The following is a 72,089-nucleotide window of genomic DNA, read 5'->3' on the forward strand; positions in this document are numbered from 1 at the left end:
AACCAAAGGCCCTCTGGTCTGGGAGCACCGGACTGTCCGGTGTACACCGGACAGTGTCCGGTGCGCCACCGGACAGTGTCCGGTGCACCAGAGGACTCCAACGCCAACTCGACACCTTCGGGAATTTCCAGAGGCGACTCCGCTATAATTCACCGGACTGTCCGGTGTACACCGGACAGTGTCCGGTGCACCAAGGGAGGTCGGCCTCAGGAACTCGTCAGCTTCGGGAAACTCCAACGGCTAGTCCGCTATAATTCACCAGACTGTCCGGTGTGCACCGGACTGTCCGGTGCGACTCCGGAGCAACGGTCGTCTCCGCGCCAACGGCTCTCTGCCGTGCATTTAATGCGCGCTCTGCGCGCGCAGATGTCAGGCGCGCCCATTCCGGCACACCGGACAGAGAACAGTAGATGTCCGGTGTGCACCGGACACCCTGGCGGGCCCACAAGTCAGAAGCTTCAACGGTCGAATCCAACGGCAGTGATGACGTGGCAGGGGGCACCGGACTGTCCGGTGCGCCATCGAGCAGACAGCCTCCCAACGGCCACTTTTGGTGGTTGGGGCTATAAATACCCCAACCACCCCATCATTCATTGCATCCAAGTTTTCCACTTCCCAACTACTACAAGAGCTCTAGCATTCAATTCTAGACACACCAAAGAGATCAAATCCTCTCCAAATTCCACTCAACGCCATAGTGATTAGAGAGAGTGATTTGCTTGTGTTCTTTCGAGCTCTTGCGCTTGGATTGCTTTCTTCCTTCTTGATTCTTTCATTGCGATTAAACTCACTTGTAAATTGAGGCAAGAGACACCAAACTTGTGGTGGTCCTTGTGGGAACTTTGTGTTCCAAGTGATTGAGAAAAGAAAGCTCACTCGATCCGTGGATCGTTTGAGAGAGGGAAGGGTTGAAAGAGACCCGGCCTTTGTGGCCTCCTCAACGGGGAGTAGGTTTGCAAGAACCGAACTTCGGTAAAACAAATCTCCGTGTCTCACTCGCTTATTCGCTTGGGATTTGTTTTGCGCCCTCTCTCGCGGACTCGTTTCTTTATTACTAACGCTAACCCGACTTGTAGTTGTGTTTATATCTGTAAATTTCAGTTTCGCCCTATTCACCCCCCCTCTAGGCGACTTTCAATTGGTATCAGAGCCCGGTGCTTCATTAGAGCCTAACCGCTCGAAGTGATGTCGGGAGATCACGCCAAGAAGGAGATGGAGACCGGCGAAAAGCCCACTACAAGCAACGGGAGCACTTCATCGGAAGAGTCCCGCACCAAAAGGAGGGAGAAGAAGAAGAGCTCCTCCAACAAAGGGAAGGAGAAGAAATCTTCTTCTCACCACAAAGAGAAGAAGGAAAAATCTTCTTCCCACAAGCCGCGTCGGAGCGGAGACAAGCAAAAGAGGATGAGGAAGGTGGTCTACTACGAGACCGACACTTCATCAACATCGACCTCCGACTCCGATGCGCCCTCCGTAACTTCTAAACGCCAAGAGCGTAAGAAGTTTAGTAAGATTCCCCTACACTACCCTCGCATTTCCAAACATGCACCTTTACTTTCCGTCCCTTTAGGCAAACCACCAACTTTTGATGGTGAAGATTATGCTAGGTGGAGTGATTTAATGCGATTTCATCTAACCTCACTCCACAAAAGTATATGGGATGTTGTTGAGTTTGGTGCACAGGTACCGTCCGTAGGGGACAAGAATTATGATGAGGATGAGGTGGCCTAAATCGAGCACTTCAACTCTCAAGCAACAACAATACTCCTCGCCTCTTTAAGTAGAGAGGAGTATAACAAAGTTCAAGGGTTGAAGAGCGCCAAAGAGGTTTGGGATGTGCTCAAAACCGCGCACGAGGGAGACGAGCTCACAAAGATCACCAAGCGGGAAACGATCGAGGGGGAGCTCGGTCGGTTCCGGCTTCGCAAAGGAGAGGAGCCACAACACATGTACAACCGGCTCAAGACCTTGGTGAACCAAGTCCGCAACCTCGGGAGCGTAAAGTAGGACGACCACGAAATGGTTAAGGTTATTCTAAGATCTCTCATTTTCCTTAACCCCACTCAAGTTCAATTAATTCGTGGTAATCCTAGATATACTAAAATGACCCCCGAGGAAGTTATCGGGAATTTTGTAAGTTTTGAGTGCATGATCGAAGGCTCGAGGAAGATCAACGAGCTTGATGATCCATCCACATCCGAAGCTCAACCCGTCGCATTCAAGGCGACGGAGGAAAAGAAGGAGGAGGCTATACCAAGTCGACAACCAATAGACGCCTCCAAGCTCGACAATGAGGAAATGGCGCTCGTCATCAAGAGCTTCCGCCAAATCCTCAAGCAAAGGAGGGGGAAAGACTACAAGTCCCGCTCCAAGAAGGTTTGCTACAAATGTGGTAAGCCCGGTATTTTTATTGCTAAATGTCCTATATCTAGTGACAGTGACCGAGGCGACGACAAGAAGGGAAGAAGAAAGGAGAAGAAGAGGTACTACAAGAAGGGCGGCGATGCCCATGTTTGTCGGGAGTGGGACTCCGACGAAAGCTCAAGCGACTCCTCCGACGACGAGGACGCCACCAACATCGCCGTCACCAAGGGACTCCTCTTCCCAAACGTCGGCCACAAGTGTCTCATGGCAAAGGACGGCAAACGGAAGAAGGTTAAATCCAACTCCTCCACTAAATATGAGTCTTCTAGTGATGATAATGTTAGTGATGAGGAGGATAATTTGCGTTCCCTTTTTGCCAACCTTAACATAGCTCAAAAAGAAAAATTAAATGAATTAGTTAGTGCTATTCATGAAAAGGATGACCTTTTGGATTCCCAAGAGGATTGTCTAATTAAAGAAAACAAGAAACATGTTAAGGTTAAAAAGGCTTATGCTCTAGAAATTGAGAAATGTGAAAAATTATCTAGTGAGCTAAGCACTTGCCGTGAGATGATTGACAACCTTAGACATGAAAATGCTAGTTTAAATGCTAAGGTTGATTCACATGTTTGTAGTGTTTCAATTCCTAATCCTAGAGATAATAATAATGATTTGCTTGCTAGGATTGAAGAATTAAACATGTCTCTTGCTAGCCTTAGAAATGAAAATGAAAACTTGCTTGCTAAGGCTAAAGATTTTGATGTTTGCAATGCTACTATTTCCGACCTTAGAGGTAAAAATGAAATATTGCATGCTAAGGTTGTAGAACTAAAATCTTGCAAACCCTCTACATCTACCGTTGAGCACACTTCTATTTGCACTAGATGTAGAGATGTTGACATTAATGCTATACATGATCATATGACTTTAATCAAACAACAAAATGATCATATAGCTAAATTAGATGCTAAAATTGCCGAGCACAATTTAGAAAATGAGAAATTTAAATTTGCTCGTAGCATGCTTTATAATGGGAGACGCCCGGGCATCAAGGATGGCATTGGCTTCCAAAAGGGAGACAATGTCAAAATTAGTGCCCCTCCTAAAAGATTGTCCAACTTTGTTAAGGGCAAGGCTCCCATGCCTCAGGATAACGAGGGTTACATTTTGTACCCTGCCGGTTATCCTGAGAGCAAAATTAGGAGAATTCACTCTAGGAAGTCTCACTCTGGCCTTAATCATGCTTTTATGTATAAGGGTGAGACATCTAGTTCTAGGCAACCAACCCGTGCTAAGTTGCCTAAGAAAACTCCTAGTGCATCAAATGAACATAGTCTTTCATTTAAAACTTTTGATGCATCTTATGTGTTGACTAACAAATCCGGCAAGATAGTTGCCAAATATGTTGGGGGCAAGCACAAGGGCTCCAAGACTTGTGTTTGGGTACCCAAAGTTCTTGTGTCTAATGCCAAAGGACCCAAAACCATTTGGGTACCTAAAGTCAAGAACTAAACTTGTTTTGTAGGTTTATGCATCCGGGGGCTCAAGTTGGATACTCGACAGCGGGTGCACAAACCACATGACTGGGGAGAAAAAGATGTTCTCCTCATATGAGAAAAACCAAGATCCCCAAAGAGCGATCACATTCGGGGATGGAAATCAAGGTTTGGTCAAAGGTTTGGGTAAAATTGCTATATCTCCTGACCATTCTATTTCCAATGTTTTTCTTGTAGATTCTTTAGATTACAACTTGCTTTCTGTTTCTCAATTATGTCAAATGGGCTACAACTGTCTATTCACTGATATAGGTGTGACTGTCTTTAGAAGAAGTGATGATTCAATAGCATTTAAGGGAATGTTAGAGGGTCAGCTATACTTGGTAGATTTTGATAGAGCTGAACTCGACACTTGCTTAATTGCTAAGACTAACATGGGTTGGCTCTGGCACCGCCGACTAGCCCATGTTGGGATGAAGAATCTTCATAAGCTTCTAAAGGGAGAACACATTTTAGGACTAACAAATGTTCATTTTGAGAAAGACAGGATTTGTAGTGCATGCCAAGCAGGAAAGCAAGTTGGCACTCATCATCCGCATAAGAACATAATGACGACCGACAGGCCACTGGAGCTCCTACACATGGATCTATTCGGCCCGATCGCTTACATAAGCATCGGCGGGAGTAAGTACTGTCTTGTTATTGTGGATGATTATTCTCGCTTCACTTGGGTATTCTTTTTACAGGAAAAATCTCAAACCCAAGAGACCTTAAAGGGATTCTTGAGACGGGCTCAAAATGAGTTCGGCTTAAGGATCAAGAAAATTAGAAGCGACAATGGGACGGAGTTCAAAAACTCTCAAATCGAAGGCTTCCTTGAGGAGGAGGGCATCAAGCATGAGTTCTCTTCTCCCTACACGCCACAGCAAAATGGTGTAGTGGAGAGGAAGAATAGAACTCTATTGGACATGGCAAGGACCATGCTTGATGAGTACAAGACTTCGGATCGGTTTTGGGCCGAGGCGGTCAACACCGCTTGTTACGCCATCAACCGGTTATATCTTCACCGAATCCTCAAGAAGACATCGTATGAACTCCTAACCGGTAAAAAGCCCAACATTTCATATTTTAGAGTCTTTGGTAGCAAATGCTTTATTCTTGTGAAAAGAGGTAGAAAATCTAAATTTGCTCCTAAGACTGTAGAAGGCTTTTTACTTGGTTATGACTCAAACACAAGGGCATATAGGGTCTTTAACAAGTCCACTGGACTAGTTGAAGTCTCATGTGACGTTGTGTTTGATGAGACTAACGGCTCTCAAGTAGAGCAAGTTGATCTTGATGAGATAGGTGAAGAAGAGGTTCCATGCATCGCGCTAAGGAACATGTCCATTGGGGATGTGTGTCCTAAGGAATCCGAAGAGCCTCCAAATGCACAAGATCAACCATCCTCCTCCATGCAAGCATCTCCACCAACTCAAAATGAGGATGAAGCTCAAGTTGATGAAGAAGAAGGTCAATCAAATGAGCCACCTCAAGATGACGACATAAATCAAGGGGGAGATGCAAATGATCAAGACAAGGAGGATGAAGAGCAAAGGCCGCCACACCCAAGAGTCCACCAAGCAATCCAACGAGATCACCCCGTTGACACCATCCTCGGCGACATTCATAAGGGGGTAACTACTCGATCTCGTGTTGCTCATTTTTGTGAACATTACTCTTTTGTTTCCTCTATTGAGCCACACAGGGTAGAGGAAGCACTTCAAGATTCGGATTGGGTGGTGGCGATGCAAGAGGAGCTCAACAACTTCACTAGAAATGAGGTATGGCATTTAGTTCCACGTCCTAACCAAAATGTTGTAGGAACCAAATGGGTCTTCCGCAACAAGCAAGATGAGCATGGTGTGGTGACAAGGAACAAAGCTCGACTTGTGGCGAAAGGATACTCCCAAGTCGAAGGTTTGGATTTCGGTGAAACCTATGCACCCGTAGCTAGGCTTGAGTCAATTCGAATATTATTGGCCTATGCTACTTACCATGGCTTTAAGCTTTATCAAATGGACGTGAAAAGTGCCTTCCTCAATGGACCAATCAAGGAAGAGGTCTATGTTGAGCAACCTCCCGGCTTTGAAGACAGTGAGTATCCTAACCATGTCTATAAGCTCTCTAAGGCGCTTTATGGGCTCAAGCAAGCCCCAAGAGCATGGTATGAATGCCTTAGAGATTTTCTTATTGCAAATGGATTCAAAGTCGGTAAAGCCGATCCTACTCTATTCACTAAAACTCTTGAAAATGATTTGTTTGTATGCCAAATTTATGTTGATGATATCATATTTGGGTCTACTAACGAATCTACTTGTGAGGAATTTAGTAGGATTATGACACAGAAATTCGAGATGTCTATGATGGGGGAGTTGAAGTATTTTCTAGGATTCCAAGTCAAGCAACTCCAAGAGGGCACCTTCATTAGCCAAACGAAATACACTCAAGACATTCTAAGCAAGTTTGGAATGAAGGATGCCAAACCCATCAAGACACCCATGGGCACTAATGGACATCTCGACCTCGACACGGGAGGTAAGTCCGTGGATCAAAAGGTATACCGGTCGATGATAGGTTCTTTACTCTATTTATGTGCATCTCGACCGGACATTATGCTTTCCGTATGCATGTGTGCAAGATTCCAAGCCGACCCTAAGGAAGCTCACCTTACGGCCGTAAAACGAATCTTGAGATATTTGGCTTATACTTCTAAGTTTGGGCTTTGGTATCCTGGGGATCCACATTTGATTTGATTGGATATTCGGATGCCGATTGGGCGGGGTGCAAAATCAATAGGAAGAGCACATCGGGGACTTGCCAGTTCTTGGGAAGATCCTTGGTGTCTTGGGCTTCAAAGAAGCAAAATTCGGTCGCTCTTTCCACCGCCGAAGCCGAGTATATTGCCGCAGGCCATTGTTGCGCGCAATTGCTTTGGATGAGGCAAACCCTGCGGGACTACGGTTACAAATTAACCAAAGTCCCCTTGCTATGTGATAATGAGAGTGCAATCAAAATGGCCGACAATCCCGTCGAGCATAGCCGCACTAAGCACATAGCCATTCGGTATCATTTTCTTAGGGATCACCAACAAAAGGGAGATATCGAGATTTCATACATTAATACTAAAGATCAATTAGCCGATATCTTTACCAAGCCTCTTGATGAACAATCTTTTAACAAACTTAGGCATGAGCTCAATATTCTTGATTCTAGGAACTTCTTTTGCTAGATTGCACACATAGCTCATTTATATACCTTTGATCATATCTCTTTCATATGCTATGACTAATGTGTTTTCAAGTCTATTTCAAACCAAGTCATAGGTATATTGAAAGGGAATTGGAGTCTTCGGCGAAGACAAAGGCTTCCACTTCGTAACTCATACTTCGCCATCACTCCAAGCAACTCTCTATTCTGTGGGGAGAAATGAGCATCAAACAAAAGGACCGGACTTCATCCTTGTGGGAGAAATGAGCCCAAGACAAAAGGACCGGACTTCGTCTTTGGTATAATCTTAACTCATTTATTTTATGTCCAAAGGGGAAGATAGCACTTCGAGGGCTCTAATGATTCCGTTTTTGGCGATTCATGCCAAAAAGGGGGAGAAATGAGCCCAAAGCAAAAGGACCGCACCACCACCAAAATTCACAAACTTAGTGTTGAATATTTTCAATTGGTTTTCCTATTGTGTTCAAAAGGGGGAGAAAGTAGTATTTCAAAAAGGACATATCAAAACCCTCTTGAACACTAAGAGGAGGATCTCATTTAGGGGGAGTTTTTGTTTAGTCAAAGGAAAAGCATTTGAAACAAGGGGAGAAAATTTCAAATCTTGAAAATGCTTTGCAAACTCCTATTCATTTACCTTTGACTATTTGCAAAAAGAACTTTGAAAAGGATTTACAAAAGAATTTGCAAAAACAAAACTCGTGGTGCAAATGTGGTCCAAAATGTTATATAAGAAAGAAACAATCCTTGCATATCTTGTAAGTATTTATATTGGCTAAATTCCAAGCAACCTTTACACTTACATTATGCAAAACTAGTTCAATTATGCACTTCTACATTTGCTTTGGTTTGTGTTGGCATCAATCACCAAAAAGGGGGAGATTGAAAGGGAATTAGGCTTACACCTAGTTCCTATATAATTTTGGTGGTTGAATTGCCCAACACAAACAATTGGACTAACTAGTTTGCCCAAGTGTATAGATTACACAGGTGTAAAAGGTTCACACTCAGCCAATAAAAAGACCAAGTTTTGGATTCAACAAAAGAGCAAAGTGGGAACCGAAGGCCCTCTGGTCTGGGAGCACCGGACTGTCCGGTGTACACCGGACTGTGTCCGGTGCGCCACCGGACAGTGTCCGGTGCACCAGAGGACTCCAACGCCAACTCGACACCTTCGGGAATTTCCAGAGGCAACTCCGCTATAATTCACCGGACTGTCCGGTGTACACCGGACAGTATCCGGTGCACCAAGGGAGGTCGGCCTCAGGAACTCGTCAGCTTCGGGAAACTCCAACGGCTAGTCCGCTATAATTCACCGGACTGTCCGGTGTGCACCGGACTGTCCGGTGCGACTCCGGAGCAACGGTCGTCTCCGCGCCAACGGCTCTCTGCCGCGCATTTAATGCGCGCTCTGCGCGCGCAGATGTCAGGCGCGCCCATTCCGGCACACCGGACAGAGAACAGTAGATGTCCGGTGTGCACCGGACACCCTGGCGGGCCCACAAGTCAGAAGCTTCAACGGTCGAATCCAACGGCAGTGATGACGTGGCAGGGGGCACCGGACTGTCCGGTGTGCACCGGACTGTCCGGTGCGCCATCGAGCAGACAGCCTCCCAACGGCCACTTTTGGTGGTTGGGGCTATAAATACCCCAACCACCCCACCATTCATTGCATCCAAGTTTTCCACTTCCCAACTACTACAAGAGCTCTAGCATTCAATTCTAGACACACCAAAGAGATCAAATCCTCTCCAAATTCCACTCAACGCCATAGTGATTAGAGAGAGTGATTTGCTTGTGTTCTTTCGAGCTCTTGCGCTTGGATTGCTTTCTTCCTTCTTGATTCTTTCATTGCGATCAAACTCACTTGTAAATTGAGGCAAGAGACACCAAACTTGTGGTGGTCCTTGTGGGAACTTTGTGTTCCAAGTGATTGAGAAAAGAAAGCTCACTCGATCCGTGGATCGTTTGAGAGAGGGAAGGGTTGAAAGAGACCCGGCCTTTGTGGCCTCCTCAACGGGGAGTAGGTTTGCAAGAACCGAACCTCGGTAAAACAAATCTCCGTGTCTCACTCGCTTATTCGCTTGGGATTTGTTTTGCGCCCTCTCTCGCGGACTCGTTTCTTTATTACTAACGCTAACCTGACTTGTAGTTGTGTTTATATCTGTAAATTTCAGTTTCGCCCTATTCACCCCCCCTCTAGGCGACTTTCAGGTATACTTCTCTTGTGAGAGAAAGTTACCATCTTTCATTTGCTTGACTTGAAAGCCGAGGAAGTACGTTAGCTCACCAATCATTGACATCTCGAACTCCTTCGACATCAACTCACCAAATTCCTTGCAATGATAGTCATTTGTCGAGCCAAAGATTATATCATCAACATATACTTGACAAATGAAAATATCAGCGTTATGTTTCTTTGTGAATAGAGTTGTGTCGACGGTCCCGATCTTGAAGCCCTTTTCGATGAGGAAGTCGCGAAGGCGCTCATACCAAGCCCTTGGAGCTTGCTTTAGCCCATATAGCGCCTTGGACAACCTGTAAGCATGGTTAGGATATCTAGGGTCTTCAAATCCAGGTGGTTGCTCCACATATACAAGTTCATTTATGAAGCCATTTAAAAATGCACTTTTTACATCCATTTGATAAAGTTTTATATCATAGCATGATGCATATGCAAGTAGGATACAGATGGCTTCCAGTCGAGCGACCGGTGCAAAGGTCTCTCCAAAATCTAAGCCTTCAACTTGAGAGAATCCCTTTGCAACAAGTCTTGCCTTGTTTCTTACAATCACACCTTGATCATCTTGTTTGTTTCTGAACACCCACTTTGTTCCAATGATTCTTGCATCTTGTGGGGGCTTCTCCAGGGTCCAAACTTCGTTACGGGTGAAGTTGTTAAGTTCTTCATGCATGGCATTCACCCAGTCCAGATCCTGTAGCGCCTCATCTATACAAGTAGGCTCAACACAAGAAACAAAGGAGTGATGTTCAATAAAAGAAGCATGTCTATGTGATCGAGTAATAACCCCTTGTGAAGGACTCCCGATGATTTGGTTTTGAGGATGAGCTTGAAGTAGTGATGAGTTTCTCCTGTCAACCACTTGGGAAGAAGATCCTGGAGCATCAACATCTTCGGGTTGTACTCTTGCTTGTTCTTGAGAGACAAATGTATCTTCATTTGCATGCCTCTCATCTTTTTCATCATCTTGTGGTACATTTGATGAAGAAGGCCTGTCAATGATTTGCACCTCTTCTTCATCTTCTTTTGGTTTGATAGCTCCAATAGGCATGTTCTTCATTGCTTCCCTAAGTGGCTCATCACCTACATCATCAAGATTTTCAAGTGCTCCTTGGGAGCCATTAGTCTCATCAAATTCCACATCATATGTTTCTTCTACCACACCAGTGGCATGGTTGAATACTCGATATGCTTTGGACTTTAATGAATAACCCAAAAGAAAACCAATATCACAACGTCTTTGAAACTTCCCTAGGTGATGGTGTTTCTTGTAGATGTAGCATTTGCACCCAAACACCCGGAAGAAGGAGACGTCTGGCTTTTTCCCATTTAGCAGTTCATAGGGAGTCTTCGCAAGTAGCCGGTGAGGAAATAGCCTGTTTGATGCATAACAAGCAGTGTTGACAGCTTCGGCCCAAAACCTCTCCGGTGTGTTATACTCATCAATCATTGTTCTTGCAAGAGTGATCAAGGTCCTATTTTTCCTTTCAACAACTCCATTTTGTTGAGGTGTGTATGTGGCAGATACTTCATGCTTGATCCCAATTTCATCACAGTACTCATGAATGTTGGTGTTGTCAAATTCTTTGCCATTGTCACTTCTAATCTTCTTGATCTTGCAATCAAATTAATTTTGAGCTTTCTTGGCAAACTTCTTGAATATAGATGCAACTTCTGATTTGTCATGGAGAAAGAACACCCAAGTGTATCTTGAGAAGTCATCAACAATCACTAGACAGTAGAGGTTGCCACCAGCACTTACATAATTTGTAGGTCCAAATAAATCCATATGAAGTAGTTCCAGTGGCCTTGATGTTGACATGAAAGCTTTAGTAGGATGTGTATTAGCAACTTGCTTTCCAGCTTGACAAGCACTGCATGGCTTATCTTTTTCAAACACCACATCTTTTAATCCTCTAACCATGTATTTCTTTAATACCTTCTTGAGTGTGCTCATCCCAACATGTGCAAGCCTCCTATGCCAAAGCCATCCAAGAGAAGCTTTGGTGAAGAGGCAAGTTCTTAAGTCTGCATCTTCTGAAGTGAAATCCACTAAGTAGAGGTTGTTGTATCTAAATCCCTTGAATACCATTGATTCATCATCCATCTTTGTTACAATAACCTCTATTGGAGTGAATAAGCATTGAAGTCCAAGATCACAGAGTTGACCCACTGATAATAAATTGGAGCTTAAAGGTGCAACTAAGAGAACATTTGATATTGACAAATCATTTGAGATTGCCACCTTGCCAAGTCCTTGCACTTTTCCTTTTGAATTGTCTCCAAATGTGATTTTATCTTGTCCATCAACATTCTCATCAAGTGAGGTGAACATCCGTGGGTTGCTTGTCATATGTTGTGTGCATCCACTGTCAATAACCCAATGACTCCCACTGGTCTTGTAGTTCACCTTCCGTTCACCCCTAGCCATGAGGCATAGGTGAGAAGTCGATGATGGCGATGGTGGTGGTGAAGAGAAGTCCCCGGCGATGGCGGCAACTTTTTCATCATTCCTTCTTCACTTGAAGAAGATCCACTTGATGATTCAATGTCGGTGAGCCAGTCACCAACAATATATGCCTTTCCATTCTTCTTCTTGTGGAACCTCTTTTGCTTCCCATCCTTCCTCTTGAAGAATTTATTTTCCTTCTTTTCATCATTGCTGTCATCTTCTTTCTTGCCCTTGAACTTATTCTTCTTGGGCTTGTTACATTGATGAGCAAGATGACCGAGCTCACCACAGTTGTAGCAGTCCATCTCAGAAATGGGCTTTCTTTTGTTGGAAAAGAATTTCTTCTTTCTTGAATCAAATTTGATGCCTTCTCTATTTAGCTTCTTCAACATCTTGGTGGTCTTTCTTACCATCAAGGCAATGTTTGCATCAAGATCATCATCACTTGAGGATTCTTCCTCAACTTGTATTTTTGCTTTTCCTTTTCTTTCATGATTTGCTTTGAGAGCCAAATCCTTTCTTTTGGAAGATGATTCTTCTTTGTCGTTGATGTGCATGTACATTTCATGGGCATTGATCTTTCCCAAAATCTGTGTAGGTGTGGTAACTGAAAGATCCATTTGATGTAGCACAGTGACAATGTGTCCATATTTGTCTATTGGGAGGACACTGAGAATCTTCCTCACAACATCCGGTTGTGAGATTTGAGTAAGCCCCAATCCATTAACTTCCTCTACAAGAATATTGAGACGTGAGTACATAGCATTTGCATTTTCATTAGCAAGCATTTCAAAAGAATTTAACTTTCTCATGGCTATGTGATATCTCTCCTCACGCTCACTTCTAGTTCCTTCGTGTAGAGCACAAATGTCCATCCACAAATCATGAGCATTTTTATGATTTCTTACTCTATTGAACACATCTTTGCAAAGGCCTCTAAAAAGGGTGTTTTTGGCCTTAGCATTCCATTTCTCAAAATTGAACTCATCACCTACAAGATTTGTGGGATCTCTAGGTTCGGGGAATCCTTGTGTGGCGGCTTTATAGACACCAATGTCTATAGCCTCTAAATATGCTTCCATACGAATTTTCCAATAAGGAAAATCGTCACCATCAAAAACGGGAGGAGATCCATCCCCACCGGACATCGTAACTCTAGCGGTTAAGCTAATCTACGAGCAACAAGGCTTTGATACCAATTGAAAGGATCACGATGCCCAAGAGGGGGGTGAATTGGGCTTTTCTAAAAATCAACACTAATTAAAACCTAAGCAAGAGCCCAACTTCACCCCAACAACTAGCACTAAGAATATAATACTAGAAATGCAACAATGCTAAGACAATACTTCAAATACTTGCTAAACAAATACACAATGTAAAGTGCTTGAATTAAGTGCGGAATGTAAAGCAAGGTTTAGAAGACTCCTCCAATTTTTCCCGAGGTATCGAAGAGTCGGCACTCTCCACTAGTCCTCGTTGGAGCACCGGCGCAAGGGTATCGCTCCCCTTTAGTCCTCGCAAGAACCAAGTGCTCACTACGAGATGATCCTTTGCCACTCCGGCGTGGTGGATCCCTCGAGACCGCTTACAAACTTGCGTCGGGTCACCAACAAGATCTTCACGGTGATCACCGAGCTCCCAACGCCACCAAGCCGTCTAGGTGATGCCGATCACCAAGAGTAACAAGCCGTAGACTTTCGCTTGACCAAGAGAAGCCTAATGCAAGTGGTGTGTGCTCTAGGTGGCTCTCGCTAGCGCTAATGAGGAGCAGCCGCAGATTAAGATTCTCTAATCTCCTCACTAGGCTTTTGGTGCTTGCAATGCTCTAGCAATGTGCTGGAATAAATGTGGAGTGCAAGACGTTAAATATGGTGGGTGGAAGGGGTATAAATAGCCCTCACCCACCAACTAGCCGTTACAGGCATCTCACTGCGCAATGGCGCACCGGACAGTCCGATGCGCCACCGGTGCGCCAACGGTCGTTTCCAACGGCTAGTTTTGACAGCTAGCCGTTGGACTCATGGCACACCGGACAGTGAACAGTCATTGTCCGGTGCACACCGGACAGTCCGGTGCACTGTCCGGTGCACCACTAAAATTCCTTTCTGAAACAGGCGCTCTCGGGTTTCTGTGGAGGGAAGCTTCTTCCCCGGACCAGCCTGACCCCACCTGGCAGTGGGTGCACCGGACAGTCCGGTGCCCCAGGGCCATAAACCCTAATTCTTGTTTTTCAGCTGATTTTCAAATCGGTTTTCGTTATAACTTGTGAGTGAGTTCTAGAATGACACCTAGCACTGTATGTGAGTGTGATTGTGCACCAACACTACACTAGAACTCTCTTGGTCAAACTACTCATCGACAACCCCTCTTTATAGTACGGCTAAAAGAGAATAAAAGACCTAACTAAATCACGAGTGTCCACATCTCCTTGACACTCGGACTCCGTAGTCCTTCACCTTTTGTTTCGTCGTTTTAGCCGTCGCTTCGAGTTCTTATCTCTGGGATTGTTTTCACTGTTGTAGTACTTCTACCTGTAATGTAGGGCTGGACGAAATGCTCGTGGCTCGCTGGCTCGCTCAGTTCATGGTCAGTTCGGCTCGGATCGGCTCGTTTGAATTTTTTCACGAGCTGAGCTGACATCCTAGCTCGGTTAGTTAACGAGCCAGCTCGGTTCATTAACGAGCCAGCTCGCGAGCTAAATGAGCTACCATATTCCAGCAAAACAAAAATATATGCATATCATTTACAGAATAATTGATGAACATGTTATATATATGTGAGGTGTTTATAACCTATGAATTAAACTAATGATTAATGAACTATGTCTATGTGTTAATTTGGTGTATGCAAATATAATTATGAGTTAAACTGATGAACATGTATGTGAATTGTGAAGTAATGAGTGATGAATTGTGCTAATTTGTTGTTATATTGACGTGGTTTGTGAAACTATAAGTATACTTACTATTTTCTATTGTTAAATTAATTTTAAATTAACTAAAAAATAATTATTATGTATATTTTATTTTTTTTTCTGCTCTGGCTCGCGAGCTAAACGAGCCGAGCCGAGCTGACTCTGTAGCTCGTTACCTTAACGAGCCGAGCCGAGCTGGCTCGTTAGCTTAACGAGCCAGCTCGAACTCGGACGAGCCGAGCCGAGTTGGCTCGTTATCCACCCCTACTGTAATGCGACCTAACTTACCATTTGTCTCTGCAAAACATACGTTAGTCACATATAATATTACGTTGTCATTAATCACTAAAACCAACTAGGGGCCTAGATGCTTTCAATGGTCTTGTCCTTTAACGGCGGGCTCCTTTGCCTCTCTAGCAACATACGGTAAAGGGTCCGATAAACATAGCGTGTGTGTGGCCAGAGACTCTAGGCTGCCTCCAGCAACAGCCGCTAAAGCGGTCTGTCCGTTACATATAGCGCATCGTAGCCTTCGGTATCCGTCCAACAAGATACTGCATCTACTCCAATAAATTTAGCGCAGGGCATCGTACACGCTAAATTCAGTGTTTCCTTCACTGTCCATCATGCAGCGCATCCTATGGACCCACCCACTTCCTCGCGTCGCAGGTCGTTGAGCCCATCTCCCAGGCCTAGATCCTCAACAGACAACAGCATGTTTCAAACTAGCTCATTGTAATCTAATTTCAACGTACATAAACACTTTTTGTTTCTTAATACAAAAAGGCACAAATGTATATTAAAAAGTTCCGTAAATTGTTTTCTAAACATGTATGATTTATAATTACTAGTTCAAAACAAAATTTATAATGTTATTTTTAGAAGCATGAGAAATTAAAATTACGATTTTATGGAAAATCGTGATAAAATATTATAGTTTTTAGAAGTCTGTTGACACTGTACATATAAAGGACCGAATCTAGGGGCTATTGCTAGAGATGGAGAAGATATAGAGAACAGAATCTTTTAGAGCGTGTTATAAAATACAAAGAATTTTTTTAGGGTATGAAATTTAAAAGACGCTGTTGAAGACATGTTCTGAAAGCGTCCGCTATCTGCTCCCACCCGCGTCACGACAAAGGATAGAGACACTTGGACACCATCGGTTGGAACTGGACTGTACATACTATCACTTTTATTGTTGGCAAATACGGTTGGCCATTTACTTATTTTCCATATGTCCGATTCGAAACATTTGTAAAATAAATGGTCTGGTAAGGGTTGTGCATAAAATAAGAATGGGCGATGTTGGCTAAATATCGAAGAAAATAATATGTATAGTATTTTATTTTTTGAGACCTGCGAACAAAACTTTTTCCTGTGCGTCGGATATAAAAAATCGTATTCCAAAATTAATATAGGTCGTATTTTAATACTGGGACGAGATCTTTTTCCTGTGCGTCCGATATAAAAAATATAGAATACGAAGTCCGGTGACACTGTTTATATAGATGACCGAATTTAGAGAACGTTACTGTAGATGAAGAAGATATAGATGACATATTTTTTAGAGTGCACCGTAAAGGACAAAGAATATTTTTTAGGAGATATAATTTAGGGGGACGTCGTTGGAGATAACCTTATACTTCTGCTCGGTTCCCACCTTGACACCTTGTTGAATGCCACTCAGTGCTGTCATACCCACACCGATGACAAATGTCTCGATGCTATCAGCTTGAGAGAAAGGTAGGGTGCTGCTTACGGTTAGGTTTTTTTGTTAGGCAAAAAACCTGTAACCCAAAATCTGAAGTTGAAATACTCGAAATATCCGAAACCTGAATTTCGTTTGGGAATTTCAGGAAGCAACTTGCAAAACCCGAATTTGTTTCGATTAATTAGAGTATCATAATCGGGTACCCGAAATACATGAATTTTCATGTGTCATGTACTCATGTCATTTTTAATTATTATTTTTTCCATCTATAATTATGTGTAAGTGTGTATGACTTGTGATCGTAGATTGCATGTGTTTTTATGTCCATGCATATCATTATTCAAACTATGTTTTCATATTATCTTAATAGGGCGCATGTGTTTTTATGAAACTAATACAATAGTTCGGGTAGTTCGAAAATACCCAAACTCGAACCCAAAATTTCGGGTATTATAAAATCCGTTGTAAATTCGAGTATCGATTCTCAAAACCCGAAATTTAAATTACCCGACCCGAAATTTTTCGGGTAACCCGAACACCCACCCGTAGTGTTGCTTATGGGTTAGAGCATGTATAACCCCTGGCGTGAAAAGACGGCTCGGTGAGGGCGATGTCGTGCGAGGACACGAGCACAGCGGGCGGGGACGAAGCAGCGCCAAACTTCCCTGTGCGGGCGAGTAATGGCGAGGAGGAGGAGAGAGTACGGCGGCCGGCGACGATCGCGCTGATGCTGTGCGCGGGCGAGGGAGGGAGTGGCTGATTGGCGTGGACGAGCTGTCAGCGGTGGAGCGAGAGAACGAGAGAGAGCGAGAGAGAGCGCGGGCTGGCAGGTGGGGTCGGGCGACAACAAGAGAGCGAGCGCGGGCGTGGGCTGGCGTGCACGGGGAGGTGGGCTAGAGGGTGTGGGCTGGCGTGCACAGGGAGGTGGGCTAGAGATGGGCTGCGGGCGAGGGGAGATGCGGGCGCGTGGGGAGAGGAGCCGTGGGCGTGGGCTGAGGCTGACCCAGTCGATGGATGGGGTTTTCCCTTTTCTTTTTCTTTTTCAGTTCCCTTCCCATTTCCTTTCTCTTCTATATATATACACATATATAAGGGATTTTCTAGGTGTGAAATGAGATGCTAGATGAGACTACATGAGCGAAGTGCTACTAGCAAACATGGTTTGTGCATATGAGAAATGAAATAATTATGAGGCTTAGATTTTAATGGGGATCAAGAAGTTAGGGTTTCTAACCTTGGAGTCAAAAACCGAGGCGCTACATAAATGTACCAGACAAGACATTCAACAACCCCATCTTGACATTGGGTGACAGAAGAGAGAAATAGACTTCCAATTTATTTATTGTGAGACAAATTAGTTGCATTCGAAAGATGGTGTTATATAGAGTGGACATAAATGAGTTAGGACTGTTATAAAAAATTCTTAGTTCTAACTTATTCTTGCTGATTTTCCATAGTCACCGTGCATGGAGCACCAATTTCTGACTAAAGTGTCTGTCTAAAGCTTACCCTCGCTGATAGCATTCGCCTGCCTATGCAATTATAGTGCTGTATTATAGCTACACGACCTACATAATTTAATATTGGTTCATGCCGATAGTTTGCTCTGCTTTGCGACCAGGAAAATAGAGCAACAGAGGAACTGGTGTTTTCTTGCCAAACGCAGAGACGTACAAGCAAAATGGGCACACTAACACTCCAAGGAGGCAGGACCAGTTGTGCAGAACTGAGTAAGCAGCAATGCCAACAAAAGCAACAGCAGAGACTTCGTATCCATGCCAACGCATTGGTTGAAGCAAATGCAGCATCTCATCTATTGGTACGAGCACGAAGCAAGCATCTGTGCCAAGATTGCCAAAGGAGAAAAGGGCGACCAGCAGGCAGTCGAATCATTTCCATGCTGCTTCACTCCTTCCGGTTTCGGACGTCGCTTTTACGCAGTCCTCGCCAACCTTGACAGTCTCGGCCACTCTTTCACTGCTCGCTTCACTCGTCTCGGCTGCTCTTCGTCTTCTTCGCCGCCGTTGCCTTCCTCAAGCAATGCGGTGGTATGTACGCTCCCCCGTCGTCGTCTTCTTCTTCCCCGGCCCATGCAACTGTACCTACTGCTTGCACATTGCTCCACTGCCTAGTGCCTACTACGACATGACCTCCAAAATATTCATTCGTTCGTCCATTAAACTAGCTAGCATCTTTCAATTCCTTGCCGTAAGCAAACTTCTCAGCCATCTCTTGCTCGTTCCGTACGTTTCCGCTAACTCTTTGGTTTTGGTGGCGGGCAAGGAGTACGGATTAGCAGATGACTAACGAGTGATTAACAGTAAATTTGATTGGGTAGGTGCAAGAGTGGTGAGGCCAGAGAAGAAGCTGTTGGTAGGGCTTCGGTTTTTCGGTTTTAAAAAACTTTGGTTTTTCAAATATTAGAAACCGATCGGTTTTTAAAATATAAAAAATCGATAAGTTTGGTTTCGGTTTTTTACTTTGGTTTTTTTAAACCGAATACCAAAATTATTACAAGAAGGCTACAAGACAACATATTACACACAATTTTAAAAAGTAAAAATTATATGGGTATAAATATTTCAAGATATATCATACATCACATATAAATAAGTGAATAACAATTTGATTGCATCACACATTTAATTCACATAATCAAATAGTCAAAATTTTGAATTAATAAAGTTTGGTATCCGTTTTTTTATATTTCGGTTCAGTATACGATGAAAACCGATTACGATAGCGAATACCGAAATTCTCAGATGTAAAAACCAAAACCGAACCGAACTACCAAAAAATATTCCCTTCTAAATCCAAACCTTAGTTGTTTATCTCTGCACCTAAAAATAAAATGATATTCTTTGTAGACAATTATATTTACCAGTAACAAATCCAAACACTATATACTAACTGTCTAAATATCTATTATATATTCCCTTCTAAATCCAAACCTGAAACTAAAATCTGTGTGAAGCAGTACTTTCCAGCAAGCATGTCTGTCAACTACAAACCTCGAGACAAATATACTAACTGCCATTATCAAAGTCGCCAGTTCACATAGCAAAATCTGAGCAGCGGTGCTTGCTGCTACAACGAAATTTTTAAGTATTTTACCTACACAATGATTTTTGTTTTGTCTTTGTCACACAAAACTCTTACATTACTAACTGACCATAACATTGCACTAACTAACATTAGAATTGTACTGTTTCGTATCTTTTTTTTACAAATATCTCATATTACAACCAACATCATATGGTTTGAATAGACTCTTAAATATATTTATATACATTCAATCTTTGTTCAGATTTATTCTTTGCGATCTTCGCTGCACCCCTGCTATTTGAAGTTTGCTTCAACTGTTTTTATCCTTTTTTGAGGATCCTTTCTGAAGGTTGGTTCTTAGATGCTTCAATATCCAACCTACCTGATTGAGGGGGAAATAGATCCATAAATATATCACTATAGAAGACGACTCCATTCAAAGTGCTTCTGGTTTTTTATAGATCTCTCATCTTCACACTTCCATTTGTCGTTCTTTACAAGGATACCAAATTATTCTTCTCTTTTCTTCTACCCAAAGCTAAATACATAACTTTGTGCAAATCATCTTACATAACTCTGTAAAATTTTTATAATGACTATAGTTTTCTAGTAGTAAAAATAATATGAGTTGCTTGATGTGTTTCTTTCTACGTCCCATTTTCTCAATCTTTTAGTTTACAAATTTCTACAATAATTAAAGTTCAATACCAATAATACTAACATGAGTTCCCTGTTGTACTTCTTACATAAATTTCGATTTTTAATCTGTTGATTTGCTGACACTAATGATATTTGTGCATTATGCAAAACTGACATCGAATATAATTATCCCCTTGTATCAACACAAAACCCAACCAAAACAAACTATACAATGGATACAATATTCCCAAAATCTTATCTTATGGTACACACTAATTCTGTAGTTTCTACAAGGATGGAATGTTTGACATCATTGTAGTCAGCCATGAAAGGAACCATATGAAATTCCACAAATCTTATCTTATGATACACACTATTTTCTATATTTTCTACAACACCATTATTGTGGTCAATCATGAACAAAACCATATGTGGTAATCTTTTTTTCCTTTTGGTTCATACTAACTAACTGGAAAAATGTTATTGACATATTCATATTAGTGTTTGTCCCTGTCAAAAATAGTCCTACATGCAATACCCTTTACTTTTATACATACATTTTTTTAAAAAATCATACAGACAAGAACCACATATGTTGTTGTGTATCCACTCGAGGAACCAAAGAAAGAAGCCCCCCATAGTTTATCAGTATATTGACATTTTCCATTCAAGTGCTTCTCCTATGATCGTTTCTTATGATGTTCAACTAGGTGCTAAATACACTAATCCATATGAATACAATGATTCATATGGTGGCACACATACAAAGAGTTTGTTTACAAGTTATCTGACTTCGTGGACGATAATACATGCATGCTATGATTTTTATTTTATGTCTTTTATATTTTTAAATTACAAGGTGGAGACTCGAGAGCAAAAATAATAACTCTTTCAGATCATGTAAAAGTTAACGTAAACCTAATATTTATGCTCTTTTCCCCTCATGCTCATTGACAATAATACACCCATTTTAATTTTCTCTGTTTTTACCTGCTTTTTGCATAGCTTGTCGGATTGTTTAGTTCTCTTTAGGAGTACCCATACGCAAGCGCTTGCGCGCGCCAATCGTGCCTTAATGGAGAATAGTGTTGCAGATGCAATGCACAACAAAGTTATTGTTTTTGGTGAGTATATTTTCCAAAAAATAATTGTGAACATCATCTCTACATACTTGTTGAGAACGTGTTCCGATAACATATATGAACATAATTTCATAGCTTTTTACCATTTTACTTTTCCCCCAACACATTAATGAAGAACTCTATACTGAAACTACTTGAATTGCATACTAAAATTATTTACCTGTAATTTTTGACCAAGTTGTGGATACCACACCCTAGAAGAGTTGGTGGCAGATTCTTCACCAAGTATGGAATGCGTGCGATGCCGAGCTGGGTGCTTGGTGACAACAGGTGCATACCAAAACTATTAATTACTGTCATGTGTTCCTGTTTCAAGAACAAATGCAATAGTAATAGGTTTCCATTAGTTTAAATGTCACATGCAAATAAGTAAACAACACCCATACTTTCTTCTTAGTTTGCCATTATCACATCCGTACTCATCATGCACATGGAACTTTTTGTTATCTACAAAGTTGCCCACTTTGTAACAAGGTATGTTGTCATAATAACTGTGAAATGGATTTGGCACCGATATTTGATATTTGCTGACATCTAGCATCACTCCGAAGGCACATGACGACCTTTATCGATGGTTTGACGATGATGACGCGCTGGAAGAAGCAATGGGTGGAGAGTACGTTCTTTATTTCTTATTTATGTACAAATTAAGATCTCACATAACACCACCCGCAGGGCGTGCAGCAATACACTAGTTGTTGTATAATTTGTATCCAATTTGCGTGCGGCAATAGACTAGTTGTATAATTTGTATCCAGTTTGTCCATTCCTAGGTTCGAGGAAAAAACACCATTACAGCGAATTATTCCTCGTTTTTACAATGGTCACTTCAAGTCTACGAATAAATCAACTAATAACCATGCTAAAGTCTAGGATAAATTGACTTAAACTCTGTTTGTTTCAATTCTAGATTATATAATCTGAATTATGGTAGAATGGTAGAAGAGTAAAATATCAATTTGGGACCATAAATAAGCTATATTATTTTGAGATCACAAATATGCCAAAATAAGCTTGCATTGGATAGCTTATTTTAGCTTATTTGTGATCCCAAAATAATATAGCTTATTTTAGCTTATTTATGGTCCAAAGTGATATTTTTCCATTCAACTTTTTACCCAAATCGAACTTTTATGATCCAGGAGGAAAACCAACACACTCTTACGAGATAAGAACTTAATAGATAAGTATGGAACACAAAAGGCATAAACGTCAGACCGTGCAGCCAGTTTACTGAACCACTGATCATGCCACCTTTCAGAACTGTATAATCACCTTCGAAGCTAACAACCCGAGGGGCGTACCTTACCTTGCAACGGCTGCATAACTTCACACCGTGGAATGTTATGTTGTTTATCTTTATGGTTATCCACAGGTCCCTCGAGTATGGGTGGCACCCGTCCCACTAAAATACTGTCAAAAGGAATCAGATCCTCGTTTTGATCTGAAGCGGTTCATTGGTGTAGTTTCTTTTAAAAATCTTGTTTAGATGGTGTTTGGTTCATTGTAGGGAGTGGTTAACGTGAATGGATCCAACCAATGATTTCAAGTCGTCCGACATCGCGATTGGTCGGGCTAGTCGGTTTTAGTGGAGCGACCGGGGTATCCGACCCTATTAGGTCGACTAATCGTCCGGTCGTCCTATTAGTCGTCGACAAAATGTGATTAGTCATCCAGTTAATGTGTCGACGATTAGTTAGGTTTGGTTGGCTGGCGGCTGGCCTGTTGTTGCTTTGGGCTGGACGTCTAGTAAGTCTGCAACTCTACATCATATATTATGTAGTGAGTGATATTCAGTTCATGTTCTGAAATCTGAATTCTTAATTCTGAAATGTGATCTGAGTGCCTGACAATTCTAGTATTCATAATTTCTATGATGTTCTGAAATCTGAATGTTCAATGGTGTTCTGAAATCTGAATTGTCCACTCGCCATTGTCCAGTTCTAGTATTCATATTTGTTTTGTTTGGCAATTTGGTTACTTTGATATTGCCTCCTATATGCTATATTGCTATATGCTATGTGTATATATATCAATATTACATTATTACACATATATATAATGTATATATAGGTCCTGTACCTGTAAATATGCAGGAGGACCAGTAGGGACGATCAGGTCGACTAGGACCCGATTAGTCGCCTGGTCGCCCAGGTGTCTCGACTAGCTAGTCGAGCGACTTGAAACCATTGGATCCAACTATCATTGGTTACTGTGCAACATAAAGTGAGATATGTTTGGTTAGTTAACGTTATGTATAACATTAGCTAAGGAGTGGTAACGAAGAGATATGGTTCCGTATGTGAAACGTTACGGACTGGTCCAACCAAACAGAAAAGAAAGGAAATAGATACCACTGTAAATGGACAAAAATATCTAACCAAATAGCCTTTTAGAATGTGGTTTTTGGTTTAAGGTTAAAGTAGGATAAGGCAGAGGCGACACCGTCTCCTCGATTTTATAGGATCATGCCTTTATCAAAAGCTACTCCGGTGTTTACCTCACCTCCACATGACTCTCATCCAAACACTACATAAAATATGATCGCTCTTTTCTATCTCTCCTTGTACATCTAACCAAACACACTCGGTACGTTTGGTTGGAGAGTCAAATAGAATAGAGTGGCTCCATATCAGTATTTGAGAATGGAGCCGTTCTATTCCGCGTTTGACAAAAAGAATAGAGTTGTTCCACTTTTTGTTTGGTTGAAGAGTAAAATAGAGTGGAGTCGTTCTATTCTTTGTTTGGTTCGAGAGCCATATGGGTGTAGTGGGAGGAGAGGAAGGAGAGCGCTCACGTTCGGGAGAGCGCTCGCATTCGATCGTTTTTTATGGAGCGGGAGCGTTACAACTACTTATAGTAAATTTTCATATGAAAATTCAGGAGCCGTTCCACTCTTATTTTATTGGAAACCAAACATCCAGAAAATTGGAATAGAGTCATTCTATTCTTTCTCACTCCTCAACCAAACGCACCATTAGTGTATCACCATACGTTATAACCAAACATTCACACAGGGACAGAGCATGTCTCAAAACTGAATAGAAGTACGCAGTGAGCTGAGAGGCTATCAGAAATGGGAAGCAGTCGGTAAACATGAACTTGAAAGTTGGGCGTAAGAAAATAGAAATGCAGCAAAGCAAGCGCTGTCCATAAGCAACAGAGAAGATCATCTAACCGTGCAAACCTATTACTCCCTCCGTTTCTTTTTATTTGTCGCTGTTGCACTATCCAGCGACAAATAAAAAGAAACGGAGGGACAACAGCGACAAATAAAAAGAAACGGAGGGAATACAAGTGAAATGTGAATGTCCGAACGTTCAGTGAATTATAACTAGAAACTCTCTCTCTCAATAGAGAGCTCACTCCTCTGTATTATGTGAAAATAGACCGTACAATTCTAAACTACAATTCAGTGACACCTAAATAATATAACTGATATCCAAACAGAGCTGCGTAGTGGCTGGCTGGTAACGGTGCTCAGTATCGACAGAGAAACTTCAATCCTCATTTTTAGACACACTGCGGTGCTCTACTACCAAATCACTTGGCGATTACATTGGGGGTTACCCTCGTATCCACTGTCATATTCCAATTTTAAACTCTGTAACCCCTAGACCCTAGTAGAAATGTACAAGTACAACTCAAATCTTTGAGTGTCTATTTACATGTCGCAGCTCGACCTATAGCTGTTCCTGTGCGCAAGAAATCACCGATCAGACCCCAAGTATACATCCAAGAAGAAAAAGAACAAACTGTTTCAATCTGAGTATACATCAAAAATGAAAAAGAAGAAACTGTTTCAATCTGTACACCGTCTACTGATCTAGCTAGGCATGCATGGTCACCGTGGCAGGCCGGAGCAAAGGGTACTGCAGCGCAAGGTGTTCCTCTTTCCTGCAACCAAAAACCATCCCAACCATCATTCCACACGCAGCCACGCATGTTTGCATTGCAAGCAATGAGGCGCAACAGTTCATCGGAGAGGCGACTGACTTCGCCTCAGACAGCACACGACATTTCGCGAGTGGCAACTCACAGTGGGAAGACGAGGCAGAGCATGGTGAGGAGCAGCGCCAGCAGCAGGCAGGCCAGGCCGACGACGGCGTACCCGCGGCCGAGGAAGCCGTTCCTGCCTCCCAGCACGCCGGCCGTGGACAGCACCAGCGCCTTCTTCCCGCCGAAGCTGTAGGTGTTGTAGTTATTCTGCGTCGTCACCGTGACCAGCTCGCCGGCGCGGAGGTCCGCCTCGATCCTGCCGTACAGCTTCCGGAACGTCGGCAGAGCCGCGGTCCGCATCCACACGATCAGGTCTTCTTGCTCACTCAGCTGTGGAATTTCGACTTCATCACAGCCCTGTTTTTTTTCCCCAGTAATAAAGTTCCAGAGGTACTGTAGTACACTCACAGGTATTCTTGGATCAAGCGTGCCTCCTCCGATCAGAGCTCCTTTCTGGAAATTCCTCGGGAACACCTGCTTCCCGAAGATGTGTTCCCTCTCGCTCCTCCACGAGATGCCTCGCTTGTGGACCCTCAGCGCCCTGTTGTTGCCCCGGGCGAAGCTGTAGGTGTCGTTGAACAGGCTCCAGGCCACGAGCCCGCAGGGGACGACGGCGCTCCCGTGCTCGGTGGTAGCTTCGGGCTTGCAGTACTGCTGCGTGCTGTTGGCCTCCTTGGGATCTCTCAGCTGCTTGTCGCTGCGGCTCTTCACGTACCTGTGCATGGTTTTTCATTCCCGACATGTACGTGTTCTTCAGCTCAGAGGCGAGAGCATCGGTCTTGGCCGTCTCTATCTATGGAACCCAGTACTGGAAATGTACGCCACGTTAGCTTTTACCTCCTGTGGTTCTGGTAGAACTTGTCAAGCTGGTAATATACGTAGATTGGGTGCTTCATATCCCTAGGAACCTACAAAGAGAAGAGCATTAGTCACCTTGTCCTCCTTCAACTAACAACAGCAAAGAAAAAAATGTCTCGAATCCTTTTTTTTCACTTTTTATTGGTTGATGATAACCGTTTACCTTGAGAATCCATGTGCATGTCTTATCTATAGATGGGTTTTGGATATAGGCGACTTTGTTGCCAAGCATGTGTCTTGGTATGCATGAAGTCTCATACTCATAGACCACTTCAACCACCTATTTGGAAGCAAGAAAATCGCAGGAAACTTGGGTTTCAGAACCGGGGATCAGGTTTGAGGTTTATATATATGCAGTATAACGCACACACCACACAGCTCGAACTTACCCTGTTTGAGGCTGCAATGCAGCCAAGGCCAATCACGATAAAAACTACGCCCACAAACAGGAGTACAGGGATGACCTGATTGCGTCGCCCAGGGTTAGTTGCAATAGTCACCATCCTGTATTCTTATAATCTCTAAACACTGAGAAATAACTCAACGAAAATGAGATACGGTTAATAGGCAGGCAGTCAAACTTACCGTCTGAGGCGCAAGTATAGGCTTGCAAGCTGGAAGCTGTTGCTGAGTAAACGGATGATCTTCAAAGTCAACACAATACAGTCATCATATACATAACAACCACTCCTTGTTTCAAATTTAAACCACAAAGATAACAGCATCGTATAAATTAGTTTAGGTTACTTCGGCTTTATGAATCGCCTCATTTTTTAAAAAAAAAACTTCATGAATTCACCATCGCCTAATCTTGGAAAGAGAGAGTTTTTTTTTTCTTTTTGTTCTGGTTCGAAGCACATCGAATTCTGATTATGGTGCAAAAGCCCCAGCCCTCAAATTCACTAAAAACCAGGCTGGAGAAATAAAGAAATAATTAACAGAATTCTGCTTCTTTATCAGAGGAGAGATTCGATTACACTGAGGCCTGTTGCTGTTGCGCTTCTTCACGCTGGCTGCCGGGTCATCCTGGCTGGAGCTCGGTCCGGCTGTATCGCCATGCGTCGGCACCATTGCTGTCCCTGGCAAAGACTCCAGCCCTGCAAGCTGGAAGAGCTTGGTGGTGCTCCCAAAGCGGAAAATCGTCGGGACCAAACAGATGGGGGATATACTAGTTTCAGAGAAAAAAGCTTCAGCAGGAGAGTACGGAATGGAGGCGAGGCATTAATCAGGTTTGGGTTTGGGAGTAGAGACGAAGCAAGGAACTAAAAGGATGGAGAGACATCACAACCTGTCCTTGAGAGCCTCTAGGAAACCAGAAAGGTAAGCATCACCTAACCCAACCGTCCACGTCACTTTCATCCTCCTCTGCTCAAGAAGACTTTGGTGTTTTGTTCATGATATTATTATTGGCTCAACCTGTGTCTGTATCATCGCTTGAGGCACTTCCTACACAGGTATTAGTGTATTACAACCAACGCAACAGCCAAGGAAATCTCACAGCGCAACAAATTTCAATGGTATTGCTATTTCCAATGTCAGTGAAGAGATATGGGCTTATTACATGGGCCCACATGGAAGGTCCAGTTTGCTAACAGTTTCGATAGAATCGAACAAAAGAGTCTGCAAAATTTACAGAACCACAGACCAGAAACCAAGGAAGGAAGCTGCAATGCGCAAAATTCCTCTAGGTCTTTTACTTGGACCAATAATCAATAACATCATGTGTTTGCTGCCCTGGATAAAGTGTTTTGTAACACTGCTTTTGACCAACAATATCCTCTTGCCTTTGTCTCTTGTCAGATCTAGGGCTGTCAGTGACCATGTTCCTTTGATCTTGAACCTGGGCTGTAAGAGTCCAAGAAACCAAGTTTATTTAGATTTTTAATTTAGACCTATCAGCCTTATTAATTTTTAGCTTTACACTGTTTGCTAAATTGCTTAATAACAGACTGATTGTGGTAGCTGATAGGCTGAATGTTTCAAATCAAGCAACTTTTATAAAAGCAGATACATTCTTAAGGGTGTGGTAGCAGCACATGAAATTATTCATGAAGCAAAAAGAAGCTGGGGTCATTCTTAAGTTGGACTACTAAAAGGCTTATGATAGGGTCAGTTGGAATTTTCTGGAGGACATGCTCCAGTCTAGGGGCTTTAGCCCCAAGTGGATTAGATGGATCGAGTCTGGTACAGGGTGAATCTTTTTGTGTGAGAATAAATGATATGGATAGTGTCATTTTTATACCTGGAAAAGGTCTTAGGCAAGGAGACCCTTTATCTCCCTTCTTTTGAACCTAGTAGCTGATAGCTTTACCAGGATGCTCAAGAAAGCAGCTACACAGGACTTGATTTCTGGGCTTCTTCCTCAGGTCATGGGAGGTGGTGTGACCACTCTGCATTATGCAGATGACACTCTTTTCTTCTTAGAAATAATCTAGAAAAGGCTAAGACTTTGAGATGGCTGTTAATCTTTTTTTGAACAGATATCAGGGATGAAGATCAATTATGACAAGAGCGATCTTCTTACCATTGGTTTGGATTCAGATAATGCTAATAGTTTTGCAGAAGTGTTTTGTTGCAAACAAGGGGGTTTCTCAATCAAATACCTCGGTGTGCCTCTTCACTTTACTAAATTGAAGAGAGCTGATTTACAACCTGTGATAGATAAGAGAATAGCTGGATGGAGAGGGGGACTTTTGCCCTATGCTGGCAGACTTACTCTTTTAAGAGCATGTCTTTCAAGCATTCCTATTTATTTGCTTTACATTATAAAATGTCCCTAAATGGGCTGCTGACATGATTAATTCACAGATGGGGCACTTTCTATGGAATGATAATGAGGATAGGCACAAATACCACTTAGTAAACTGGCAATTGGTTGCCCAGAAAAAAGGGCTTTAGTGGACTAGGGAATCCTGATCTAAGGAGTCTTAATCTGTCTCTGCTTTATGCTTGGATATTTAGATACAATTTGAAGTCAAACTCTATTTGGGTTAAGATAATAGACTCCAAGTACAGAACAAAAAATCCTAATGTCCTTTGCTGACTTGGTGTTTGTGCATCCCCTTTTTAGGAAGGGGTGCCCTGGGCTGTACAAGCTGCCCATATGGGTATCAAATCGATTGTGGGTAATGGTAAGAAAATAAGATTTTGGGAAGATTATTGGCCTTTATATGCTATTAATGAACAATTTAGTAGAATTGCTAGTGGAATCTGGGATGGTACGAACACAAGGTTGACTTGTCCTTTTTATTCTGGTTGATGATGAGTTATTGTCAATGGGTAGCGTCTTGGGTCGAGTCGTGGACTGGCCGAGGTGTGAGATTATGTGTTGTGCAATTATGTCGGTCAGCTTGTGGTGTGCAAGTGTGGAGCATAGATACGGTGGTCGACGGCGAAGGTGAAAGTCATGCGGGTTCGTGTCAATGGACCGAGAGCGGTAAAGGACGAGCATTGAGACTTGACCAAGGGACCAGAATTGCCGGGTGACTAGTCGTGGTGGCTAACACCTGTGACACGCACTCGCGCGAGGACATGGTGGAGCGGGCCACGTCACCAGTGCGGTCGAGGACTAGCAGGACACATGTCCAAGACGTGGGGGACACACATGTGGTGTGCTACTCACGGTGGTTTGGTGGCTGATCCTCGAAAAAACACCCAGCGCTACGGACGTCGGGTTTTCGACCGAGTTCGGCCTCAAAACTCGGTGATGACAGTTCCAACGGGAATCAGAGGCGGCACGTGGCGTCATCGCGAAGGGTGCGTTAAGGCGAAGGAACTTCGTGTGGAGCGCGTGGCTGTCAGATCAAAATCCCAGGAGTTGGTCCATTTCGCCTTGGCTAAGTCGATAGCCTCTATGTATCTAGGGGTAGTTTAGAAAGTAGTAATAACCCTCTATAAATAGAAGGGGGGCTGGCTGTTTCAGCTATCTCTTTGGCTTAGGGTTTTAGCATTTGTGGTTTTCCATTCCCTAGACTGCTCTAATTTTGTAGCCAAATATCTACAACACTTTGAACCTTTGCATCTGTGATTTGTAAGCTTCACCGTGTAATCTGAGGAAGGGTGGTCGGTTCCATCCACTGCTTTGGTTGACTCTCAATCTAAGTTTTCATTCTTGTTGAAATTTTGAGTCTCTTTGCTCTTGTGTTCTTCACCCTCCTCTTTTTCTGATCTTGTGAATAACCATCGAGTTCTTGTGTGGGGATTTTGTTTAGGGATTGATTGGTGGTGAGTTACACTTTTCGAATCACTGCATACACTATTGTTGCAGATTTTGGTTGTGATTTGAGGAGAACTCAGTTTGAACTCGTTCTAGAAAACCTCAATTCTAACCATATTTTCAAATCTGCAATTAATTTACAATTCCGATTGAGCTCAAATTTGAGGATACCTTGAAAACACTTTTGTCAAGGTGTGTTGTAAAAGTTCATCTCAAGCGGAGTTTGTTTGGTTTAGTTTCGCATTCGAGAACTGAATTTCGTGCTGCTGAAATTAGTACTAGTTCGTGACACGGTTTTGGACCGATTCGAACTTTTCGGTGTCCGATTTGTGATCCGTTTGTTTTGTTGGTCTCGTGTGAGTATTAGGAACATCTTGAAATCATTAGATCACTGGTTTGCTAATATGCTTTTGGTTTTGTTGATTTCTTCGTCTCAATTGCAGTGTTCAATCTCAGTGTTTAGCAGCAAAAGTTTGATCGGCTCCTATTCACACCCTCGGGTCGTCTCACCGGTACTTCAGATGGAACTGATCTGAAACTTACCTTTAGAAGTTGCTTCAGACGAGGTTATGAATCTATGGTGGGAGATGTTGAGTTTGATAGAAGGGGTTTTCTCTCATTTTAGAATGCTGTGCGGCCAAAATTTCTTGGTCTACAGTCTCGAGTCTGTTGAGTGTACAGTTGGGAGGTGATTTTGAGTCAGTGGCACGTCTCTGGGTGGCTTACAGGTGTCGAGCAAGAGTTGGGAGAGCAAGAGTGGAGGATTTGAAGAGTGGTGGATTTGGTAAGAGTTTGGACAGCGAAGCTTCATAGCTGCCGTAGGTCATGTGTGAATGTCAAAAAGAGCCGTCATCATTCATCATGGTTGGATCACTTGGCTGTTCTGCATTTTGACTCCAGCGATGCAGAAAAGGATCGGAGGCGTAATGCGTGTGACGTTGACTGTAATACCGTGAGTCTGAGAGAGATTGGTGTGAGGTTGCTCCTTAAGGCATTCTTCTCTGTGAGGCGGACGCGCTGAAAATGCAGTACTTGAACTGTTTTTCTTTTTGAAATATAAAGGCAGCGGGAAACCTTCTTTCCAAAAAAAAAAAAAAAATCGTCCATGCTTTGGCTAGAAACAAACATACAATGGATACTTTAACCCCAACAAAACTAGATCGGTTTTTGAGCCGAACAGCTTCCGGGAGCAACGTCCGGTACGAAATGTTGCCGTACATTGATCTGCAGAAATGCAAAACTGAACAGTGGTGGAGACACCATCGTCGACATATGGAACATCTTCAATAGGCTACTGCCGTGGAGCCATGTCCTTTCTACACCTAACTATCTCAACACCAAAATAGTCCACAAATCCTTGTACAACAACATGGGGTTTCTTCATTTCTACCCGGACAGATATTTGGGACTTGGGAGAACTTAAGCAATGCAGCACTCACAATATGGTGAGCCATAGACTCTAAGGCCATCTCCAGCGGAACGTATATATGGTCGTACAAAACGTTGTTTTGTACTTTAGAATACACCATTTACAGAGTGAAGTTTGAGATATGTAATAAAATAGAGAGTATGATAGAGAGGTTGCTGAGATAACCTAAGAGATTTCGAGATGGGTCTTCAACCACATCCTTGACAATACTGCAAAGCATAGGCGGCCTTACCGACATGAATGCATGAAGTATGAGTCATGAATGAAAAATATGTCCAAAAAATCGAAATTTGAGTTCATCAATGACTCGTATACGAGTATCACGAGGCTGGGTCCAGCGTTGGCCGATATTAGTTGATGATGTGGCATCGCGCGTCGGGTCGTGGCTCCATCGCCGGTCGCTTACCTCGCGCGGTCGGTTTGGCTGTTGACTAAGCCTCAAATTCTTTTCTACTCCACGTTGTTGAGGTAGACAACCGGCTTGTAGTCTTTTTCAACTCACTCCTGCTACTCAAGTTTATCACCTCTTGTGATAAACTGAGTCTTCCACTATCTCTTGGTTGCTTTACAACAAATCTAAGGCTTTCCACACCTTGAAAGCTTTCTGGTGAATGCCTAAAGCGAATGGTCGAAGACTATCACACTTGCTCAAGGTTGATTTACTCTTTTTAAGCTCTCTCTAGCTTCTACAAGCAACACATATGCATTTGCTCACTTCTCTTGCTCTCTGTTTGCTCTCTAACACACAATATCACACTAAACACTATCTCTCACCATAAGAGGGGTTAGAGGCACTATCAACTAGCTAGGAATGAGTTTATATACTTATAAACACTTGCTCGGTGCCTTTGGAGGCGGGGAGGGTGGTATATATAGCCCCAAGGTCAAACTAGTTGTGGCCCAACTTCTGCACTTCTTGGTCGCACTGGACCAACCACTCTTGCAAGTCCGGTGTACACCAGACCTCTGATTGTGCCTGCCACCTCAGTGATCGTTCTAAAAAGTTATCAGCTTGTCATCACTCAACAGACCGTCTGGTGCACCACCAAACCTTACCACATCAGTTGGTAAAACCCTTCCGATCGTTGGGTATATTGTCTGGTCTGGTGCGCCATTTGCCTTAGTCCTGAAAATAGCTTCTCTACAAACTCGATCTAGTGCACCATTGGACCCGGTCTGGCGTGCCAAAACCCTTTGCATTTGAAACTTTGGTCCAGTGCACACAGAGCAACCAGACCATGTCCTATTTTGGCACAACTTCCTCGAATTCACTTGGCTTAACTCTTGGGCACTTCTATAACTTAGACAAATATTCCTTGAGTCTATCCAGACATTCTAAGCCATATCTTTTGCTCCATTCCAACCTCCACACCCGTTTGCACCTTTTTATTAGCCTTTACCTGCAACTAACTCATGAAAATCTAATTTCCAATTCTGAGCAATCATACTACTCCAATGAGTTCCTATATGTTTCTATAGTCATCAAGTACATATCCAAACACTGGATGACTCAAAGTTCAATTCCTTCTTCATTTCTCACTTTTGGACTTTTCTAATAAAGTCTGCACAAACATTGAACCCTTACATGTTCTTTTATTTGATACCTTCATTCTTAGAAGACTTGTGACCATGCATCTTCACTTCTCTTAAGCCAACATAACTTGAGCTTTATGATTTGAATCGTCACCATATGAGTTAAGTCGATGGCTTCAAATCACGTGTTCTAATGTTGTGATTCTCATCAGAACATGACTCATCACAATCTGATTAGTTATTCGATATCTTGTAAGTACTCTCTTCTTTACTCTAGCCATGGTACCTCGATCCACAAGCCGTTTGCTTGACCTTCACTTTCGTTTGGTACCTCGAAGCCCTTTCCTTTCCGTCTTCACCCTGTCAGACTGTCTCCAAGTCGCATTACATGAAAACCATCTTGATCAATGTTTATCCTTTCTTCACATCTTTCTTGCAATAAATATCACTCAGCATTGCATGATTCTCTTAAGCTTGATTAGTCCCTTAACTAAATGCAAGTACTTGTTCACCTTAGCCTTGGTACCTCGGTCATCAAGCCATATACTTGAACTTCTCCTTTGCTTAGTCCATTTAAGTCTTTTCCCTTACTATCTTCACCCTATCAAGCCTTTCTTGAGTCACACCATTGTGAGTGTACATTGAATATCCTATTCCTTAAAATATTATCAATGTCCTTTATTTCTTCTAACAAATTCTTTTGTCCATAAGCAAACCTTCTATCGTTAGATTTCTCCAATTCGTCCTCATCTTTAAGTCTCATTCTAATTCTACCAATTGTATTTGCTTTCTCATATGTTGTGATATTTCATATCCACATATGCATCTTATCTCTTGTGGAATATCCCCAATATTGTCTTATGTTGCCTTTGATTGCTTTCCACTGTCATACTCAAGTATATCATTATGTGTAACTTTCTTGGTCAACACTTTAGCAAACTGGTTAGTCCTTTAACATTGTTATCATTTAATTCACCAAAACCCATAAAGTGCTAGATACGCCCTTTTGCTAAACTCTAAAATTATGATTTTTTTGTTGTTCGGTTAGAACCAAAACTGAATTTTTTAGTTCTGCATGTCCTATATGCATATTCCAGTTCTAGTTTTCTAGGAACATAATTTTCTAAAAAAACAAGGAACCGAATGCCCAGGCCTGTTTCCTAGTATGATAGAAAGTATAGGTTTCATGCATTGGAAGTGGGTGAATTGTCCTATTGGATGGAGATGATAGTTTAATTACTAGGGGAACATTGGATCCCCAATAATTGTCTCGTATGACTTGTGGATTTGACATACTTTTCGAGGGTGGCGAAGTCGAACAATGACATGAACATGCTTGACCAATCATTGTTCAATGACATTCTTAATGGTGAAGCACCAAATGTGAACTTCACGTTGAATGGACATGAGTACAACCAAGGGTACTACCTTGCTGATGACATCTACCATTTGTGGCTAGTGTTTGTGAAGATCATTCCCTTCTCACAGACTTTGAAGCAATGAATGTTTGTTGCATGCTAAGAGGACGCACAAAAGGACATAGAGAGAACATTTAGGGTCCTGAAGTTCGATTCCATATTCTCGCTACCCTAGGTCGATATTTTTTTCACGAAGTACTCGGTGTGATCATGTGTTTATGTATAATTCTGTACAATATGATCATTGAGAATAAACATGGAGGACCATACAACGTGAATGACTATGAGGTAGTCGAGACCTCCATTGCAGCAGCAAGTATCACTCTCGAAGCACCGATAAACTTTACAGTTCAACGTGAGGTCGTAATCCACGCTACTCCGGTGAATGATTACCTCCAAAATTATAATGCAGCATACCTGAGGAGAATTAGATTTTATTTTTTGTGAATTATGTGGTTTTATTATTTTCCAAGTAATGTAATTGTTTTCTATGAACTATGTTTTTTTCCTAGAATATTTTTTGCTTTATGAATTGTGTACCTTTTTCAAATAATATAATTTTATTTTTATGAAATACACAATTTTTATTCGCTTATTTATGTGTTTGATAATTTTTTAATAGAATATTGTGTTTATACAAATTTATAAAAGAAAAGTTGACGTAATTGTAGACTAATGGTAAAAATAATTTAATGCGGCAAATTTGATATCTGCACTGTAAGAATTAGATTTTTTTGATAAATTATGTAATTTTATTATTTTTTCAAGTAATATAGTTTTTATTTATTTTACGGAACATGGATTTTTTAAAAAAATCCAAGGAATATATTTTTATTTGTTTTATGAATTATGTACTTTTCCAAGTAATATATTTTTTCGTTTCTATGAACTACAAAAACAAACAGTTGCTTATTTATTTGTTCGATAAATTGTGTCTAATAAATGTATTCTATTTGCAATACAAATCTGTAAAAGAAAAAAAATTGATGTAGCTATAGATTGATTGATGATAAAAGTTGTGCACTCAAATCGGCAGTTGACGTGGCGGCCGACCAGCCTAAATATCCGTGTAGCTGACACTCACACATGGACATGGTGTCCGTTTCGGCAGCAGTGTTCATCCAAGCATCCACGTCCACAACAAACTTCTGGCCAAGAGTCTTTTCTTCTTGTTTGACCCCATGGGGATGGGGGCCAAACCTCTACTAAGCACTTGCTTATCCTTGCCAACTAACTCCCTTCCAGCCATAATAGGAGGACCTACTACAATTCGGTTGTGTTGGGAGCTGAAGGACGACGCTAAATCCAATCGGGCTCGGGGAGGTCGCTTGACTGACAGCGAAGGTGGAAGGAGGATGGCGGCGGTGCGCACGCAAGGCTTGACCCCTGAATTTGCCCACTTGGGCAGGGCAGGCGTGCGATCTGACGAGCCCACATAGTGGCGATCTGATTCGCACGAAGAGGACCCAAATCAGCCTGGGCAGAGCTGAGAGCACCCTGCCTGAGGAAGGTGAATTTTCACACGCACAGTGTACGCTGTACAGTGAGATTCAAGCATCGAATCTGCGATTGGTTGGCTGGGACAGGGCTGCACGCTTGCAGACTTGCAGCTATGGTTTTCTCTTCTTCTTTTTTCCCCCAGGCCGAGTTTACATCGCGGCTCAACTACTCAAGATATTTGCCTCCGAGATTCTACAAACGAATGATAAGGAATAAAACACCAACGGTTGCCTTTATTGAACAGCAACTAAAATCAGGCCAGGCCTCCTGACAGAGTCACAATAAAATTAGCGCTACAAAATTCTAGCCATCTCAACTACAGACAGAATCTACAAATCTTTGGTGAGAACGCACAAGGGCGCATGTCTTACATCCGCGCTTCTCGCAGTTTCGTCCCTCGTATTACAGTGCTACAGAAAAAGCAAGAACAATGTCTACACTCATAAGAACTTCCACAGATGAAATTCAAGGATTCGAATCTACTACAGCTATGCCTACCCGGAGCCAGCCACAGGGGGCCTTTCCTGCTTTCTATCAGCGTGTGGCAGTTTTTTTATTCTTTCTTCCAGATGTGTTCAGCTTAACCGAGCAGGGATTCCAGTTTCCACCAACAGGAACAGCTGGATCAAATCAAAAGAGAACAGGGTCCGCTTCGAACTGACTCAGACGTATGAATACCGAAACATAAGTGCCTTCACAAAGCAGAAACCCAGACTGCCCTACTTCTCGGTTTGTTGCGTGGAGACCAAGCACATGGCATGGGAGGCTCCTATTGCAACGGAGATGACACGAGAAGGGCCCAACCCTTCATCATCGTCTCTGAGGAAAATCACCTTGACTGGGAGTGGCTGAACTTCTGGCAGACCAGGGATGCCTAGCTGGCAGTCTCTTGCATTTCCCCACATGTACAAGTCACCTTTCTCTGCCCAGACAATTAAGAACAGAAGTAAGTTCGTATGAGTTGTTTACAGAAAGGAAATTTGATTATCTGCATTTAGCCAATAGGCGGCATGATGTAGAATCACAGTAAAGCAAAGCAACCAAGATCCACAAAGTAGATCAACCTCATGCCAGGTAAAAGTGTCCTTTATAGACTGCAACTTGAGCAATCCATATTAAGTAAATGCACTTCTTTATCATTGCCTAGCAAATTAAAAGATACTTGCAAACTGTCACGAAAGAGATTTTCTCCGCCATATTCTGAATTACAGGGTGTATTCATCTCTAGAATCGTATTCAAAATACAGAATCTCATTCAGTTTGCATGCCATCATAGGCGGTGTATCCTATGACATTTCCTGCTGATCACCATTAGAGACATTTATTAGGTCTTTGTAAACCAAGATTTTCTTTTCTAGAATATTTTTAATCAGCCACACAAGAAATGATAGATAAGTGAAACCAACAACCACATGTCAAAATAGTAACTGGTACAGTATGGAACATTGGACAACTAAGAGAAGAGTTCTTTGAATTTCACCTGATATAGCAGCAGAGGTTGATCCTCCACAGGCTATATGGACAATTCGCTCATCTGATAAAGCTTTGATGGCAAGTGGGACTCTATGATTTTGAAGGGTGGGATGCCCAAGTTGACCATGCCCACCATGCCCCCAAGAGAGAACTTTGCCTTCATCTGTGACAGCAGTGAGACATTCCATATAATGATATGATATAATGCTATGGTGCAACAGCCAGTGTACTAAAGGTGTTCGCTACAACTGCAGTTTGAAATTAATAGTTAATATGGCTGAAACAAACCTCTCTCTTTACAAATACAGTGGCTTTCTATTGGTTCATGTAGGTTCTAAAAAGGTTAGTGAAATATCACACTTTGCAGGTTCTAATAACTTACCAGTCAAAGCTAAAGAATGATATCCACCACATGCTACTTGGATTACACGGGTGCTTTTCAGACTAGGGACAAGCTGTGGCCTCCAATCACTGAAATTGCTTCCTCTACCCAGTTCGAAGTTTGAATTTGCTGGAAATGGTACACGAAACGAAACACAAATATTCAGCACCTCAGTAAATTGATAACAGCCATAAGGGAAGACTGAAGCTGATAAGAAAATAAGGGGTGCAACCAGCACTAAAATTAATTGATTATCCTACAGTAAATCAAAAAAAAAGTAAAGGAATGCATTCCTTTGCCATCAAACTTGACAGAGTTAACTGTGGGAAATGGTACACGAAACACAAATATTCAACACCACAGTAAATTGATAATTGTGGGAAACCCTAACCCTAACACAGGGTTGGGTGATGTATTAATAGACTGAGTTAGGTAGGCTTGGCCCATTACATAGGGGTGAGAAGGTAATTACACAGGGTAAACCCCAAATCCTAAATAGGTACTCTAACCCCCCCCCCCCCCGTCTCAACTCTATCATGTACAGATGTTGAGACTAAATCGAAAGTCTAAAAATACATTGTACGATAACCCCTTGGTGAAGATGCCGACGAATTGTAGCATGGTGGGGACGCTAAGAACCCGAATGTCACCGGCAGCGACACGCTCGCGGATGAAGTGCAGGTCAATCTCCACATGCTTCGTGCGCTGATGCTACACGGGATTGGTGGAGAGGTAGACCGCGCTGACGTTGTCGCAGTAGACGAGGGTGGCGCGCTGAAGAGGGCTATGGAGCTCGTGGAGTAGCTGGCGCATCCAGGAGACCTCTGCCACGTCGTTGGCCACATCGCGGTACTCGACCTCTGCACTAGAGCGGGAGACAACTGGCTGCCTCTTGACAGCCCAGGAGACGAGGTTGGAGCCCAAGAACACGGCATAACCGAAAGTGGACCGACGCGTGTCGGGACAGCTAGCCCAGTCAGCATCGACGTAGGCCACGAGCTCCGACGTCGGGGATGGTAGGAGTAGGAGGTTGTAGTCGAGGGAGACGCGAAGGTAGCACAGGATCCGCTTGAGAACGGTGAGATGAGGCTCCCGCGGGGTGTGCATATGCAGGCACACCTGCTGGACGGCGTAGGCGATGTCGGGTCTGGAGAAGGTGAGGTACTGGAGCGCGCCGATCAGGCTCCGGTAGGACGTCGCGTCGGTGATCGAGGGCCCGTCGTCCTTAGAGAGCTTCTCCTGAGTGTGGACAGGCGTGGAGCAGGACTCGCATTCGGACATGCCAGCCCGCTCCAAGATGTCGATGGCGTACTGGCACTGGTGGAGGAAGAGACCCTGGGGCCGGCGCTCGATGGTGATGCCGAGGAAGTGGTGGAGCCCCAGGTCCTTCATCGCGAACTCTCGCTGAAGGGCGACGATCGTGCGCCGTAGAAGGTCAGCGGTGGATGCCGTGAGCACGATGTCATCGACGTAGAGCAGGAGGTAGACGGTGTCATCACCGCACCGGTAGATGAAGAGGGACGTGTTTGACTTGGCCTCGACGAAGCTGATGGAGGCCAAGTAGGAGGCGAAGCGACTGTACCATGTCTACGGCGCCTACTTGAGGCCATATAGGGAGCAGTTTCGTCGGCAGACCAGATCCGAGCGAGTGGCGTCGACGAAGTCGGTGGGGTGGCTGCAGTAGACAGTCTCCGTCAGAGTGCCGTGGAGGAAGGCATTCTTGACGTCGAGCTGATGGATCGCCCAGTCCCGGGAGAGGGCAAGGGAGTGGACAACACGAACGGTGGCGAACTTGACGACGGGGCTGAAGGTCTCGTCGTGTAGTCCACTCAGGGGCGGTGGGTGAAGCCCCAAAGGACCCAACATGCCTTGTAGCGGTCGAGGGAGTCGTCTGAGGTCAGCTTATGGTGAAAGAGCCACTTGCCGGTGACCACGTTGGTGCCTGGTGGACACGGCACTAGGTCCCAGGTGTGGTTGGCCAGCAGGGCCGCGTACTCCTCCATAGCGCGACGCCAATGGGGTCGGCGAGGGCGGTGAGAACGGAGGAAGGGACCAAGGAGGCGTCTGGAGGAGTGCCAGTCGTATCAGCTGCCAGGATCAGTCGGTCGACGAGACGGAGAATGTTGGCGACGTGCCGAGTCACCATCGGCTGGACGTGTCCGGGGTCGCGGTGGATGGCAACCGGGTGGTAAACATGAGGCTCGGTGCAGGTCGCCGAAGCGTCAGGAGCCGTGGGCATGGCCTGCTCGCGACGGTGATAGACGGCGACGGGCTCAGCGAAGCGAACCACGCTCGTCGACGGCCCCGGGTCATTGGGAGCCAAGGGAGTAGCGCGCCCGCGGCTGTGGTAGACGGGGGTGGGGTCGGCAAAGCGGACCGCACTCGTCGACGGGGCCGCGAATGGCGCGGGAAGAGGCGCAAGCGGAGGCGTCGAGGCCACGCGTAGAGGCGCAAGCGGTGGCGTATGAGCCTGAGGAAGAGCGATCGGGAGCGACCGGGTGAAGGGGAAACCGGATCGGGCTCGAGAAGGGAGTCGAGATCGGTAGATGGGGCGGAGCCAGCAAGGGGAAACACATCTTCGTCGAAAACAACGTGCCGAGAGATGAGGATACGGTGTGAGACGAGGTCAAGACAGTGATACCCCTTGTGGTCAGGGGAGTAGCCAAGGAAGAGGTAACGAGTGGAGCGAGAAGATAGCTTATGGGGAGCGATGGCGGAAGTGTTGGGATAGGAGGCACAGCCGAACACGCGAAGGTGGTCATAAGAGGGGGATGTGTCGTACAGGACGAAGTGGAGAGTAGGGTGGCTCACCGCCTTCGAGGGAAGGCGATTGAGGTGTGTGTTGGTGTGCAGGGCCTCTACCCAGTAGCTGGCAGGGAAAGACGCCTGGAAGAGAAGGTAGCGGATCATATTGGTGGTGGTGCAAATCATGCGTTTGGTCCGACCGTTCTGGGAAGAGCTGTAGGGGCACGAGAGACGCAACTGGATGCCATGAGTGAGAAAGAAAGAGCGGAAGACGTGGTTGTCGAACTCGCAGCCATTATCACACTGCAAGGCACGGACCGGGGGACAAAACTGGGTGGATACCCAGGCGAAGAAGTGTGTGAGGGCGACGAGCGTGTCAGACTTCAACCGAAGAGGAAAAGTCCAAAGGAAATGGGAAAAATCATCCAAAATCACCAGATAGTATTTATATCCAAAGAGATTGAGTACAGGGAAAGTCAAAGATCATAATGAACCAGATCAAAAGTCTGCTCAGCCCTAGAAGAAGTAGTAAATGGGAGACGAGTATGTCGGCCTAGCTGGCAAGCATGACAGAGACCCTCAAAATGTCCCCTACTACATGAAAGATCTAAACTACTGGTAAGCTTGGTCATGATGTCGGGTCCTGGATGGCCAAGACGACGATGCCAAGTGGTGAAAGAGGTGGTGGAGACCAGGACAGGAGGTGGAGACGCGCCGGTGGAGGAAGGTCGGAGCGTATAGAGGGGCCTCGAGCTGTCACAGTGGGCGAGAAGTGTCCTAGTGGCCAGATCCTTCACAAAAAAACCAGAGGGGTCAAACTCAATGAAACAGGAGTTGTCGATGGTGAACCGACGAACATAAAAAAGATTGAGTGATATGAAGGGATACGAGAATGTCATTGAGATAGAACGGCCCAGGGAGAACCGAGGCACCTACTGAGGTGACCGGTCGTTTCCAACAACAATCGAGAAGGGATGGGAGGAATGGAGGGGATGGGAGCGAGAGAGTGTTCCTATAGTGGTGGTGGTGTGGTAGGAAGCATCGGAGTCGACCACCTAGCCAAAGGGGGTGGGGCCATCGCCATGGTGCTGAAGGGGAGTCCCATCCTCCAGCCAGCGAGGACCAAGGGCGCTGTCAGGAGGGCCGACGCCGGAGGACAAGAGGCACTCGGGGTCTGGCCCAACCACATGGAGATGGTCCCAGTACAAGGGTTGTAGAATGACGGACACGCTTGGCTGCCACCCCGACCGGAGGGACCACCTCGGGTGGAGCCACCACCCCCGCGGCCGCCCTTGCGGGAGCGACGACCTCCGTCAGTGATGGAAGCCGGACGAGGAGCCACAGGGACCATGAGAGGAGGGTGGGCAGGAGCCCTGGTCAACGGAGGGGCCCCCGAAGGTGCCTGACCGTCGGGAGGAGCGTTGTAGAGGGTCGGGGCTGGAGTGGGTGCCTCAATCACCATGGTGAGCTCCTCAAGGAGAAGCTCGTTTCGCACGGCATGGAAGGTGCTAAAGGGCGCAGTCCTCTTGATGAGAGCCTTCAGGTGGCCGTAGCGGGGGCTGAGGCCACGCAGAAGGTTCAGCACCAAGGTACGGTCGACGACCGGCTCGCCGAGGTCGCGAAGAGAGTCCGCCATGCCCTTCAACTGGCGGCAGTACTCCCCACGGAGAGATCCCCCTGAGAGAAATGGTGAACTTGGCGTCAAGGTGGAGTGCCCGAGCCTCCCGGTTTCCGAGGAACTGTTCCTCGAGAGCGGGCCATGCCTGTCGAGCAGTGTCTGCCTGGTCGCAGATGATGTCATGTAGCTCAACGATGATGGTGCCTTGGAGCCACGAGAGGACCACATTGTCCATCAGGCACCATGATGGAAACGGCGAGGTGATGAGGTCGTCGAGGACGTGGTCGGCGAGAGCATACCGCCGAAGATTGAGGACCTGACCCCGCCAACAAGGGTAGTGGGAGGACGCCGGGTCCAACATGATGAACACAAGGGACCCTATGTTGTGCAGCCTGGCGACCTGAGTGTGGAGAGCGGGCGTCGAGTCCAGAGGTGAGGAGGCCTCGGGAGTGACCAGAGGAGCCTCATGGGTGAATGGAGGATGGCGAGGATGAGACGATGCGCGGTAGCCATCTGGGCGGTCAGGGCGGCGCCCATGGCACGCTCTTGCTCCAGGGCGAGGGACGCAGCGCGCTCGCGCTCCTACGAGGCAGCCACGGTGCCTGGATTGTGGTGATGGCGGCGACCAACGCGGAGTCGGTGGTGGGTGTCGTCAACGTGGGAGCAGTGAGGGTAAAGCCTGGCGGGGTCGACGGAGACGCTGCTGCGTAGGTGATAAGTTGTCGGGGAGAGGTCTGAGGTCGACGATGAAGGTGGGGTCATCCCCGACGGGCGTTCCGAGGTGCCAGAGCACAATGCTCGCTCCAGGGGTGAGCTAGAGAGCACCAAAGGAGGGGAGCCCGAGCAGGGCGGCCTGGGAGGCGGCGCCGTCCAGGCCCGAGGTGCCGGCGTCCAGATCGGTGGGGGCGACCGAGAGCACCGGCGGCTGGGAACGCGGGGAAGAGAGGATCGACGGCGGCTGCTGGTGGCCGGCGGCGCAGGGAGCAGCCGACGTTGGGGGCGTCGGCGGCTGGGGAAGAAGGGGTCGTGGCTAAGGCGCCGACGGCGGGGGAGAAGGGGCCGATTGTGGGGGCGCCGGTGGCTGCGGGTGTGCAGCGGCGGATGGGGGTTGGGGAGGGAGGGAGGGAGAAAAGAAAACCTAGCTTTATAGTCTATACCATGTGGAAAACTCTAACCCTAACACAGGGTTGGGTGATGTATTAATAGACTGAGTTAGCTAGGCTTGGCCCATTACACAGGGGTGAGAGGGTAATTACACAGGGTAAACCCCAAACCCTAAACATGTACTCTAACAATAACAGCCATAGGGAACACTGAAGCTGATAACTAAATGAGGGGTGCAACCAGAACTAAAAATAATTGATTATCCTACAGTATATCCAAAAAAAGTGAAGGAATGCATTCCTTTGCCATCAAACTTGAAAGAAAAATAGGGTAAAAAGGCGCAGATTCTAGCATCATGACAATTGAAGAAGGAATAGATGCATGTCAGCTCAGGAATGTTTTGTCAATGCTCATATTGGCTTTGATAATTTAAAGTGACAATTTAGTAGGGTGGCCAGCTGAAAGCATAAAAATGCACCAAAGAGATTCTGTTCACCTGGATTGAAGCAGCATAATGGCACTTCAAGGACAATTCCAAAGTCATCTAATCTATGTCTGATAATGAAATGAAGGTCTGGACATGCTAACAAACACTGGCTATTGACTGCTATGCCATCTGGAGAAAACAACTATCTACCAGTAATGTGTATGGCAGTATGAGTTATTGGGTGATGTTTAGTCAGAGTCTAACCTCCCCAACTCCATAACTGTCCATCTGAAGTAAGAGCCATTGTGAAGAAGCCACCACAAGCTACAGCAGCAACTGGAACAGGCAGTGCATTCACCTTGGAAGGAACGCTGAGGGAGCCAGCTTCACCTGGACCACCTCCACTCCCAAGCCCCAGCCTACCATCACCTTCATCACGACCCCAAGTGTAAAGTTCACCTGTTAGCAAAGTGTAACAATCAGAGACGAGTAGTTTAATTTGCAGCAAAGACCAGAATGGAATGACTAGTGATATTACCACCATCTGATTGCAAAGGACAGTATCATATTTGATTCAAAACTATAGTTTACAATGAGTGAATCAGACCGACCTGAGTCAGTGATTGCTGCAGTATGCGCTCCACTAGTAGAAATGTGTGTTATCTTCCCTTCCCAAGGGCCATTCACTTGCCTTGGCAAAAGCTCCCTATGGTATACATGGTGACCCAGAGCTCCAAATCCACCATAACCCCTGCAGACTACAGCAAAACTGAGTGATGCAGCGACCTCATCCATCAAAAAGCAATCCATTCGTCACAAAGTTTCATTCATGGATATAATAAGAGACTACTAAACTAACCATCAAACCACATAAAGTATACATACTAAACTTTTCAATAGCAATCTTACAAATCAGCAATGTGGCACAGTGGCAGTTTCCTCACCAGGTGAAGACGTCACCGGAAGTGGTCAGCGCGGCGGAGTGGATGCCGCCAAGCGCAAGGAGGCGGAGATCGCGGAGATTGGGGTTAGAGTGGGGCACGAAGGCGGAAGACTCGTCACCGAGGCCGAGGCGGCCTCCGTCGCCCTTGCCCCACACCCAGGCGCCTCCTTCGACGAGGAGCGAGGAGTGGAAGAGCCCACAAGAGATCCCAACCTCCACTCCAGACGTATCCTCTGCAGAGGGAAGGCGTCCGGGGGTGGGAGCAAGGCGTGGGTCTGATTCGGGGAGAAGTAGGTGGGCGACGGGGGATGGGTAGAGGCGGCGCTCCTCCTTGCCACCGCCGAGCTGTCCGGAAGCGCCACGGCCCCACGAGAGGATAGAGAATGGGATGGTTCCGTCAGAGTAGAGGGTCGGGGTGGAGTTGGAGGCGGGCGAGGTGGAGATGTAGCGACGGTGGGGGAGGAGGCGGCGGAACATTGCCGGCGGCGGCAGCGCTTTTGTTTGGCCTGCGAGAGACCAGAGGACACGAATACAGAACTAGTGTGAAACCGGGTTTGCGGGTTCGAGCCCGTTAGTTTCACACGTAAAACGTAGGAATGCGTGATTTTTTTAAAACATCCGAAATATATCTAATATTTTAACATAAATGTACATAGAATTTGGCGCTAATTTTTATCCATATTGTTAATTATATTACTGATGACAAGAATAAATTTTTATATATGTTTTTTATTATTTTCTCCCTGCAACGAAAAATGTGAAAAAACATTCGAATCAAATAGTGTCTGTATCCAAATTTTATATCAATTATTTAAAAATATATAGATTGAATTTAAGATTTTCTTTTTATGAATCTTAATAAGCTCAATGATAAAAACAAGAATATAAATTTACATAATAAATTTTATATCCTATTTGTTCGCAATCGAAAAAAGAAGACTAAAAGCTTAACATTCGAATAAGTATTTGGATCCTTCCCTAGTTTTTCGTGTGAAATTGAACAGATTCCTGAATCTGTGAGATTCATGTATAATCTCTCTGAAATTCCTACACTCCAAACGAGGCTTTAACTCGTGCGTCCAACGTCCAACATGCCCTTGCCTCCACGTGGCCATCGCGCTAGAGAGCTCGGCGAGAGCAAACAAAGTCTATAAGGTTGTCTCAAGCAAATCGTATATATGATCATGTAAAACACTGTTTATAGATTATATTGTTCACATGATGAAGTTTGAAATAGAAGATGTGATGGGAGATAGGATGGGTAAGTTGCTGGAGAATGCGGGCTTACTTATTTCTTTCTCTTCTCTCTTGTACTTGTACTCCTTTAAAGCATGAGTTTCGACGGTCGTGTGTCGTCGTGCGTCACGTGCGAAGCGTGTATGGTTATTCCCCTCCCTTGGATAAGCCTTATCTCACCCGAGGCAAAATTAATCTCGATATAAATTTCTCGCATTCATATCGTTTCTATCTCCTCGTACATCATATGCGGAAGAAAACGCGACATTAGGGGCCTATAGAGGAGGCTGGTCGCCATGGCTGCAGCGACGAGGATGGCGCCCACGGCAAGCGGGGAGGGGGAAGGGGAGCAAGTCGTTAATCCATCCATCATAAAGATCCCATCCATGGTCGTTGGTGGTTCCCCTCCACCCCCATAGCCACCTCTCCTCTCGCCCAATTCACTGCGCTCCTCACCATCAAGGGCACCTCCCTCACAATGCAGATGAACGCCTTGGAGATGGCTCTGTCTCTGCTCGCCCCAAACTCGACGCCGATCAGGGTTCCGATGACAACGGACATGAGTGACGCGAAAGTTCTGATGATATTCACAAGCTAGGTGATGACAACGAACATGAGTGACGCGTCTGGGGAGGCTTGGGCAGCGACGTCAGTCACTGTTGGGTACCTAGGAATACGGTACCCACCCAAATATGGCCCACAAACTGGGTGGCCTGTCTGCCAAGCGGCTCGGCGTGAAGGTCCAAAAGGCCTCCTGGGGACGGCTCGCCAAACCGACCAGCCCGCCCACCGAACAAATACACGCCGAGCAACCCGGCAAGGCGGGGCTGTCAAGCAACTTGCCCGCCGAGCAACCCGACGAGGCGGGGCTGTCAAGCAACTTGCCCGCCTAGCAACCTAGCAAGGCGAGACTACTGACCAACCTGCCCGCCGAGCAACCCAACGAAGCGGGCTGCCGACCCAACCTGCCCACCGAGCAACCCTGCAAGACGATAGCTGGCTCTCGGGCGAACACCTGTACTAAAAGCAAGAGCCGACCTAGTACCATTGAGCCACGTCACCACGATGGGACATCATCGAGCCATTCCCAGACCATGGAAGCAGTATCGAAGGGTCTCTATCAAGCACGATGCCAGATATGTATCCCCGCTGACCAGTGGAACCGAACAACCCCAACTGCAGGGACCTCAGCACCGGGGTCTCTAAAGTGACCCATACATTGAAAGGGTCAAGGAAATACATCGTATCAGGCATACATCTACACATGATGAAAGATGGCTCTAGGGGGATGACGAAAGACGAAGTTGTACTAAAGACATCCATAAACCACGCCTTGAGCTGACTCAACATAACCCACCAAAGTCCGCCACGTCTAAATCGGAGTAGCAACAGAAAGACGTGAAAGGGAAATGGGCTTAATCATTTCCTATAATCGATGTGGGTGGTTGACATCCATCACAAACCATGTGGACTAACTATTTTGCCTATATGTCTTATATCTCATGTGCATAAGGTTCAACACAAACCAAGAACAATCTTTCTAACGCTAACCCCGGCCTTAGTGCAAGTTTAAGTTTATAAATTTCAGGTTTCGCCTATTCACCCCCCTCTAGGCAACTTTTAATTGGTATCAGAGCCAGTGCTTCATTAAGAGTCTAACAAACTCGAAGTGATGTCTAGAGATCACGCCAAGAGGGAGATTGTCATGGGCGACAAGGCCATAGGCTCGGGAAGGACTCCATCAAGGGAGTCCGGTGACAAATACAAGGAGGAATCCTCTTCCTCCAACAAGTCACATAGGAAGGGTGACAACAAGAAAAATAAAATGAAGAAGGTGGTCTACTACGAGACCGACTCTTCATCACCTTCCACATCCGGCGTCGAGTCTACAAATTCGACGCGCCACGAGTGTAAGTATAGTAAGATGCCTCTACGCTATCCTCGCATTTCTAAACACGCTTCTTTACTTTTTATAGCCCTAGGCAAACCACCATATTTTGATGGTGAGGATTATTGTATGTGGAGTGATAAAATGAGGCATCATCTAACCTCACTCCACGAAAGCATTTGAGATATTATTGAGTTTGGAGCGCAGGCACCACAAGTGGGCGACGAGGACTACGACTCGGACGAGGTCGCCCAAATTAGGAATTTTAACTCCCAAGCAACCTCTATACTCCTCGCCTCCTTGTGTCGAGAGGAGTATAATAAGGTGCAAGGGTTGAAAAATGTCAAAGAGATTTGGGACGTCCTCAAAACGGCGCACGAAGGGACGAGGTGACCAAGATCACCAAGCGGGAGATGATCGAGGGTGAGCTCGATCGATTCATCCTCAACAAAGGAGAAGAGCTACATGCAATGTACAACCGGCTCAAAACAATGGTCAACCAAGTGCGCAACCTCGGGAGCACAAAATGGGATGACCATGAAATGATCAATCTCTTATTTTTTGTAATCCCACTCAAGTGCAACTAATCTGTGTGGACCCTAGATATAAACAGATGTCTCCCGAGGAAGTGATTGGCAAGTTTGTGAGCTTTGAACCTATGATCAAAGACTCCAAACACATTGTCAACTTGGAGCAAGGCGTCACCTCCACACCTGAGGTGCAACCCATTGCATTCAAAGCAATTGAGAGAAGAAAGATGAGTCTACACCAAGTAGACTTCCAATTGACGCCTCCAAGCTCGACAACGAGGAGATGGCTCTTATCATTAAGAGCTTTCGTCAAATCCTCAAACAAAGGAAGGGGAAGGACTACAAGCCCCATTTCAAAAGGGTATGCTACATGTGTGGTAAGTTCGGTCACTTTATAGCTAAATGTCCATATACAAGTGACAGTGATAGGGACGACGACAAGAAGGGGAAGAAAAAAATGGAGAAGAAAAGGTACTACAAGAAGAAGGGTGGCGAGGCGCACATGGGGCAGGAATGGGACTCCGATGAGAGCTCAACCGACTCCTCCTCTTCTGACGAGGACGTCGCCAACATCACCATCAACAAAGGCCTTCTCTTCCCAAACGTCAGCCACAAGTGTCTCATGGCTAAGGACGGCAAGAAGAAGGTACATTCTAGAGATACCCCAAATACACTACATCTGATGATGAGGGTAGCTCTAGTGATGATAATGATGATTTAATTTCTCTTTTTGCCAACCTTACCATGGACCAAAATAAAAAATTAAATGAATTAATAGAAACCATTAACGAGAAGGATGATCTCTTGAAATGCCAAGAGGACTTGCTCGTTAAGGAAAATAAAAAATTTGTTAAGTTGAAAAATGCTTATGCTCTAGAAGTAGAAAAATGTGAAAACTTAACGAAGGAGCTTAGCATGTGCAATGATTCAATTTCCTGTCTTAGAGATGAGAATGCTAGTTTAAATGCTAAGATAGAAGCATTGAATGTTTGCAAACCCTCTACATCTATTGTTGAACATGTCACTATTTGTACTAGATGTAGAGATGTTAATATTGAAGCTATTGATGATCACCTTGCCATGATTAAACAACAAAACGATCATATAGCTAAATTAACTGCTAAAATTGACGAGCATGAATTAGAAAATGAAAAATTTAAATTTGCTCGTAGCATGCTTTATAATGGGAGACGTCCTGGCATTAAGGATGGTATTGGTTTCCAACAAGGGAGCCAAAGTAACACCAAACTTAATGCCCCCAAGAAACTATCTAATTTTTTGTTAAGGGTAAGACTCCCATGGTCCAGTATAGAGAGGGCTACATTTTATATCCTGCAAACTATCCTGAGCATAAGATTAGAAAAATTCATGCTAGAAAACCTCACAATGTTTCTCACCATGCTTTTATGTATAAGAATGAGGCTTCTAGCTCTAGGCATTCCACTCATATCAAAATGCCTAAAAAGAAAATTCATAATGCATCAAATGAGCATAATATTTCATTTAAGACTTTTGATGCTTCTTATGTGCTTACTAGGTGAGTGTCCATGCATTGCAACGGAACTGTATAATAACACGGTAACTTATGTACATATGTGTTATATTGTTATAGATATGTGCTCGTGTGTTGCAACGGAAGTAAAAGATTTGTATGAAACATTGATACGGAACGACAAATATCACTATAATATGCAAAATACGTGTGGAAAACATTATCAATATCACACAAAATTATTTTTAAAAAGTTAATTTAGAATTTTTAATTACAGACAAATGTGTCGACAACTGTACACTAATCAGCTAATCTTTTTTAGCGATATCGATAAGTCTCTGTTGTATGTTTGCAGGGATGGCATATCGGCACGAATTGTCCTCATAACTTAATAGATCAATCACAAAGTTCATTCGAAGAATCTTTGCATCTACAGACAAAGACATAAGAGAACAAAACATATTATCTTGTAGAACGAGATAGCTGGAATGTATGTTTTGAACATAAAACGAACGTACTACACTCACCCCCCAACAAATTTCATTCGTCTGTCATTCCCCCACATGGCCATAGCTTGTAGAACGAGGTAGCTGATATTAAACCTATAGAATAATGTTTGGGCAACAATGTTTTATACAATGATTATCATAGAAAAAAATTTAAACTGCTGAGAAGGTGGTATGAAGAAAATACCCTCTTAAGTCAATTAGAACACCAGTCTGAATTGTATGTTCCCACTTAAAGATATCCTCCGCCCATACAGAACGTTTCTTGCTGTAAGCAATCTTATATTTTTTTGAGGCCATGGTAATCGCTTCCGCGAACCTCTTGTATGGCATGTGTTTACACAAATCTTGAGTCGGTGTAAAGTCGATAAAAGTCACATGTTTTTTAACATGATCTATTACGAAAAGGGCGTGACATCCATTGAATTTCCATGGCATAAGAGCCTGCAAAATATCAGTCATTAGGATCCTACAACAGAAGTGTCATTTATAAATATATTTGAAATGAACACATACTTACATATCTACAACCCGTGATATAATAATTCATTGATGACCAACAATCAAGTGTTTTGGCTAACTCTTCTGTTGTAGGATCCTGATGGTACTTTGGAAGTTTACCAAAACCAACCATTCTCTGGACAGTATATATACATGTCCACATGAGGATTAGATGTAGATATTATATATTAATATATTAATGATTGGAAACAAACTTACCCAAAAACGCATGTCCATATAATGGTTTATATCATTTATGATTTCTTCTTTCGGTCTACGCGACTCTTTATTGGCAAGCAGCCGAACAGCCATGTCAAAACATCTTAGAATCATATATTGATTTATCGTTAATATGTTTTGTATGTCTTTGATAGATATTCCTATCTTAAAAGGATTGAAACTTCGCACCCATGTCATCCTGTAATGTAGCATGACGAAAGTCTATATCAAGAATCTAAGTAGTTGATATACATAAAATAGATAAATCAATGAGCACTTACTCTAGTGTCGTATCGTCTTCTATTGCCATGATATAATCACATAAAACATCTATTGAATCGGCTTTGGTCACTGGCATGTCCTTTGTGGAAAGGCCAACCATTAAAAAGTCATTGGTGCACCCATCGGTAGAGACTTTTACAGGAGCTCTTTTATCCCAATCATCAACAAACCACCTTTGCAAGTCTGCTTGAGTAATAGGGCCTTCCTGATCTTTATACACTACTTCGCTATCATCAAGCACGTGGAGTAGTTTCCTCTTATTAGAATCTATTGGGTTTTCTAATATCTCAACATCTGATGGGCTTCCAGAGTCAACTTCTTTTTCATTTTTGTATAACAGACACCCCCTTCTCTTATTCAGGTCTGAAGGTAGTAATATAGCAGCCATTTTTTTCCTAAAGTGTGACATGTCATCCTACAAATAAGAAAAAATTATTTAGCATTATATATGTAACACTGACTGTAGATGTGCATATATGTCGTAGTAATAATAATATACCTGGGTAAAACTGTCAGATAGTTCATCCCCTGTCCAGTATTCGATATAGTTCAAAAGAAAGAGGCCACATGAAGAGCTACAATATACATTAATATCAACATAAAGATTAGTATGAATGAAGAAATTGGTAAAGAAGATTTTAGGGCGTACCTATATGTCTGCTTTGCATATCCCATGTCTATTTCTCCGAGCGGCCAAGAAGCAACTTGGAGGTCTGGCCACCTGTGGTATTTTAACTCCTTACGTTGAGATATCATATCAATTTGTATTTTCAGTCCTTTAATCTTTATATATTGTAAAACAAAACTAGAGATTGAGATAAGTTAATATTGAATTCATAATTGTTTAGTTTGTGCATACTCACAGGGTTAGTGAGGTATTTACGGTCTTGTGAAGTACCAAGTGAATCGAGCACTTGTATCTCCATATTTCTTGCATGGATCACGACAAGATACCAGTGCATCTCTCGAATGTTTATCGGAATAAATACCTACAAAACAGTTATAAATATTTGCATAAGAATAAAATACATGTAAACACTAACTGTTTAGATTGCAAACTCATTTGTACCATGTCATGGTCTAGGTAAAGTAACACCCTTCGTTCAGCGCTACATATTTCCCGCTGTGTGTTGAGCATCTTGTAGCAGTTTCCTTGTATTATTTACTGGAACACATATTATTTTGCATATATTTCTATTCAATCTTGTTAACGCTTTCTTCGCCATACCTTTTAGATTAAAGTACTTCTTATGGCGGTGATGCTGCTTACACTATGGGCATTGTGGATTTATTACTAGAATGTGTTGAGCTGTCTTACAGGCCTGGTTAGTATTGATGAACTTTGCCACTCATGTGTTGGGCATCTTGTAGCAGTTTCCTATGAAGCCGAACTCCTTCTCATGCAAAAGGAATGGGGCACAACAGAAGCCGAACTACTTCTGCCGAGATTTTATTTGGAGACAAGCAGCAAAATAAGGCCTTCGACTCTACAGAGAGAATGTCTAATGCCTCCCCACGCACAATTTTATCTAAAAATTAGCATCAACCGATATATACCGGAAGAATACATATAAACTTTATACCCCAATAAAAACCCCCAATACACACAAGTTAGGCATTGTATTACTTAACATATGTCATATATATAAGTTATATTAGGGGAAGCATTGAAATGAAGTCAATTCATTTTATGTTTGAGCGACAAATTCACTAACATATCGCAGGCTACTAAAGAACAATTATAGTGACAAATTCGCTTGAAAGCTTACCTTGGCCTGAGAAGCTGCGGAAGTCGTCGCTGCGTTGCAGCGAACCCCCTGGCGGTGTCCTGTCGTCCGGTCCGGGTCAACCAAGCGCCTCTCCCTTCCTTCTTTTGCACCCCCTCGCTAGCCGAAACAACAGGCTACTAAAGAATGAACTGAAAAAGGCATAAAATCTACCACATCAAGTGTGCAAACAATGGACATTGAAAAGAAGTCAGTGATTTTTAATTTAAAATGTGCCCTTGCATATATACATTTGAAACCATGAAAGGAAGATGACCTCTCGAACAAGACAATGATACTTAGATGGATTATGATTTAAGTGATGCTCAAATAAGTACAAGGGGCAACTGTATAAAGAAATTAGGTCTGAAACCTAATTTGTTCTAGAACAATTTTATCCACAAAAGTTGCCATAAAATCCCAAACAGTTAGCAGAAGCAATGTTAGGTATGTGAGTAAACTGAACCAATGCCAATATGTCATTGTGACTGAGAGTGGATCGTTTGTAGCAATTTCAGATATTAATGACAAAACATTTTATTTACACGAACCCAACAACCAAACAACCCGTATAGGCAAGAGTGCAGCACAGACTGGTTCTATGAACCAGACCTTTATTATTAAACAACGAAGAACCAACGATGAGGTGGATGAAGCCACGAAAGAATTGATTATTGTATAAGCAATTGATCAACTGTCCATTGTGATCGTATAAACACACAAAACTTGTTTGAATTGTGCATACTAATAAAACATTTCAATCATACCAATCATCACAAGGAAAAAGAATCACATGCATAATATTCTCAAATGTTATAACTGAATAGAAAAAAGAATCACATGCATAATGTAAACTCACCAGACTACTGTTCCTATGCCTCAATGAATGATAAGTGCATTGTGATGCTCCTCCTCTCCACTGCTTGGTGAGCGGTGTGCTGTTAGTTGTCCTCCTGAAGCCGAAGATGAACAAACATGTATAAGAATTAAGAAGGAATATGCATAATGTCGCAGCCAGAAATCCACTTTGATATAACAGAAATAGCTTTGACACAATGGCAACATAGAAGAAACACACAGACAATGTGATCCCAAAAGCAATGAACACCGACCGGATCAGCTAATCTATAGAAAAAAATCCAAGTTAACAAATACCATACTTGTAACTGATTGAGTCAGATCCGAGCCAAACAACCCAGTGGCTCCTCCTCGAAACAACCTAGGGCGAGACATGGGATAAATTGAGAGGTGTGTCCGCTCAATGGCTCCATTAGCATCATCCTTATTCCCAACAAAACTACATCCATTTCCCTGTTCGTTGCAACCTGAAAACCACACTCCTCCACATAGACTTGAATAGCACCCTCCAAATCTCCCAACTTCAGTTTGCATCCGGTTCACCATAATGCCTAATTCTGCTTACTCGCTCTACTGATTAGAGAAGGTATGGTTTCATGAACAATAAATATAGAACACAAGCAAGTAGAATAGGAAAATTCAGAAAGCGTAGTGCAGATTGCAAGATTTAGAGAATTCATTTTAGGCTTGTGCTTTCAAGCGCCATGGCTCTTAGCTTCAAGCAAGAAAATTAAATTCTTCATTTGGCAAGTTTCCAATAACAAATTTGAAGTAGCACAAACTCTAATCAGTAGTCAGGTACAGAAGAAAGCTTATTTTTAGTTTTCATATCAACTATTTTATTTTTCTTTTTGTCAAGATCACCTAGGCGATGTTGCTGAAATATTTTCAATGACATCTTAGGTGTCATATTTAGACAAATTTCTGAATCTTGATATTTGTCATGCATTAAAATCCTTATAGTTCAGGCATAGAGCAGGAAAAATGAACAAATCAAGCATATCTTTCATCTGTCATGCTGTAGAACATACAATATTGTGAAAACGACTAACTGAACTGAACTCTGAAACTACTGAAAGTATTGTGAAAATATTGGATGAGTGCATCACCTCAAGCCAATGTTATGTTTCAATAACTGAGAAAGCTGGCGAGAGGCAGTATGCTCCCATGAGCGCAATAATTTTTAGTGATAGTTACACTATTATCACTGGAAATTATTGTGCTCCAAATCTCCCTTGAAACGAACTGATTATGTCTACTACACCATGTATTTACCGTAGTAGAGATTGGAAAATAAAATGGGGTGATTGAAAAGAACATTTTGAATAATCATGATCGACTATAGCAGCATCTACTGCAGAAACAACAAATCTGAAGCTCTGAAATAAGAGGTGGTAACATTAAAGAAAGATCCTCCTAGGATTCAGTGAAATGGAAGAACTGATTCCTCCTGAAGGTGATCTTCTTCTTCAAAAAAACATGGACAGATGGCCACTCCATATTCTTCTTGACGCTTCAAAATTTACTTGCAGGGCCTAGTGCTAGTACCAGCATATCGTCTTTTCAAACTGGTTCATGTGAGGTCAGTGTTGTGCCGAAGAGGAAAAATATTCCATCAACCTCTACAGCACTACTACTTGGTGGGGTGCTTGACCTACTTGAAATCCTACTGCTTGTTCTCTCTGCAAAACCTATCTTAGGTTACATGGGTGTAAAACCGGTAATAATTTATTTATTCTTGCTTCTCTATTAATGCTCTTTTGTCTCTTTCAGCTAAAAATTAAATCAGCCTTGGTAGCTGATTAATGGTTTTCCCTATAATTCTAAAATTATAGCAACGGATGAAAGTCCATAACTTTATTTTTAATCAACAAGGCTGCTATTTTACTTAACTAAATAAACAAGTGTACTTGCTAAAACAACCAATGCCGAAAATTTAGAGAGTATAATTGTTCTTGCAGTTCTGTTTAGTAGTAAGAAACTGTTGCAATAGAGTAGGTTATCTAATGCAATAGAGTAGGTTATCTAATTGTTCTTGGAGAGTATAATTGTTCTTGCAGTCTTGTTTAGTACTCTGCCTGATGAAGCCCGCATTGCAGTACTGCAACTTTTTTTGGTTTGGTAGGCTTGTCTGTAGCTGGTCCAGGGAGAAATTCACTCGCACGAGCATCACAAAAAAGTAGACATACATCAGGCACGGAGGCAGCGATTCCTAAATACCAGCACAGGAGGAGAGGGAGCGAGGCACGAGAGATGACATACCTTTGGTGGAGCCGATGAATGCTGAATTCGTCCCAATCTGGCCGCTGGCTCAATAATTCGTGGCGCACTTGAGTAGAAGCACTGGCACTGCACCTCCGTGTCTTCTCTAGGGACAGTGGGAAGGGAGGTGGTGGCGAGGGCGAGGTGTGTGGAGGCAGACGCCTCCACCTCTGCTCGGCTGGGGCGGCAAAGGCTTAGGACTTGATTGGGCGGCGAGCGAGGGGCAGGATCTAAGAGGTGAGGGTTTAGGGTGAGTGCCGTCGGTGGAATGGAGGAAGAAAGTATATGGCAGAACCCAGCGCGCTCCCATCGATGGAAGGTGAGTGCCATCGGGGAAGGGGATCGCGGGGCAATGGAGTTGATTGCGGGGGAGGTCGCGGCGACGCCATAGATGGAAGGGCACACTGGGGAGGCACGATTTCTCCGTAAACCATGGATGGTAGTCTTCCAGGAGAGCGTGGAGAAGGATGGAGGTTGGTGCTTCGCCAACGATGGAAACCTTTCCCGGAACCTTGCGCGAGCGAGGCCGATATGGTGGGAGCGGGAATTGCGCCTAGATTGCGTCGTTGAAGGAAGGTCGCGGGATGCGGGGCGGGGTGCGACCGCGGGCGGGGCGGGATGCGGGAGGAATGCACGGGCGGTAGAACGTGCACTGGGGGGTGTGGACGCCTACATTAGGATTATAATTAGTAGTAGAGACTAACAAATCAGGCAAAGTAGTTGCCAAATATGTTAGGGGCAAACACAAGAGTCCAAAAACTTGTGTTTGGGTACCCAAAGTGCTTGTTTCTAATGTCAAAGGACCCAAGACCGTTTGGGTACCTAAGAACAAGACCTAAATTTGTTTTGTAGGTTTATGCATCTAGTGGATCAAGTTGGATAATCGATAGCGGGTGCACAACCCACATGACATGGGAGAAAAAGGATGTTCTCCTCATATGAGAAAAATGAAGATCCCCAAAGAGCTATCACATTCGGGGATGGAAATCAAGGTTTGGTCAAAGGTTTGGGTAAAATTGTTATATCCCCTGACCATTCCATTTCCAATGTTTTTCTTGTAGATTCATTAGACTACAATTTGCTTTCTGTTTCTCAATTATGTAAAATGGGCTGCAACCGTCTTTTTACTGATATAAGTGTTACTATCTTTAGAAGAAGTGATGATTCAATAGCATTTAAGGGGGTGTTAGATGGTCAGCTATATTTAGTTGATTTCAATGATAAAAAGGCTGAACTAGACACTTGCTTAATTGCTAAGACTAATATGGGTTGGCTCTGGCATCACTGACTTGCCCATGTTGGGATGAAGAATCTTCACAAGCTTCTAAAGGGAGAACACATTTTAGGACTAACAAATGTTCAGTTTGAGAAAGACAGGATTTGTAGTGCATGCCAAGCAGGAAAGCAAGTTGGAGTTCATCATCCACACAAGAACGTCATGACGACCGACAGGCCACTTGAGCTACTCCACATGGATCTATTCGGCCCGATTGCTTACATAAGCATTGGCGGGAGTAAGTACTGTCTAGTTATTGTGGATGATTATTCTCGCTTCACTTGGGTATTCTTCTTGCATGAAAAATCTCAAACCCAAGAGACTTTGAAGATATTCTTGAGACGGGCTCAAAATGAGTTCGGATTAAGGATAAAAAAGATTAGAAGCGATAATGGGACGGAGTTCAAGAACACTCAAATTGAATGATTTCTTGAGGAGGAGGGCATCAAGCATGAGTTCTCCTCTCCCTACACACCTCAACAAAATGGTGTAGTAGAGAAGAAAAATAGAACTCTACTAGATATGGCAAGGACCATGCTTGATGAGTACAAGACACCAGATCGGTTTTGGGCGGAGGCGATTAACACCGCCTGCTACTCCATCAACCGGTTATATCTTCACTGAATCCTCAAGAAAACATCGTATGAACTCCTCACTGGTAAAAGCCCAATGTTTCTTATTTTAGAGTTTTTGAGAGCAAATGCTTTATTCTTATTAAAAGAGGTAGAAATTCTAAATTTGCTCCTAAAGCAGTAGAAGGATTTTTACTTAGTTATGACTCAAACACAAGGGCATATAGAGTCTTCAACAAGTCCACTGGATTAGTTGAAGTTTCTTGTGACATTGTGTTTAATGAGACTAATGGCTCCCAAGTGGAGCAAGTTGATCTTGATGAACTAGATGATGAAGAGGCTCCGTGCGTCGCACTAAGGAACATGTCCATTGGGGATGTGTGTCCAAAAGAATCTAAAGAGCCTCCACAAGCACAAGGTCAACCATCATCTTCCATACAAGCATCTCCACCAACTCAAGATGATGATCAGGCTCAAAAAGAAGATGAAGACCAAGATGATGAGCCACATCAAGAGGAGGACATTGATCAAGGGGGATATGATGATAATGAAGACAAGGAAGATGATCAAGAGATTCGTTATCAAAGACCACCGCACCCAAGAGTCCATCAAGCAATTCAAAGAGCCCCGTTAACTCCATACTTGGTGACATTCACAAGGGGGTAGCCACTAGATCTCGAGTTGCTCATTTCTGTGAACATTACTCTTTTGTGTCCTCTATTGAGCCATACAGGGTAGAGGATGCGCTAAGAGATCTGGATTGGGTGGTGGCAATGCAAGAGTAGCTCAACAAATTCACAAGGAATGAGGTATGTCATTTAGTTCCATGTCCTAACCAAAATGTTGTAGGTACCAAGTGGGTATTCCGCAACAAACAAGATGAGCATGGTGTGGTGACTAGAAACAAAGCCCAACTTGTTGCCAAAGGTTATTCACAAGTCGAAGGTTTGGATTTTGATGAAACCTATGCACCCGTAGCTAGGCTTGAGTCAATTCGTATATTACTTGCCTATGCTACTTACCATGGCTTTAAGCTTTATCAAATGGACGTGAAAAGTGCCTTCCTCAATGGCCCTATCAAGGAATAGGTCTATGTTGAGCAACCTCCTGGCTTTGAAGATAGTGAGTATACTAACCATGTTTATAAGCTCTCAAAGGCGCTTTATGGGCTCAAGCAAGGCCCAAGAGCATGGTGTGAATGTCTGCGAGACTTCCTTATCACTAATGACTTCAAAGTTGGAAAAGCTGACCCTACCATCTTCACTAAAACAATTGCTAAAGACTTGCTTATATGCCAAATTTATGTTGATGATATTATATTTGGGTCTACTAACAAGTCAACTTGTGAAGAGTTTAGTTGGATTGTGATACAGAAATTGGAGATGTCTATGAAGGGGGAGTTGAAGTATTTCCTTAGATTCCAAGTCAAGCAACTCCAAGAAGGCACCTTCATCAGCCAAACTAAGTACATTCACGATATTCTTAAGAAGTTTGGAATGAAGAATGCCAAACCCATCAATACACCCATGGGAACAAATGGGCATCCCGACCTCAACACGGGAGGTAAGTCCATAGATCAAAAGGTATACTGGTCGATGATAGGATCTTTACTCTATTTGTGTGCTTCACGACCGAACATTATGCTTTCAGTATGCATGTGTGCAAGGTTCCAGGCAAATCCTAAGGAAGTTCACCTTAGGGTCGTGAAAAGAATCATGAGATATCTAATGTACACTCCTAAGTTTGGGCTTTGGTACCCCAAGGGATCCACCTTTGATTTAATTGGATATTCCGATGTCGATTATGCATGGTGTAAAATTGATAGGAAGAGCACATCAGGGACTTGTCAGTTTCTAGGGAGATCCCTAGTGTCTTGGGCTTCAAAGAAACAAAACTCAGCAGCTCTTTCTACCGCCGAAGCCGAGTATATTGCTGCAGGCCATTGTTGTGCACAATTACTTTGGATGAGGCAAACCCTTAGGGACTATGGCTACAAATTGAGCAAAGTCCCTCTCCTATGTGATAATGAGAGTGCAATCCGCATGGCGGATAATCCCGTTGAACACAGCCGCACTAAGCACATAGACATCCGGTATCACTTTCTGAGAGATCACCAACAAAAGGGGATATCGAAATTGCTTGTGTTAATACCCACAACCAATTAGCCGATATCTTTACCAAGCCACTAGATGAAAAAGACCTTTAGCAAACTTAAGAATGAGCTAAATATACTTGATTCTCGGAACTTTGATTGAAACATTGCACAAATAGCTAATTCATATACCTTTGATCATGTCTCTTTCATTTGGTACAAACGCATATTTCTTATTCTTCTTGTACCAAGGTAAGAATAATATGCTCTCAAGTGTATCTCTATGATTAAATTGAAAGCGAAATGGAGTATTCGGCAAAGGCAAAGCTTTCACTCCAACTCTGACGGTATCATTTATCCTTTGCCATTACTCATGAAAATCTCAATTAGTATAATCCTTCACTCATGTTGTGGGGGAGAAAGTATTAGGCCCCAAAAAGGGGGAGAATTAAAAGGGCTCTCAAGTTCTCCGTTTTTTGGCGATTAATACCAAAGGGGGAGAAAGTATTAAGCCCAAAGCAAAAGGACCGCACCACCATTTCAAATTTTCAAAACCTAAAGGAAGAAATTATTTCAATTGGTATTTCAGTTAGTCTCATTTGGTATGGTATCCCAAATTTTTTCAATTGGTATCTCTTTTGGTTTCAAAATTTCACTAAGTATAAGAATTTCAATTGGTTTAATTTTATTTGGTATCTATTTCAAAAAGGGAAAATCATTTCGAAAATCCTCTTGAAAGCTAAAAGGAGAATTTCTTTAGGGGGAGCTTTTATTTAGTCAAGGAAAAGCATTTGAAACAGGGGGAGGAATTTCAAATCTTAAAAATGCCTTTTGAAATCCTATTCTTATACCTTTGACTATTTGCAAAAGAATTTGAAAACATTTTCCAAAAGATTTGCAAAAACAAGCAAGTGGTGCAAATGTGGTCCAAAATGTTGAATAGAAGAAAGCAATCACGTCTATTCTTAGACATATGTATAAAGTCTTTCAATTGATTTAAATCTAAGTAACCTATGCACATCAATCATAATTGCAAACTCGTTACAATTTTACACTTTATATTTGCTTTGGTTTGTGTTGGCATCAATCACCAAAAAGGGGGAGATTGAAAGGGAAATGGGCTTAATCATTTCCTATAATCGATTTTGGTGGTTGACGTCCATCACAAACCACGTGAACTAACTAGTTTGCCTAGATGTCTTATATCTCAGGTGCATAAGGTTCAACACAAACCAAGAAAGAAATTCAGTTGGGAACTCAAATAAATTTGGACCAAAGACTTGAGAGTGTGCTGCCAAGTGGCGCACCGGACATTGTCTGGTGCGCCAGATCGAGCACCAAGCGAACAAGCCACTCTCAGGTTTTCTCAGGACGCGTTCCACTATAATTCACCGGACTGTCCGGTGAACCAACGGAGCAACGGTAACCTGCTGTTCGGGACCTTCTTCCTTCGAAGGTCCTCAAAAACATGACTAACCATATGTTTCTAGTGTGACATGGGTTATTTCAGAAGGGAGCTTCAGCTTCGGGATGAAGGTTTTCTCTTACAACAAGATGGAAATACAATCCGAAGGTGATGAAAATGGACGGCGAAGCTATAGCCAAAGAGCTTCGGCTTGTAGTGATGACGAAGACCAAGTACGATGATGGATGAGAAGGGACAAAGACTACTTAATCCCTAATAATTCATATTATGTTCATAGATGGATATTAAGGGCGTAAATGTATTTTCACCCAGGCTGCGTCCCGTGCCTATAAATAGATGAACAGTAGCACCATACTGGAGACGCTGGATTGTATTCGCTCTCTCGCATCCTCACCTTCGAGCAAGCCGAAGGTACCATTGTAATATTAACATAGTTAATATTCATATATGATTTGTGAAATGCAAAAAAATGAATTATTAAGATATAATTATCATGTTTATTCCTTCACATTTCTATCCTTGCATTGATATGATCAAGGTATGTCTTTCTTGACCTTCGTCTGAGAAACATTATACCCGTGAGGAGATAATGCTTCAAAGGACGAAGGTCCTTAATAATTAACAATTGTGTTGCCTTGTTCTTGGCTCACAGCATTTGAGAACAAGTGATTAACATTAGCGCCCACCTCCGGTGAACTCACTTCCACAATCTTCGGCAAGCATTCACCTTTGACATGCCACCGAAGAGGGCAACGGTGCTAGGGGCTGCCCTACAGCCGCTGGACACAAATCAGGACGCACTCTCCCTGCAAGAGGCTAGGAGCCAAAAGAAGAAGGCCACCAGCCCGACTCTTCAGGAAGAGCAGCTTGACCAGGAGTTCAGGGATTTAGAAGCAATCCATTAGCAAGTGCAAAGAAAAAAGGAGAAAATGCTCCGGTTGGCTAATCTTCAAAAGAAGATTGACGACGCAGTTGAGGAGATGCGCCATCTTACTCAAGATGACCAGGACCGAAGGCCTCAGCATAGGGAGCTTTGTCAGGAGAGCCCATTCAACGAAGACGAATGGTACGACGACTTTCATCATGGTAACTTTACTTTTGATGATGCTTCTCCTCTGGCAGCAGAATTGCAGGCTACCCCCTAGCCACAATCCTACAAGTCACCTCAGTTGCCCATGTATGATGGGCATTCGGATCCAAAGCAATTTCTGATGAGCTACGAGGCAAAAATATCCTCGTATGGGAGCAACGCTGCTGTCATGGCAAAGTCCTTCGTCAAGGCAGTCAGAAGCGTGGCTCAGACATGGTATTCCTCCCTTCGGCCAGGGACAATCACATCATGGCAGAAGCTCAAGGACATGCTAGTCACTAGCTTCCAGGGCTTTCAGATGAAGCCAGTCACTGCTTAAGCCTTATTTCAATGCACACAAGACCATGAGGAGTACCTACAGGCGTACGTCCGAAGGTTCCTCTGTTTGAGAGCTCAAGCGCCTATAGTGCCCAATGAAATTGTTATTGAGGCCATGATCAAGGGGCTTCGGCTAGGACCTACATCCTAATATTTTGCAAGAAAGCCACCACAGACCTTGAAAGAACTCCTTTAGAAGATGGATGAGTACATCTGGGCCGATAATGATTTCCGCCAAAGAAGGGAGGAAGCATACAGGTTTTCTGAAATTACCTAGGGCTTTGGAGGAAGACTTCATCCTAGGCATGTCAGGTAAATTCATAATTCCAATGCCAACGATGAAAGGGCCAACAATGCTCAAAGCAGCCTTCATAGCTCACAGTCTTCGGGCATGCAACAAGCTTCTTACATACCACCAACTCCGAGAGGCAGGGGAAAGCATCAGTGGAGAAAGGTTCGACAATCAACCCAAGAAATCATCAGTGGAGAAAGGTTTGACAACGAATGAAGATCGGATCAACCGAATGTTTAGTCCAAGAAAAGGGCCATATTCTTAGGGATGGTCCAGGGTCGTGAAGCTGCTTAGCCTGGCCCTTCACCCTAAGCCAACACACCCAACCACCCTAGAACAGCTGACCGAGTACCTCAGAATGAATACTTAGAGGTTCGAACCTCATCCAAAATTAGGAGATGCTCCAAACTAGATCGACTAGAATAAACACAACTATTGAAGGATTAATTGATTAATTACAACAACAGGTTTCTAATAACATTCATGAAACCAGGATTATGTTTCAACTTTGTCACCTGATTTGGGGATCCTCCCTTGTAACGGGTAAGGCCCAGGTAGCGGCTAGGCCCGAGGGGAGAGGAACACATTCTCAATGGTGGTCTAGAGCCATGTAACCGCTTAGCCTAGTCTAGCACCCTAAGCCCGCAAACTCCACCACCCTAGGGTGGTTGTTTCAGAACCTAGGGTTGGCCCCTAAAAACTTGTAATACCCAATTTGTAATTAATATGAAGAGAGCAAATCTCATTCCATGCTTTTACCCCATACTCATTATCACATGGTAACCACCATATAAAGAGAGAGTAAATGACCAAGGACACCAAAATAAATCTTGCATCATGCTGAGTTTTGCTTGTTTGTGCATTTGTGGTTAATAGATTAAATGTGTCATTAATGGCGTATCAATGGATCCACAGAGTTTAAACCCTAACTTGAAAATAAAACCATGAGAATATAGAAAAGAAAGGGAAAGAGTATAGAATTTATAGAAAATATATATACATAAAAAATAAGTATCTTTAAAGTCAGTACTTTAATGGCACAATATAAAAAAATTGAGGATGAATTTGCCACTAGAATGGAATTTTAAATTTGAAATCTAAAAGAATAAAAAGAAAAGAAAACAGGAAAAAGAAAAGAGAAAGAAAAACAGAAAACATTGTCTTGGGCTCAATCCACAGGAGCCGGTCCACTAGCATTCCCTGCGTAGCCCACTAACCCGCGCGCACCAGCCAACACGGATCTTCGTGTGCGCGTCGAACCGAGCACTTACAGGTGGGCCCTCCTTGCCAGTCTGCGTAGCAGCTCCTTCAACAGAATCGCTCGCATCCTCGGACCTCCACCGACCGCGGCGCTGTTCAACCATGCCGCTAATTCCGGCCGCACGCAGCGTATCTCGCACGGAGACCAGATTCGTGGGCTATACAAACCAAGCGTTCGCCCAATTCCCTTGCCCTGCCCTATTGAGTCCGCGCCAACCCAGTCACAACGCCGCCACCATCGCCGAGAGGTGGAAGAACCACCAGGGTAGGGCTGTGATCACGCCATTCGTCGGGTCTGCGGGGTCATCATCGTTGGCGAAATCTATTCGTTGCATCCTCGAACGGGATTAGGATCGGCTCGTGTGGCGATTTCGCGTCAGAGTTGGCGCTCCGCCGTGAACCCTGCCTGCACCGCGGACGGACTGCTCCACGACGTTATCACCGATATGATGCCCTTCATGTTGTTCGTCGTGTTCGTGTTTACGTGTAGACCTTATTGTACCGAGGTATGGGGGCACCTAGGCCTTGATCACCCTCGCCACGGCGATGGTCCGTCGAGGAAGGGAGCGGCGCCGCCGTGTGCCGCTGGTGTGGAGAAGAACCTGCGTTAGCCGTTGATCTCCGTAGGGACGGCCTGGATTAGAGCCTGCGTAACCTTTCGTGCGTGGTGCATCTGGACCGTGGATCCTAGATCCTGTGGCTACGACTAGATCTTTCTATTTGAAACCTAGGTCATCAGATCCAAAACCGAGGGCCTAGATTGCATATTGATTCGTAAAGTCTGGGATCTAATATGTCGCATCGATTGCCGATCGGACGGCCCACATAGACGGATACCCCTTCGGCTTGCGCGTATTACAAAAGAACCCCTGCGCTTATCAGAAACCAACCCGCCATCCACCTCCACTGCACTCTGTGTCTACAGATTTTTACCCCGAGCCCCCTGTTGCGCTTCTCAGATACTGAGGCCCACATAGACGGATACCCCTCTCTAGCCACTTGGCTTAATTGTGCTAACTCCTAATCAAGTTTTGTGGCAGCAAGTTTCAAGTTTTTATAGGATCACCTATTCACCCCCCCCCTCTAGGTGCTCTCAATTGGTATCAGAGCCGTTCTCTTCAAGAAAGGGACTAACCGCCCGAAGAGATGGATCCTAAGGGCAAGGGGATTGTGATCAATGATAAGGAGAAGGAGTCCTTCGTCAACGAGCCTAAAGATGACAAGCCTACCGACTCGGGCTCGGGCCACAAACGAAGAGATGGGAAGAAGAAGAAGACGAGGCGCATCAAGGAGATCGTCTACTACGACGACAGTGACGAGTCCTCCTCTTCCCAAAAGGATGACGACAACGACTACGAGAAAAAGAAGACGGTTAACTCAAACTTCTCTTTCGATTATTCTCATATTCCGCATAGCTCGAATGCACATTTGCTTTCCATTCCTCTTGGCAAACCTCCTCACTTTGATGGAGAGGACTACGGATTTTGGAGTCACAAAATGCGTAGTCACTTGTTCTCTCTCCATCCAAGCATATGGGAGATAGTCGAGAATGGAATGAAATTTGATAGTACTGATAGTCCCATGTTCATTAATGCGCAAATTCACAAAAATGCACAAGCTACTACTGTTCTCCTAGCTTCTTTGTGCAGGGACGAATACCATAAAGTGAGCGGCTTGGATAACGCCAAGCAGATCTGGGATACCCTCAAGATCTCACATGAGGGGAACGACGTCACCATGCTCACCAAGATGGAGTTGGTGGAGGGAGAACTTGGGAGATTCGCGATGATAAGGGGGGGGAGGAGCCAACCCAAACGTACAACCGGCTAAAGACCCTCGTCAACAAAATAAGGAGCTACGAAAGCACGCGATGGACGGACCACGACGTTGTTCACCTAATGCTAAGGTCCTTTACTGTTCTTGATCCACATCTTGTGAACAATATTCGTGAGAATCCTAGGTACACCAAGATGTCACCCGAAGAAATTCTTGGGAAATTTGTAAGCGGGCGGATGATGATCAAGGAGGCAAGATACGTCGACGATGCACTAAATGGACCAATCCAAGAGCCTCAAACTATTGCTCTCAAGGCAACAAGGAGCAAGGAGACGCTACCTAGCAAGGTGGCGCAAGTTGAGGCGGCCGGGCTTAATGATGAAGAGATGGCCCTCATCATCAAAAGATTCAAGATGGCACTAAAGGGTCGCAAGGAGCACCCCCAACAAAAACAAGACGAAGGGGAAGCGCTCCTGCTTCAAATGTGGTAAGATTGGTCATTTTATCGCTAATTGTCCTGATAATGGTAGTGACCAGGAAAAGAAGAGTGGAAAGTGGGAAAAGAAGAAGAACTACAAGAAGGCAAAGGGCGAGGCACATCTTGGAAAGGAGTGGGACTCAGATTGCTCCTCATCCGACTCCGACAACGAAGGACTCGCCGCCACCGCCTTCAACAAGTCATCCCTCTTCCCCAACGAGCGTCACACATGCCTCATGGCGAAGGAAAAGAAGGTAAGCACTCATAATACTAGTACTTATGCTTCTTCAAGTGAGGATGCATCGAGTGATGATGATGAAATAGATTATTCATGTTTATTCAAGGGCCTAGATAGAACCAAGGTTGATAAAATTAATGAATTAATTGATGCCTTGAATGATAAGAATAGGTTATTAGAAAAGCAAGAGGATCTTTTGTATGAAGAGCATGATAAATTTGTTAGTGCACAAAATTCTCTTGCTCTAGAAATTAAAAGGAACGAAATGCTTGCTTGTGAACTATCTACGTGTCATGAGACCATTTCTACTATAAAAGGTGTTAATGATGACTTAAATGCTAAACTAGAAATAGCAAATAAATCCAACTCTTGTGTAGAACATGTTAAGATTTGCAATAGGTGCAAAGATTTTAATGTTGATGCTTGTAGTGAACACCTAATTTGCATCTCTAAATTAAATGATGAAGTAGCTAGTCTTAATACCCAACTTAAGACTAGCAAAAGTGATTTTGATAAACTAAAATTTGCTAGGGATGCCTACACGGTTGGTAGACACCCCTCAATTAAGGATGGGCTTGGCTTCAAGAGGGAAGCCAAGAACTTGACAAGCCATAAGGCTCCCATCTCCATAAAGGAGAAAGGGAAGGCCCCTATGGCAAATAGTGTGCAAAAGAACCATGCTTTCGTATACCATGATAGGAGATATTCTAGGAATGTTCATTATGATAGGAGTTGTAATGCTTACAATTCAAATGCCATGATTGCTTCTAGTTCCTCTATTATGCATAATAGAAATTTGACTAGGAAAAATGTTATGCCTAGAATAAATGTTGTTCATGTTTCTAGGAAAGTAAACAATGAACCTTCTACAATTTATCATGCTTGCAATGCTTCATTTGCAATTTGTAGAAAGGATAGGAAAGTGATTGCTAGGAAACTAGGGGCAAGATGCAAGGGTGATAAGACTTGCATTTGGGTCCCTAAGACTATTTTGACTAACCTTGTAGGACCCAACATGAGTTGGGTACCTAAGACCCAAGCCTAAATTTGCCTTGCAGGTTTATGCATCCGGGGGCTCAAGCTGGATTATCGACAGCGGATGCACAAACCACATGATGGGGGAGAAGAAGATGTTCTCTTCCTACGTCAAGAACAAGGATCCCCAAGACTCAATTATATTCGGTGATGGGAACCAAGGCAAGGTGAAAGGTTTAGGCAAGATTGCAATCTCAAATGAGCACTCTATTTCCAATGTATTCTTAGTAGAGTCTCTTGGATATAATTTGTTATCCGTAAGTCAATTATGTAATATGGGATATAATTGTCTATTCACAAATGTAGATGTGTCTGTCTTTAGAAGAAGTGATGGTTCATTAGCTTTTAAGGGTGTATTAGACGGCAAACTTTATTTAGTTGATTTTGCAAAAGATGAGACCGGTCTAGATGCATGCTTAATTGCTAAGACTAGCATGGGCTGGCTGTGGCATCGCCGCTTAGCACATGTGGGAATGAAGAACCTTCACAAGCTTCTAAAGGGAGAACACGTGATAGGTCTAACTAATGTTTCATTCGAAAAAGATAGACCTTGTGTAGCTTGTCAAGCAGGGAAACAGGTGGGAAGCTCTCATCATGCCAAAAATGTGATGACAACATCAAGACCCCTGGAGTTGCTTCATATGGACCTCTTCGGACCCGTCGCCTATCTAAGCATAGGAGGAAGTAAGTATGGTCTTGTTATAGTTGATGATTTTTCTCGCTTCACTTGGGTATTCTTTTTGCAGGATAAATCTGAAACCCAAGGGACCCTCAAGCGCTTCCTAAGGAGAGCTCAAAACGAGTTTGAGCTAAAGGTGAAGAAGATAAGAAGCGACAATGGGTCCGAGTTCAAGAACCTTCAAGTGGAGGAGTATCTTGAGGAGGAAGGAATCAAGCACGAGTTCTCCGCTCCCTACACACCACAACAAAATGGTGTGGTAGAGAGGAAGAACAGGACGCTAATCGACATGGCGAGGACGATGCTTGGAGAGTTCAAGACCCCTGAGCGCTTTTGGTCGGAAGCCGTGAACACGGCTTGCCACGCCATCAACCGGGTCTACCTTCATCGCCTCCTCAAGAAGACTTCATATGAGCTACTAACCGGTAACAAACCCAATGTTTCGTAATTCCGAGTTTTTGGGAGTAAATGCTACATTCTAGTGAAGAAGGGTAGGAATTCCAAATTTGCTCCCAAAGCTGTAGAAGGGTTTTTGTTAGGATATGACTCAAATACAAAGGCGTATAGGGTCTTCAACAAATCATTGGGTTTGGTTGAAGTCTCTAGCGACGTTGTATTTGATGAGACTAATGGCTCTCCAAGAGAGCAAGTTGTTGATCTTGATGATGTAGATGAAGAAGACGTTCCAACGGCCGCAATACGCACCATGGCGATTGGAGATGTGCGGCCACAGGAACAAAATGAGCGAGATCAACCTTCTTCCTCAACAATGGTGCATCCCCCAACTCAAGACGAGGAACAGGTTCATCAAGAAGAAGCGTGTGATCGAGGGGAGCACAAGATGTTCATGTGATGGAGGAAGAAGCACAACCGGCACCTCCAACTCAAGTCCGAGCGATGATTCAAAGGGATCATCCCGTCGACCAGATTTTGGGTGATATTAGCAAGGGAGTAACTACTCGATCTCGATTAGTTAATTTTTGTGAGCATTATTCCTTTGTCTCTTCTATTGAGCCTTTCAGGGTAGAGGAGGCCTTGCTAGATCCGGACTGGGTGTTGGCCATGCAGGAGGAGCTCAACAACTTCAAGAGAAATGAAGTTTGGACACTGGTGCCTCGTCCCAAGCAAAATGTTGTGGGAACCAAGTGGGTGTTCCGCAACAAACAAGACGAGCACGGAGTGGTGACAAGAAACAAGGCACGACTTGTGGCAAAAGGTTATGCCCAAGTCGCAGGTTTGGACTTTGAGGAGACTTTTGCTCCTGTGGCTAGGCTAGAGTCCATTCGTATTTTGCTAGCATATGCCGCTCACCATTCTTTCAGGTTGTTCCAAATGGATGTGAAGAGCGCTTTCCTCAACGGGCCAATCAAGGAGGAGGTGTACGTGGAGCAACCCCCTGGCTTCGAGGATGAACGGTACCCCGATCACGTGTGTAAGCTCTCTAAGGCGCTCTATGGACTTAAGCAAGCCCCAAGAGCATGGTATGAATGCCTTAGAGACTTTTTAATTGCTAATGCTTTCAAGGTTGGGAAAGCCGATCCAACTCTTTTTACTAAGACTTGTGATGGTGATCTTTTTGTGTGCCAAATTTATGTCGATGACATAATATTTGGTTCTACTAACCAAAAGTCTTGTGAAGAGTTTAGCAGGGTGATGACTCAAAAGTTTGAGATGTCGATGATGGGCGAGTTAAGCTACTTCCTTGGGTTCCAAGTGAAGCAACTCAAGGATGGGACCTTCATCTCCCAAATGAAGTACACGCAAGACTTGATCAAGAGGTTTGGGATGAAGGACGCCAAGCCCGCAAAGACTCCAATGGGAACCGACGGACACACCGACCTCAACAAAGGAGGTAAGTCTGTTGATCAAAAAGCATACCGGTCAATGATAGGGTCTTTACTTTACTTATGTGCTAGTAGACCGGATATTATGCTTAGTGTATGCATGTGTGCTAGATTTCAATCCGATCCAAGGGAATATCACTTAGTGGCAGTGAAGCGAATTCTTAGATATTTAGTCGCTACGCCTTGCTTTGGGATCTGGTATCCAAAGGGGTCTACCTTTGACTTGATTGGATATTCAGACTCCGACTATGCTGGATGTAAGGTCGATAGGAAGAGTACATCGGGGACGTACCAATTCTTAGGAAGGTCCCTGGTGTCGTGGAGCTCTAAGAAACAAACTTCCGTTGCCCTATCCACCGCTGAGGCCGAGTACGTTGCCGCAGGACAGTGTTGCGCGCAACTACTTTGGATGAGGCAAACCCTCAGGGATTTTGGCTACATTCTGAGCAAAGTCCCACTCCTATGTGATAATGAGAGTGCTATCCGCATGGCGGATAATCCTATTGAACACAGCCGCACAAAGCACATAGACATCTGGCATCACTTTTTGAGAGACCACCAGCAAAAGGGAGATATCAAAGTGTTTCATGTTAGCTCCGAGAACCAGCTAGTCGATATCTTTACCAAGCCTTTAGATGAGCAGACCTTTTGCAAGTTGCGTAGTGAGCTAAATGTCTTAGATTCGCGGAACTTGGATTGATTTATAGCATACATGTGTTTATGCCTTGATCATGTTCCTTAATACATATTGTTGTTTATTTATGGTGCTCAAGTTGTACAAGCACTCCCCGGACCTCACAAGTCCATTTGCAAGTGATGCACAAATTTAGGGGGAGATGTGCTACAACTTGACCCTTTGAGACTAACTGTGTGCTTGAGTTTGCTTAATTTAGTCTCAAAGGAGGTTTGAAAGAGAAAAGGTGGACTTGGACCATGCAAGACTTCCACTGCACTCCGATGAAAGAGTAACTTTTTACCAAGTTCATCTTTGTACTCTTATTGCTTTTTTACTCTTAGTTGAAGATTTTGGTGAGGCAATGGGGTTAAAGGGCCAAAGTTGATCCCGTTTTGGTGCTTGATGCCAAAGGGGGAGAAAATAAGGCCAAAGCAATAAATGGATCAGCTACCACTTGTGAATTTTGAAAATAGTAGAGTTAGAGCTTTTGTTTGTCAAAATATTCTTGTTTGCCTCTTATTGTCAAAAGTTGGTCTCTTGTGGGGAGAAGGCCTAATTATTGGAAATAGGGGGAGTT

General features: G+C 43.8%; 2 protein-coding genes and 1 long non-coding RNA gene across 7 annotated transcripts; 1 reads left to right on the top strand and 2 right to left on the bottom strand.

The window, feature by feature from the left end:
• Positions 1 to 18,315: 18,315 nt before the first annotated feature.
• Positions 18,316 to 22,096, top strand: LOC103633118 (uncharacterized). Its single transcript, XR_556351.3, has 3 exons — positions 18,316 to 18,497; positions 21,454 to 21,545; positions 21,827 to 22,096. It is a non-coding gene; the product is annotated as an uncharacterized lncRNA (long non-coding RNA).
• Positions 22,097 to 24,599: 2,503 nt separating this feature from the next.
• On the bottom strand, positions 24,600 to 27,456 carry LOC100280401 (uncharacterized). 5 transcript variants are annotated; one of them, XM_035960561.1, is made up of 8 exons: positions 27,110 to 27,412; positions 26,718 to 26,776; positions 26,522 to 26,636; positions 26,296 to 26,412; positions 26,112 to 26,182; positions 25,683 to 25,989; positions 25,315 to 25,604; positions 24,600 to 25,172 (listed from the first exon to the last, which is right to left on the bottom strand). In XM_035960561.1, the coding sequence occupies exons 3-8, from the start codon at positions 26,633 to 26,635 to the stop codon at positions 25,106 to 25,108; spliced, it is 966 nt and encodes a 321-aa protein (XP_035816454.1). In that variant the 5' UTR covers position 26,636; positions 26,718 to 26,776; positions 27,110 to 27,412; the 3' UTR covers positions 24,600 to 25,105.
• Positions 27,457 to 36,549: 9,093 nt separating this feature from the next.
• LOC100277821 (uncharacterized) lies at positions 36,550 to 45,463 on the bottom strand. Its single transcript, NM_001151290.1, is given in 6 exon segments — positions 36,550 to 37,150; positions 37,709 to 37,864; positions 38,084 to 38,212; positions 44,242 to 44,436; positions 44,589 to 44,728; positions 44,922 to 45,463. Coding segments are annotated over 6 exon segments (1,299 nt in total). The 5' UTR covers positions 45,398 to 45,463; the 3' UTR covers positions 36,550 to 36,947.
• Between the last annotated feature and the right edge of the window lie 26,626 nt (positions 45,464 to 72,089).

Source organism: Zea mays, chromosome 7, assembly GCF_902167145.1.
Source record: "Zea mays cultivar B73 chromosome 7, Zm-B73-REFERENCE-NAM-5.0, whole genome shotgun sequence".
Lineage (NCBI taxonomy): Eukaryota > Viridiplantae > Streptophyta > Magnoliopsida > Poales > Poaceae > Zea > Zea mays.

What these genes read in the sequence shown, in the direction of transcription:
- LOC100280401 (XM_008653154.3), bottom strand. Translation starts at nt 26,857, where the DNA reads ATGCTGTTATCTTTGTGGTTTAAATTTGAAACAAGGAGTGGTTGTTAT. An exon ending in TTCTACCAGAACCACAGGAG is followed by an intron (nt 25,990 to 26,111) that starts GTAAAAGCTAAC and finishes AACCATGCACAG; the next exon opens with GTACGTGAAGAGCCGCAGCG. An exon ending in CTCTGCCTCGTCTTCCCACT is followed by an intron (nt 25,173 to 25,314) that starts GTGAGTTGCCAC and finishes TTTTGGTTGCAG; the next exon opens with GAAAGAGGAACACCTTGCGC.